This window comes from Pinus tabuliformis, chromosome 4_2, assembly GCF_031772625.1.
Source record: "Pinus tabuliformis cultivar Carrire ecotype Pingquan chromosome 4_2, CPIR1, whole genome shotgun sequence".
Taxonomy (NCBI): Eukaryota; Viridiplantae; Streptophyta; class Pinopsida; order Pinales; family Pinaceae; genus Pinus; species Pinus tabuliformis.
The window spans coordinates 318,517,301-318,589,389 of record NC_142304.1 but is presented as its reverse complement, the minus strand read 5'-3'; the positions used below and the strand labels follow the sequence as shown (position 1 = coordinate 318,589,389).

Below are 72,089 nucleotides of genomic sequence, written 5' to 3'. Positions count from 1 at the left end.
GTGATGGTAGCATTTCTCTCTAGGGCCATCTATTCATTGTTGATCCACTATTTGCTGATCACGTGGAGGGCGCGGTGTTCTTGGGCCCTCATTTCTACAATTAATCCATCTTGCAAGAGGTGGAGTGCTTCGCGTGGAAGTACTGCTAGGTTCAACCCAATTCCCTTCAAGGTGATGACAGTGGGCCTATCAACCTCACTTTCCATGGTCAATGCTCCATTCAGCAGCACTATCACACTGGAAGCCTTCGTGCGTAGCATATTGATAGCCTTTGAAGTGTCGATGTCTAAGATGGTAGACACCATGCCAGCTTGTGACACGTGGTTCTGCAACTCCTGCAATCCGGTCTAGATAGCCCCTAGTAGATATGTTGATGCCGTTCAAATTGCTGCAGGGCCTCTGTGGTGAAATCTCTGACTGTGTCACTGATATCATGTAAGTTTCCATCTGTTAATGTGATATGGTCCAGTGAGGTCTTGTTTGCCTTGGATTTCTTTCTAGACCCTCCCTTTTCTAGCTCTCTTGGGTGCTTAATGCGGGAAGATGTCTCCTAAAGGTACATGTCGTGCTGCTCTGTGTCTTCCTCTTTTGTCTCAGGTGAAGGTGACCATGCACCTTTGTTAGAGCTCCACTCTATGCCACCTATCTATTTTCCTACCTCCTTTCCTACCTATTCTGCCTTGGCCTCTTTAGCTGCCTCCTTTTTCCTCTTCTCGACCAGTTGTGCCATCTTCAACTTGGCCTCCTCCTTCTTCTTCTATGCAAAAAACTTGCTACCACTCGCCACTAAGTCCATGGTAGTGCACCACTCCGCCAAACATTGATTAAGCACCACATTGACGGCATCATCCGTGGCTAGATATGGCAAGTTGTACCACTTCTACGTAGGGTCCTTCCAAGCCCTGATTGATACTTGATCGAAATCAGCTTTAAACTTGGCATAGCTGTATAGATTAGCATACATTGTGTGTGACAATCGTGGCTTGAGATTGATGGCCATCTTGATATTCATTTCCATTAGGATCTAGGAGATCTTGTTGTCCCAAACTCACTACGTGTCCTTGGTTGCCCACAACAAATCGTACTTCATTGCTTCAAGAAGGTCTGGTGCGACTGAAGGGAATTGGCTCTCCTTTGGCTCCCATACTATGAGCACAATTGATAGCAAGAGCAATGCATAATGGAATGTCTTGCTTTGGTCTTGTGCTTCATGGTAGTTCACAAGGAACTCTCTGCAAAGGTAGTCTAAACAGTTAAACTGGACTCCTTCTGTGCACCATTGTGCCAGTGCGATGACAGGTGCTGGCACCTCATCAACGCGAGACTTCTGCATCATCTTCCCTGCAAGGATCTGCATTGCTACCTTCACAATGGGGTCGCAGATGCTAGAGATAGCGTACCTGTGTGACTTCTTCACAAGCTTTAATTTCTACTTAATTGACTCTGTGAGAGCCTACTTGCCACCGTTTCTACCAAATATCATCGCTAGATTCTTGCCTGTATACGATATGCGGGTTATCCAGTGAATCAACATATCTGTGATGGCTATTAGCTCCTCCAACCATAGACACCCATCATGCACCATGTACAATAATTGCTTGATGACCAAAACTATCACCGGCGTGCGGTTATAGTCCGACACCCTGAGAAGGTTTAACAATCATGCCTTTTCTACCCCCTTGAGCCACCTCCATAGCTCCAAGGTGGTCATTCCTGTATTTTTGTCTATGATAGGGAACATCAACTACTCGGTCACCAAGTGTGGGAACTTCTCATGGTTCGCCAAGTCCCAATCTTCAAGCTTCAGTATTGGCACCCATGCAAAATGCAGTGCATGAAAAGCAATTTCATCTAGTAGCAGAGGGGTTTGTAAGGGAGTCTAACTCTCATTAATGTTCTTTGTGACCTTGGACTTAGGCTTGCATAGAGGGACATACTCCAGCAACCATGTAATATGGTTTGTTCCCTCGGCTTCAATCTCCTCTACTTCCATTCCCACATCCTCATTGTCCATCGGGATGTCTTCAATATCTTCCTCCTCCGCTTCTATGTTTATAGCCTTCCCTTTCTCTTGTGTAGTGGGCTTTGGTGTGTTTCACCTTAGCGAGGCGCACACTGGTATGGCAGGATACTTTCCTTTCTTGTCCTTCATGGTTTCCTTGGTTGGGGTTGGCTTCGGTCTCGATTTTCTCAGGGATTTAGTGACCTCCACCAATACTTTGGCCACTTCTGAAGTAACTACTTCTACTTCTATTTCTATTTCCTGTGTCAGCTCCTCTACTACTTGCTCTGTATGGATAACTTCTGGGGGCGTGGACATGCTCTTATACAAGAATTCTTGTGTGGCCATCGGAAAAGTCTCAAACACCTTGGTAGCTATCAAAAGCTCACATTTCTCATGATTCATATGTGCCTCAGAGCTCAATAACTCAATTCTCAAAATGTCAAATTTTTCTTGCTGGACAACCACTTGTAATTTATAGGGCATTTTGAATACAAATACGACCGTTCCACCCAAAATTGGTTCATTAATGCCAGATTGGTGGTAGATTTTCAAGGATCTAATCCATAAATTTCATCTTAAATGTCGGTTTCCTATTCTATTTTGCCTCACTTCTACCGTATTTTCATGACAGTGATCGTAACGGTCACTTTCCAGCCAACTTACGAGATTTCTCCCTATGTATCGCAGCTCCCTCTGCATTTTTGCGGACCCAGTGACACTTCCTTGCTTCACACCATTCTCCAACCATGAAGCTCGCCAACCCAGGTAGTGTAGTTTATAGTCCTGCACCTCCTTTCAATTGCCTAAAGTGCTAAGACTGTGCTACCTTCATTTAGTCACATGGTCGGACCACCGGTGTATAGCTTTAAGTGACTTCCATTCACCTATCCTAGGAAGGGTTCTCCATTCAATTTGGCCAGATGTACCTCTCCTCCATCAGTAATATCCTTAATGGCATAAGGCCGTAACCAGTGCATCCCGAACTTTCCTGGAAATTTATCAAACTTACTATCATATAGCAAAACCAATTCATTTACCTTAAATGAGCACAACTTAATGTGTCAATCATGCCATGGATTTTTGTGCTGCTTTTGGAACTACTGATGGAATCTAGCTGAAAATATTTCTTCCTCCAGTTCATCTAGCCATGTGAGCCTCTCCTCTAGGGCTTTGTGATCTGTCATACCTGTGAGTGCTGCTACGTGCAGACTAGGCACAATATACTTCATAGGCATTACTGCTTCAACCCCATAGACTAGCCTGAAGGGGGTTTTTGTAGTTAACTTCTTACATGTCATTCAATAAGCCCATAATACTGTAGGTATGCATAGGTCCCAATCAATTCGCTGAGTGTTACAAACCCTGGTCAGCACATTTTTAAGCACTTTGTTGAATGCTTCTACTGTCCCGTTAGCGTGCGGGTGATAAGGTGTTCTTTTCTAGTGGTATACCTGAAATTCCTCCGTTAGCGAGTTGATTGTCTCATTCAAGAAGTGTGTACCATGATCACTCATGAGGATCCTCAGACATCCAAAGTTGGTTCGTACATTCTCAAAGAGGAATTGTGTTATGGTCGTGCTTGTGCAATCCTTCACAGGGTGTGCCTCTACCCAAGGAGTCAAATACTCCATCTGGTGATAATGTACCTTTCTCCTGTCTTTCCTGCATCTTCTGTATGGTCGCTCTCCTTGCATAATTCCCTCCTACGATGCCCTTATGAGCATCTGAAAGGATGCTACTTCTTTTTAATTCTGGTACATACCATTGCAATATCGCATCAGTCCCCAACCTATACAGATGCACAACAATGACAGAGAAATCTGTTGTGTGCACCACTAATTCCTTTTTCTACTGGACAGTGTATCCTTCCAGTACAATACCTATCATTAGGAAATGTACTATATCCTCAAAATGACCATCTACGACGTGCACTACAAATAGCTACACGCTAGGCAATCCTTCTTCCAATTTAGTGGGTTCCTCTCCTATTTCGATGCATAACAGATGGTTTGGTCCTATGTTCAGTCGTCCAGGCTTCACGACAAATTCAAAATCGTACTTCTGGAACAATAAGAGCCACCTCCAAATTCTTCCCCCCCCCCCAACATGGGCTTATTGACCACGTACTTCAGCGTGGATTGATCTGTATACATCTTAAAATGGCCTCCCAGGAAGTAGTGCCTATACATCTAGAGCACATACACCATAGGTATACCCTCACACTCAGTTGTGGAATAGTTCTTCTCTGCTTTTGATATCATCAGCTTGCGAACAAAATAGGATGGTCTAAGCCTTCTCCACTAGCTTGTGTCAATACTGCTCCCAATGCTATACATGACACATCAACATGTACATGAAACTATTTCTTCTAGTCGAGGATGACTAGAATCAATGCGATGACCATATTTTCTTTCAATATATCCAAGCTCTTCTTGCAGTCATCGTTCAAACTAAATGTGACATCATTCTTCAAAAATTTCTCCATAGGTAGGTGATCTGGGCATAGCCTTTGATAAACTTTCTACAATCTCATGTATGTCCCAGAGTAGCATGCAACTACTTCACACTCCTTGGTGCTTCCAAGTTCAGTATGACGTGATCTTTGAAAGGTCTACCATCAGTCCCTGTCTGCAAACCACATAATCAAACAAGTTTCCAAAAGAAACACAAAATAGACACTTCTTGAGATTGAGCACAATTTTGTATCTTCAGTAGGTATCTAGCATTAGGTGCAAACTTGCTACATGGCACTTAACCATACCAAACATAGCCCAGTCATCAAAATATACCTCCAGGAACTTATGAATAAATTCCTTGAACACAACAATAACTACACGTGAGAAGATCATAGGTGCATTCTTCAATTTGAACGACATTACAGTGTATTAAAAACAACCCCACTTTGTCACGAAGGTTGTCTTTCTCCTATCCTCTGGCACGATTTTGATCTGATGGTACCTAGAGAAGGAATATGCTTTCTAGACACCAACATTGTCCAACACTGCATCAGTGAATGGAGTTGGGAAAATATCATGTACACAAGCGTCATTCAACTTCCTAAGATCCACGCATATCCTTAGTCATCCTTCTACTTCTTTTCATGTACCACCATTGGACTTACCCAGTCAGATTCTTCCATGGGTTCAATGATTCTTGCGTCGAGCATCTTCTCTAGTTCTAAGTGGACCTTTTACTTATATTTTGGATTGAGACGGTAAGGCCTTTGCTTAACCGAATTCATATCAGGGTTCAATGTAATCTTCATTTTTCGTAGGTCCCTCTAGGTCCCTAATTATCCCTTTCAGATTCGTAAAATTGGTAGGGAATAAATCCTAGTATTCATGGAGCAATTCAGCAACCTTATCCACTGTCACGTCATCCCAGTAGTCTCCAATCTTCGTGAATTTGGGTTCTGTCTCTGTACCAGTGTTTACTTGTTTTATTTTCAATGGTGCGGTTATATCAGGGTTCTCAATCTATAGTCCTTGAACCTCGCGGTGACATTTTGTTTCTAGAATGTTAACCTTCCATGCATCCTCATCCTCTTCTTCCACAGTTACACTATAACATTCTAAAACATGACTCAGCTGAGTAGACCATTTAGGCTGAATCAGGTCTAAAGGATCTTGTAGTATCCTAAAGATTGCTGCTTTCACTTCTTGTATCACTTCATCAATACTGTCAAACTCATCCTCAAAACTGAATGTCATCATGAATCCCTCGCGCAGGATATCCCGTTCACCTGTCCCACAGCGGAGCTCAGTTTTTACATGCCAGCTCATCGGGACGATATACAAGGTGTGACAGAACAATTTCACCCATTTAGGTTGGGGCTTTTCTCCATAAGCTTCGGTGCATTTGGCCAAATGTGTGCACGGATCATCCTGTCCATCATACTTATCTGTCATTCGAATCTTCAACTTCCCAAAGTGAGTTCTCATCATTCTCATACATTCGCGGCAATCATCAAAGCTTCCCTTATGCGCACTCCACCATCTTGTGGGTGTATCATGCAATGCCCAGTCCAACACCTGGAAGTGTTCCTTTTCCGGTACCTCCCTTTCAAATGCATCCAAAAAGATATCTACCTCATTCAGGCCATTATAAGTAGGTAAATTTCTTACCTATGAGGACACAAAGTGGAGTGATTGGGTCATCATGTTGCAGTTTAGCGTAGTCACTTCATGTAACCAGTTTTTCGAGTGCTCTAACTCTTCATCAAAGTCTGATGTGCAGGAACTCTCACGATCCCATGTGATTCGTCCATCCACAGTGCATTCACCCAATCTTGATCTCCTGCCATTATCTTATAGATACAATCCAAATCGTCATCGCTCTCATAATCACTGACTGGTTCCCTACAGCACAATCTCTTAACAGGATCTAGAGGTACTATTACGTGTAGCAATTTATTCTCATAGACCATATTCCACTTCTTCAAATTGATTACTCCATTCATATCAGTGGACCAGTCAATTCCTAGGAGTGTAAGATAGGGATTGTTGTCATCCACTATCTCTATCACTTCAAAATCAACTAGCATGCTCGCTCCCTCAATATCCATAGTTACCTCCTACAGCCGCCCCATGGGGATGATCTTCTATTGATTGGCCACCCTTAGCTAAATCAGAGACCATTTTAGGGCGAGTCTCCCCATTTGTTCCCAAGTTTGCTTTCACAGGAAATTCACGTCTGACCCTAGGTCCAAAATAACCTGATCCATCTCATACTCTCTTATTTGTGCGGTTAGTCTCATATCCCATCACGTCTTTGTTTTATGCTTTCCAATATTTTGTACTACGCACAACTCACCAGGTGCGGTTCCAATGCATCTATTGATGAGCTCTTGTAACCCTTTCACAGCCTTACTATCACGGAGTAACTTCATACAGGTCTCAAGGAATTTTGTGAGCATAGAGGGGTCAATCTCCTACTCAAAATTATCCTTTCTTCCTGAGGTGGAGGCCTTAGTGAAGCTCTTCTTAGCTTCCATGAAGGTTTCACTTACGCACTCCAAATTGAACTCAACCTACTTCATCGAAGCTTTTCAAACCCATGTATTGTCTTTTGGCTATTTCCCCTTGTCATATCCTGTTGTGATTCCACTTCTAAGCACTATATTTACATTTGGATCCTTCAAACCTCATCATCTATAGGTTCTAAGTCAGCGTAGGTGGTAGTGCCCCTTTATCACATATCCTAGCTATCAGCATAAGGCAGTCTTCCTTTTCATGATCAAACAATGTGCAATACTTACACGATGAATGTGTTGGGTCAGTGCAAGTGTGGGAATAATGTCCTAGCCCTCCACAATTGTAGCAAATCAACTATCCTTGACATCTACTAGGTCCTCCTCCACCTCGACCTCGACCTCTTCCGTGCCCTTGAAATATCGTCTGCACCATCCCTGCGCTTTGGTTAGGGGACCACATTGCGATCTGGACCCTATAGGCAGGAGTTCTATTCATCATCAATTCATAACTCCTACAGATATGCTGATCATGACCTACTGACCTACAAAAGTTGTAGAACAGTTGTTGTGGTGTCTATACAAACTTCTATAGAAAGTGATAGTCATCCGTGGCATGTTTTTTGGCTACCTAACAGATAGCACACCATAATGCAGGCCTCATAGTAGGTCCTTCTTGAGTTTCTAGCCTTAAAGGCATCTGTCCCCCTCCTGTAGTATAGTTTGCAAAGACTGAGAAATGGTCCTTATCTCACCCCTGATCCTTACATTTCAATCACCATACCTCCTTGCGCACCTCTACTTGAACCATCCTATCCTACTTCAGACTTTGCATCTCAAGGCATAGATTCTTCAACTATGCATGGATCTGCTAAACTCCTAGATTTGGATCTTTCATCAGAGTTTCATGTAGTTTCATGGAAATCTCCAAGGCCTTTGCTTGAGTGGTTATCTTTTGCCATGACAGTGTAGCCTTTAAGTGTGGTAAGAGTGAAGCAACAAACCACTCACAATGATGTCTGTATGTTAGGTTCATGTTGGCTTCACAAATTGTACATTTCAACCTATGATCTAGTTCCCAAGGTGTCTAACACACTTGCATCGTGATTTCTTTGAATCCCACAATTGAATGTGCCTTAGATTTAGGACTACTAAATTCATTATTTAGTGTTGTTTGGATCTCTCCCACTCCAGCATTCGGGTTATCATTAGAGTACTTAATATACTAGCTTAGCGTGCGATCTTGCAGAGCACTAACTAGCATCACCTTCGTTATATGATCATCACACATTGATCTTCCCATATAGCCCTCACAATGAACCATAATTGGTCTGGGTCCTCATTTCGCAAGTCCTTAAACAAAGGAAACTTCACTGTATTTGCTATACTAAATTGTGGTAGAGGTGGAGGTGGTACAGGTGAAGTTGGAGGCGTTGTGGGTGGAGGTGGTATTCGTGGGAATCCTTGTCTTATTAATTGAATATCACTTCACGGAGAAACCTTCATTTTTTCTTCCTCGTCACCTCGCGGAGTTGAAATCAATGGAATGTACTCCGAACCGTTCTTTCCTTCGTTCTTATAAGTTTTTCTGCTTCGCATAGTCCCGAAAATCAAGGTAGTTGCATAACCCATTTTTCACACAATAGCATTTTAATCTCGGTGTTCAACGATTTTACGTACTTATCTTTTGGTCCTTTGAAAAAAATTCTGCTCCGCATCATTGTAGTTGATTAAGGTGTCGAATACGAATTCTATGAAAATCCTCCTATGACTCAATCGAGCCAATGATCGATAACGTGGGCGATCTTGTCCTCTGATGCTTCGAATTTGTGTATTAGCTCTGCGGTCCACACAATAGGACAGTCAAGTTTCCATCTTCCTTGACTATCCGCTAGCTTCACGATCCACTCATATAGCTCAATAGGGAAGGAGTAGAAAACATCTCGTGGATCTCTATATTCAAGTATATGTCCAAACATTGTTCCTTTGTTAGTCACGAGTTTCTATTCTCCTATGCCACAAATTCTTGGATCTTCCTATCCAACAAATCTCTGATCTCCTTCTTAGTTGGATTCCAGTGATATGATCCCTTACCTAGATTTTGGTCCCCACAATGAAACCATTTGTTGGCTTTAGGGGGCCTAACCCAAGTTCAACGCTTATTAGCCAAACAAAGAACTGCACTATTGGCCCTTTCAGCATCAGGCCGCAGATCGCGGATCGAAGTCTCACCCAAAGCAGTATGGAGGGATGTTGGAACCAAGTTTCCACACCTTGAGATGGCTGTGATGTTGTTTGATTCCCTCTAGCCATACCTTCGCACAGGTTGCTTCACTCTAGGGCTTGCAAGATGAGCCTTTTATTCTATCCTTTAATACCTCCACGAAAGGGTGTGATCGACCTTCACATAGCCCTAGCCTACTGCTAAGGTACTTTCGCACTGCTATGGAAGCATGTCATGTCGATTAACCAATTAATCTAAATGACTTGCTTATCTTATCAAACAATTATAGTTAACACCACGTAAACAAATATTTGTAATTGCATTTAATTATTCAATGTAATTGCATTCATTTGCATATCACATAAGCATAATAAAGGAAATTCATACGTAACATAGCAAATGCAATAACAGAACAAAGACATGGGAATTCCATAATATCTTTCTTTATTAATATCTTCCAAGTGTTTACAACATTTTCTACCCTATTCACACAACTACAGGGGTCCGTGCACTCAGCTACGGACATCTACCCTAGGCCTCTGCACACTCAACTGCAGAGCCTCTACCTATGCTGCAACCTAAGACTTAGACTTCTTACTCCAGAGCTACGACTCTATTACATGTTATGTCTCTAAAACTACTTAGAGTTTAGCTCTTTTTATACAATCCCATGATCCACGAACCATGGGTAGAACTCTTACAGTCGTCCTTACTTTACAAAACTAAGGCTAGACTACCCTTTATGACACATAATACCTTTATGCTTTGTGACCACAAAATGTGTAGTATTTACATTTTTATTACAAAATTTGACTTAAACAATGGGCTTTTAGCCCAAAAACTGCCCTTAGGGGTCCCACTCCCGACAGTGATAGACATAATGGGCGATAAAGACCCATACCCAACACTTCTTGGTATCGAATGGGCATACGAGAACAATGCCATCATTGACTTTAAAACAAATTTGATGATTTTTGAGGTAGAAGGGGTGTGGATAATACAACCACTAGATCTATACCATGGGCCAAGATTCACTAAACTCATATATGATCGATATGAGCCTAGAATGCTAGATTAGTTATACCCACTAACTCTATGAAAAAGATAAGACTATATAAATCCCATGGCAAGAGGATCAGTCAGTTAGAGAAGCATACAAAGCTTTAAAGTCAGATTGGAATTTTCTTGGGATGCTTGGAAATAAGGAGGATATGAGGTTGATACCAAACATTGTGCCAAGATTTAATGAGTGAACTCGATTGGAACAGAGGTAAGTAATTATCCAACCTTCTATATCATAGAATCAGTAGATTTTTTTCTGAAGAAAGTTGACAGAACTATAAGGGAAAACCGCAAGATCCCATTGTTGGACATTTCATTACAAGCCACCCCAATGCGATGGTGAGGAGCACATTGCAACACCCCATGTGTCTAGGATAAGATCAAGAGGGCCATGAGGGAAAGGTTTAGGAAAGAAGTAGACCGTCTGCAAGAGATTGTGAAGTATAGGGGGAACTTTGATCCTAAGAAACTTCTAGAAAACTGCACAGAGAGATGGAGAAAGGAATGTGTTCCAAAGGAGCTATGGGTACACATGTTCATACATATCTTCGGTACGATTCCCCAAGCATGGTATATACAAGAAGGAATTTGAAGGCGGACTAGAGACTGGGACACTATGGTTAAACAATTCAATAACAATTTCTCATTCAGAGACAATGGCTGATGATTGACTAAAGCCTTGCATGACATCAATATAATTCTTTTCACTATAGGATATTTGTGGGAAGGGCAAGATGATGAGAGATTCTTAAAATACTTCTATTAATGAGGGTATTCAGAGTTCATGGCAAAGTTAATGCAGATCGAGAGGAGGATGACTTGGAAGGACTCAAGCAATTGGCATTTCACGAAACTGAAGGAGAATAGGACATTCAAGAGGAACCTACAACGGACACACCTCACTTACTCCTAGTAAAGTTTTGGAAGAAACGAATTGGCTCAAAAGATAGACCTAAGATTTTTTCCATTGGAGATTATAAGAATGAGAAAACAACTAAAGACTTTTTTGATTTTCTACGTGAGTACGAGGACATATTCCCAGCTTCAGTCACTGATTTGAAAGGAATAAAAGGGGACATTGGGTAAATGAACATTATGTTAAATCCATACGCACAACCAGCAATCATAGACCATACAAGGTCAACCCAAGGGTAAAAGAGAAGGTCAAGAAGGAGATTGATAAGATGTTATAAGGACTTATATTCCGAGTGTTGTAGGGAAAAGTCTCTGACTCGGATGACCCTAACCCACTCTAAGGGTGACAGTTCCTTAGCAACAACTGTAAAGCAAACTACTGAAGGTTTTCTTCTTTATGAAAGCAAAAGAGGATGGAGGAAGCACTAACCGTTGCCTTGCGCTTAATGTCGAATCCAAACTCTCCTCTTTGGCCGCTTGCTCCTAGCTCTTTGTCCTTCTGCTCGCCCAGCTACAATGAGATCCTGCACAATGACAAAGAAGGAAACTACAAGAGGCATGCAATCATAACTGGTTCATGGATTAGTGTAAACCAAACATGCAATCATCACAATATATAATTGAACAAAAGCACATAGAAGAACCTCAATAGCTTTTATTAATGAAGAAATAAAGGTTCTGAGAGGATTACAACCATTGCAGGCTCCAACCCAGCAACACCTCCCAGCAGAAAGAATTGCTCTTCTTCACCTCTCTCAAACAATCACCCAATAACTCAAGAATGAAACCAACAACATATCATTACTTTGCACCAAATTCCAGCCTCCAGAGCTCATAGGAGAGAGCTCAATATATAGATGAATTGAGAAAGGATGAGTCAGCTTGCAACTGATGTGTAGCTGCCTTGTGTCCTCTCTCTCTTCAGTTAATCTTTATTTGATCTTCAGTTCTTGAGTCCACTTGGTGAACCTTGCTTCCACTTGGAGAAGCAAAGCCTCTGACTCATCACAAGGCGAAATACCTGATCCAAGTGTCAATTTTGGAAGATTCCAAAGCTATGACTCACTCTGCCACATGTCCAAACTCGCCCAACGCAGGTGGGCTTTGTTCTGCCTGCTTTGCAACGCAGGTACACCATGGAGCAGTTGTGTTTCAGCGCAGAAACCCAGTGGAGCACCTGCTTTGATTTCAGGATTGCTTGTTTTTGAGTGTTTTCAGGTGGAGAACTGATCTGAGAGCTGTTGGTTTGCTGACCTTGTTCCTCTAGGGGTAGGAACATCATGTTTAGGGAACTTTGGATCCCTTGGATTATTGACAATTCATGCTTGTTGCTGTAAGGCACAAAATTGTCTATAACAGATGCCCCCTAAAGTATGAGGTCGTTTATCGGGTGAAATGCTTTATTGAGAGGATCCGAAGTTCATTCAATCTGCTGAGAAGTGTCCTGTAATAAGATGCAATGCAATACATTATTTTTCATACATTTTTCATGATCTAGCTGAGGCGGGCATTCCCATGCTCAGCTTTATAAATACATTTTGGTACATAGAACAGACGATCGTCTGATGCTAGACTGATAATTCTCTGCCGAATTTATCATCTTTTGAGAAGGATGATCATCTGTTGCAATGATGTACATATCAAATGTCTTTATGTCCTGAATATATATCGCAGCCCGGATGGATGAAACTAGATCCGGGGTCTTCAATCTCTTCCGATATTCACTCGATGTACAAGTCGATCCATGTGAGAATTTCTTGAAGTCGAACATGGAAAGACATCGCTTGATTACCGGTCAATAATGTAAACCGTTAACAAGCATGAGAGGAATCACCGATAAGGATGATGAACCTCAAGGTACGGAAGTACAATCTACATGGTGGGAATAAAGGACTTGGCGTCGACCACCATGCGAAATCTTCTGGTCGAAGGTCATTGATGTATACCTGTCGCCGGAAGTGAGAAACTTGCCATTGAGGCATGCAAGCTTCAAAGTACTGAGGGGGGTGTTCCTAGATCAATTCCTTGGATAATGAGCTGATGTCGACAAGGAGCGATTCGTCAAAGGAGGGCCTTAATGAATCCCACATCAGTGACGCGGAACGGAGCTAGTGATTATGATGAGGTGAAAACAAACTGTGATGTATGATTCAGGGTGGCGGTCATGAAATGGATGAAGGATAATGTATGGCAGTGGGTGGAGCAGGGTTGACTCTTTACAGAACCACATCTCTTGAACATATAACGACACTGATGTGATGGATTGGTAGCATTACCCCAAATGTGGATGGCGTGGCGAGGACCATGATTCTGCGATCGGTGAATGAAACAACCCAACCCGAAGCGGACGGAGGACAAAGTGTCATGTTCAAGAGCGACTTGCTACCATTAATACTGTGAGGTTCTCCCAACTTTTCCCCAGTCATTGCTGACCAGTACCTCTTTATTTTTGTCAAGCTTGAGGAGGATAACATATGCTTGTTCTATAACCTGCCCTTCGGGCAAGCCCATCGCTATGTTTTAACGAGCCTAGCGATAGGGAAACTCGTTCTCGTCTAAAGACAAGTTTGTCGCTATTTAATCATTTTAACGAGTCTAACGACAAGGAAAACTCGGTCCTTTTCATTTTTAGAGAGTCTGAAAAGGCACGAAAAGTTAACTCCAAAATTCCTTTTTCGTCATCTAATCCCTTAAGTCCGAAAAAGTTTAAAACAATACAGAAGGGATCAATTTTCGGTTGCTTTAACGAGCCAAACAAAACAAGCGCTCGATCTTTTTGTGCAATAATCCCTCAGGTCCAAAAAGATTAAAATCTAGAGGAGGGATAGCTTTCCAGTCGCTTTAACGAGCTGGAAGGCCAAAACTCGGCAAACTTTTCATATTTTACGAGTCAGTGAAAAGAGCTCAAAGAAGACTCGTCTTTTGAGGAACGAGTGATGAACAGGGATAGCAGCAGATTCCAGGTACAGGTTGGAATTCTCCAATCACGGCAGTGTCACAAGGATGGCTAAGTGAAATCACTCTACGCAGCTGTTCCTCAAAAATGGGTAAACAAACATATGGAGGTGAACGATTGGCCAAATGAACGGATGGAGGTGATGGCATATAAAACACGACCAAGGGCTTTTAATATGGCTTTCAAAGGTTACATTTCTCAAGATTGTTTACCGGTTCATTTTTTATGCGTGAGCTTGAACTGCTAGGGAAAGATTGCTCACAATTTACGTTTATTTTTTAACGAGCATGAACTTCTGCACAAAAACTGCTCGATATATGGTTTACTTTTGATTTTTACCACAATTAGCTTCTCTTTTTCATTGATAGCACTGCATTTTCCATTCGCTGCAACAAACTAGTTAGAAATGGGTAATATTTACTTGAAAATGAGATTAACTTACAATATCTACCCTGAATTACGTAAGAAAGCAAAATAAAAAGGGTTTTACCTCTCATTTTACCATTTCATTTGCATTTTGCTTGTTGGAGCTTTGGAGGAGCCTCTTTCCCCTCGATTTTCACCAGCTGATTCCGGAGAATTCTGCGGACGATTTTCGGCGCCGTTCGGACCAGGTAGGAGCTAAACCTTAGCTCTTCATTTTCATGGTTTCATTTTCCTGTTTTATGCCTGTTTTGCTGCTTTGTTGAGCCTCTGGGGTTTTGCCAGGGCGCCCCTTGATCAACGCAGGTACCCCATTCGAAACCTGCGTTGGGATTCAAGCTACTTGAAGGCAGCTTGTCTCCCAACGCAGGTAGTACACTGGGCACCTGCTTTGGGGCATAAAAGCAACAATTTTTCACAGTTTTTGATGAAATTTTCGCCAGTTTTTCATCAATTTCAGGAGCTGACTCATCCTCTTGTTTGTTTTGCAGGGATTCTTGAGCAAGATGGCCCTAACATGGCGAGAACGAGAACACGAAGAAGAAGATATGATTGCCCTTCATGATCCTGTTACGGTGGGCGCATTGCGAGACTGTGGTTTACTGAAGTTTTTCCGTATCTCTAGCATGAGAGCACATATTTCACTACTGCAGTATTTACTTGATGCTTGGGATCCTATTAACCAAGTATTCCAGATCAGGAACAAACCCATTCCATTGACTGTGACAGATATCTACTTCTTGACTGGCCTGTCAAGGCGGGGTGCTCCCATTTCTTTGTCAGGTATAGTTCATGGGAATGATTCTGTGAGAGATTATGTTCGCCAGTATTGCAGGGAGGGGTCCCAGCCGAGCAGAGATGGCAAGGTGGTTATCCGTGATGTTACTAGCAGGCCTCTCAGGTCCATTCTGTATACTCTTGGTAGGATGGATGGTAGCGCATCTTTACATGTTGCCAACAGGTCTCACATGTAGCACGCCTTGGAATGCCTCCAACCGAAAATCTTCAACTGGAGTGATGCAGTGCTTAGTCAGATGAAAAATCAATTGAACAAGGTGAAGGACGGGAAGCTGAAGAACTTTGGTTTTGGTTCAATTCTGACTGCCTTTGCCTTGGAGAAGATCCCTCTGATGCAACCTCAGTACATTGATCTTGGAGTGCCTTCTCCTACCGAGCCACGTATGCAGCGATGGGTTGATCACATGTCCAGGCATGCCAGTCAATCCCAGATTTCTTTCAATGCTGCTTTCTTTAGGTGGTTCGATCGCCAGGAGATGGCCTTTTCCGAGTTCCCATATGTTGGTATGGATTTCCGGGGCGATCCGGATATGGTACTGCCAGACGGTGCTCAGTGGGATGCTACTGGTAAGAGCTTCAACGATATTACCGTTCATTGTTTTCATTCATAATGTTCTTGCGCTTTATTCTTTCAAGACTTTAATTAAACTCATGTGCGCTTGTAGATGTCGGTCCTGTTCGTCCGGCATTTCGTCCGAGGCCACCTGTTACTGTTCCGGCAGAGGAACCTGCTCGGAGGGTTATTATCCGTGATCTTAGCGACACAGAGACCCTTACAGCTGTGCAGGGGCAGGTTGAGAACCTTACCCGTGGTCTTCCGGATGTACAGGTTGACGAGTTACCTTTACCGATGCAGCAGCATACTATCGGTGTACCTAGACGATGGACCCGTCTTCTGCGCATGATTGCACATACTGTGGCTTACTATCAGGAGCATCACTAGGCTAGGGTGCCCCCTAGCATTTTGAGTTTTCAGGTCATATGACCAATTTTGTCTTGGTTGCAGAACATCATGTGTGAACTTTATGAACAGTTTATATATATTTTGATTTTCGAGTCTTATTCTGGTTGTTTTGGATGATTCATATGTACACTTTTTTTATGACGTGTCCTTTATAAATGTTGCAAATGTCTGTCTAACACATAGTTCGCCAATGAGTCTGTTAATGTGTTTAGATTTCTTGAAATATGTTGATATTGAATTGAATCAAATCGTCTTTCCAAGATTTTTACTCTTAGGAACATGCGATAAATAGCTGGATTACGAACAGAATATATACCATTGAGTTGTAGTACTACGAGCTGTGAGTCTAGCCTGACAATTAGTCGGCGTATGCCTCGTGCGATGGCATCAGAGAGTAGTTCAATCAACGTGCTATATTCAGCGATGTTATTCGTTGATTGCCCAATACATATACCTCTGAAACTTACTAACTCGCCATTTGGATTAAAAATGGCCCATGCTGCGGAGGATAGGTTTCGCGAACTACGACTTGCTCCGTCGGCATATCCAACACATGTCTCCATGAGGTTTGACATCTGCAACGAATGCAAAAAGGGAATCATTCAACCAGAGTAAGAACTTTGGCGAAAACAAAATATAACAAAAGCACGCAGGTTACTATTTAAGCATAGTAACGCTTGAGGTACAGCCCATTCCGGGGCTGTGCCAGTGGAATTCCGTCGTAATCTATTAACTCGTAGGCTCCTTTTGCTAATACTCTTTTAACAATATAGGGGCCCATCCATAAGGAATTGAATTTACCTGCTCCTAATTTATCGGATTCTTGGTCATAAAGCAAGACCAAATCACCTTCTGAGAAGACACGGGGTTTGACATTTTTGTCGAACTGAGCCTTGACTCGTTTCTTATGGGCTTCATTAGCCAAAGAGGCATCACGACGGGTTTCATCCAATTGGATTAATTCCATGAAACGAGCCTCTTCTTCCGAAGTTCCGGGGAGGAGATCAATTGCGAGTTTAAGCGACGAAATTTCACACTGGATCGGTAAGACTGCTTCTAGACCGTACACCAATTGAAAAGGTGTGAAACCGGTCGCGTTTCTTACCGAGGTTCGGTAGGCCCACAAGGCTGCATACAGGATTAGGTGCCATCTTCTTTTATGAACTCCGATCATCCTCTGCAACATACGCTTCAGGACCTTGTTGATTGCTTCAACTTGTCCGTTGGCTTGTGGATAATATGGAGTAGAGCTGTATGTGATAGCCCTAGTTTGGCAGCTAATTCGACCATCATGTGATTGCGGAAGTGCGATCCATGATCTGTAACTATAGCCTAGGGTACACCGAACCTGGCGACTACATGATTGAAAAAGAATAGGGCAGCTGTTTCACCGGTATTGTCCAATGTAGGCATCGCCTCGGCCCATTTGGTAAAATAGTCAACTGCGACTATAATATACCCATGCCCCCCGGTCGAGGTGGGGTTACATTGCATGAAATCGATGCCCCATTTGGCGAAAGGCCCGACCGCAACTATTGGTTGCAGCGGTGCGGGTGGTCTTCTGGTTTTGCTATCAAAGATTTGGCAGGAATGACAACTTCGGACTGCGATTATGCAATCTTTGAACATTGTTGGCCAAAAATATCCTGCTCTTAATATCTTTTGGGCTGTAGCGAAACCTGATTGATTCCCTCCACATGCGCCTGAATGGCACTCATTCAGGGCTTTTTCGGCTTCTTCATGGGTGAGACACCTCCTCAGAACGGTATCGATACCACGACGGTAAAGAGTATCACCGACGATCATGTAGTCTTTTGCTTGGTATCGTATACGTTTCTGTTCGGAGTGAGAGGTGTCAGGCCGAAACTTTTGGGTTTGGAGATAAATAATTATATCTCCATACCATTTATCGCTTGCAGATATCAGAAATAAAGTCTCGTCCACTATTGACTCTTTGGAAGTTTCGTCGTTGGACAATGATGGGAGATCGCATAATAATTCTGCGAATACTAGAGCTTTCTTTGATTTGGATTTCACAAATTCCAGATCAAACTCTTGAAGGATCGCTATCCATTTGGAATATTTGCCCCCCAGCAACTGTCGCGACAGTATATAAGTCATGGGGTTGCAATCTGACAGAATGGTAGTTTTCCTAAAGAGGATATAATGCCGAAATCTCTGTACCGCTTGAACAGCAGCGAGCGCTAGCTTTTCAACGTAAGAATATTTACTTTCTGTATTATTTAAGTTTTTACTTAAATAATATACAGGATGTTCAATTCCATCGACTTCTTGTACTAAAACCATTGCAATGGTTGTATCTGCTGCAGCTAGATACAAGTTAAAATCCCTAAGATAATCTGGGGCGTACATTAATGATGCTTTTACTAGGGACTCTTTCAAAGCGTCAAAGGAAGCTTGCGCAACCTGGTCCCAATCGAAGGGTACATCTTTTTTCAAAAGACGTTTATAACCTTTAGCAAGTTCTGCGTAATTTGGAATGAACCTCCTCAGAAAGTTTGCTTTCCCTTGGAGTTTCTGAATCTGAAGCAAATTCGAAGGTGGAGGCAAATTAACGATTGCCTGAACCTTGCAGGGGTCGAGACGAATCCCATCTTTAGAGACTACAAAGCCAAGTAAACGACCAGAACCGACGCAAAACACACATTTGTGAGGATTGAGTCTTATCTTGTAGTGTCGGCAACGTAAAAATATCGCTCTTAAATGTTGCGGATGATCAGTCCGCTTTCGCGAATGAGCTGGAAGATCGTCGAGATATGGTTGAACAATGCTCTTGATGTCGTGGAAGGCGTAATTCATAGCCCTCTGAAAAGTTGCCCCTGCGTTCTTTAAGCCAAAGGGTAATTTTCGATAAGCGAACGTGCCCCACGGACATATAAATGCAGTCCTCGACTGGTCCTGTGGGCGGATATTTATTTGATTATACCCGGAAAATCCATCCATAAAGGAAAAGATTTCACATCCGGTGCATTCATCAATTATCTGGTCGATGAAGGGTGTGGGGTAGTTGTCCTTCGGACAAGCTTGGTTTACATCCCTATAATCGACGCACACTCTTATCGTCCCTTGTTTTTTCATAACAGGGACAATATTCGATACCCAATCGGTTAGAGGAACCGGGTAGATGAATCCAGCATGGAGAAGTTTCTCAACTTCTGCTTTAATGGCAGCGGCTTTCTTAGGGTGCACCTGTCGAAGCCGTTGTCTTACTGGTTTGACATCAGGATACATTTTAATTTCATGTTCAACGATACTCGAGTCGATGCCTGGCATTTCATCATATGACCATGCAAAGACATCTCTAAATTCACGAAAAAGAGCGTTATATATTTTCAGTTCTGAAGGGGAACAACCTTTGCCAACATGAATATTCTCTACAACATCAGGTTTTGTCGAGATATTTATGGCTATAGTCTCTTCGATATTTGATAAGTTTCGCTCGGAATCCACCGTGTTTACAGTATTTGTTAGGAATTCAAAGACTGAAGGGTGGTAAAGATCTTTCTGAGTATCTTCTTCGTATTCTGGAAGAAGGGAACGATGGTGGTGATCATTCCATGGTGCCTCCTCAATCATCATTGATTGTAAGATTCCTTCGTCAGTCCCATGTACTTTCGACCAAGGATCTAATGGGGTACCATATTCCGTAGATCTATCTACCCAAACGCTCGACGAGCGCTGATTTGGGTTTGCCTCCCATGCATGAAACATTGATTGCTACAATATTTCAATGGGACTTGGCGGCAAAACCATGGCATGATCCATAGCGACTCTGCCATCTGTGACTTTCAAGGTGGATACCATATTGCATGTTGCTACAAATGGTACATTTCCTATGCATATAGGAGGTGGTAGCGCGAAAGTTCCCATCATAGTGGGGTCTTTCAACAGACCTACTCCAATGTCTTGAATCGACCGGTCGCTGCCATGGATCATGGGAACGCTTCCTGTAACTTGTGAACCATTAGGGAGGAAGTTTTGTTGATCGACGACCGTAATCCCTCCTTCAAAGGGGAATGCGATCTTCCTAAAATAAGTCGACACAACAGCTTGCATGGCATAAATCCATGGCCTTCCCAGTAGGATGTTATAGTCAAGATTGCCATCGATGACTTCAACATCTATTTCTACTGTTTTGCCCCCTAGTTCAACCTTCAGGTTACTAAGGATACCATAAGGGGTATATATCCTCCCGTCGAATGCTTTTAATGTTGTCGATGATCGCGACAAGGTTGGAGATCCTAAAGTTTTCCAGCAACTCATCGACATAATACATGTCGATGCTCCCTCATCAATAATCGTTCTATGAACTGTTTTGTTGAGGGCTTTCACTTGGACGAGGAAAGCTAATTGAGCCGGCAACTGAGGATCATACCCTTTGTGATCAAAGGATACCAGATTGGAATCTTTAGGATCCACCCCACCAATTGCTGATAACAATGCCTGCCTTTGGGATGGGCAATGCTGTAATACCTCAAGAGTCGACATAGCAGATGGCGATTGCGCCAAATCTTCTACTATGTTGTAATGCTGTGCCGCTCTGGCACGAGGATTGAATGTCGACTTGTGTACTACTCCCTTTGGTGGTTTTATTGTTAATTCATGTGTGATGGGGGGTACAACTTCTGCCGAAGTTGTCGTCGAACTGCTAGGTTGATCTGTCCCTTTATCGCTCGACACCTGTGGATTCCCATAATCTTTGCTCCTTGTCGAAATCAAAGCATCATTTTGCTGTTTCGAAATCGACAACATAAGTACTTGGGACGGGGAAGCGTTTCCACTATCAACCAAATTTTGACCTGGGTTAGGAAATTGATCACTTGACACAGTTGAGGTATGAGGACTTTTAAAGAACCTCTTTAGCTCAGCTTTTAATGGGCAATCCTTAGTGTAGTGATCTTTGTCATCGCATATTTGACACGGAAACCGTTTCCTATTCCCAGGAGGGTTTGAAGAATTTTTCTTAGGGGATGACCCACCTTGTTTATTCTTCCTCCCTTTGTTTTGATTCTTCTTGCTTCCTGGTTGATTGGTTTCTTTGCCTCTATCTGTCGATACGGTATTTACTTCCGAAGCAAGAACTTCTTCATGTGCATTTTGATTCGAATCCTTACGGGCCTTCTTTTGATTGGTCCTTTTTGGATTCGTGTTTGCCGTGCTAATCACGCCATCACCGGCATGAGAGTCACTGTTTGATTTAGGAGGAGGAGGGATTGAAAATTCTGGTCTAGGGGCGTCTGGTATTTTGTCATAGAGCGTGCCGGACTGAGTATATACTAAATCCAAGTATTGTGCACGAGCGATAACTTGCTCTTCTGTTACGACTCCTCCCTTTGCTACATCTTCCGTTATAGCCGGAAGTAATGACTTTATAAACCACTCAGCTAAAAGCTGATCAGGAACGTATGTTTTAACCATTCTTCGTCGACGTCGCCACTCATGTATATGATCTGATATATGAGTTGCGGTTGTCTGTTTGAAGTTAGTCAATATCTCTGTTCCTGTTTCATACCTTATTGGTAATTGAAAGTGGGTCAAAAATGTCGTGGCAAGGGAGCCAAAATTGTCGAACGAAGCTCTAGGCAATTCTATATACCATTTTGCCGCTGGACCTGTCAATGTCCTCTGAAAGAGGCGAAGCCTTATCGAATCGTCATTCAAAGTGTTCGACGAACACCATAGATGAAATGTCATCACATGATTCGACGGGTCTTCACCTGGATTTCCATTGAATTAAGGAATGTCGGATGGGAGTTTGTGTGGAATCACTGGCCACCAAGGGGCGTAAGAAATTGGATCGTTTGTTAACCGATGTAAATCAGGCAACTCTAAAGTCGCCACGAATGGTAACTGCTGGTTCAAGTTAGGTGAAGCGTAACCAGGATACGATGGAATCGCCTGAACAGTCGGTCTCTGCATACCAGCATAATGGAGTTGATGTTGGTATGATGAATACGGTTGATGGACTTGACCACTATAAAGTGGTTGATTTTGACCATTTTGAATATATGGTTGTCCAGTATTCGCAAATATTTGCTGTTCAGAACCTTGGTACACTTGTTGGAATTGCGGCTGTTGGTATTGCATTATCCACGGTTGCGACACCATGGGTTGTTGCGCTACACTAACCATTGGACCAAGATGTGGGGTAGTTGTACCCAACTGTACTTGTGTTGTCCCACCAGTAGGTGATTGTGGTTGGGTCGCAGGGTCAAGTGGCTATTGCATGAGAACCTGAGCAATCTGAGGTTGACACACAACAGGCATTGTTTGAACTTGCGACATGGTCACAATAGCCGGTGTAGTTGGGATGTTTGTCACAGGTACACACTGTTGCATAGAATATACAACTCTCGGTGGCTGGGATAGCACAGGTACCCAACTACTCGTTGCAATTCCGCCATAACTTGAATAAGGTTGAGAGCTCCCATATGGGTACTGCCCCCCATACGGTAGCAACCCAGAACTCGAGGCAACTGCCTGCCTTGGAGGACTGGATGGCCTAATTAGATTCCCAAAAGGGTCAATTTGATGAGCCTCACCATGAGAGTTACCAGACATTATTCCGGAACAAACAGGAACAGACCATACTGTCGAGGTAGTCTCTTGCTGGACTCCTTCTAGCGACTGCGAGCTAGTTGGGACAGATGGTATGCCGGCGAACATTGTTGGATTTACAGCAGGTAATTCTGCCGTCGCTGTGTCATTCGACACAGTCCTAGATGTCGACGGTTGTTCAGTCATTTTTAGTCTATCCAATTGATCACCTAGTGATTCTACAGGAACTTCCACTGGTGACGGACAAACTTCTGTTGTAGCAGGAAATAGAGCGACCCCTACTCCAAACTGCCTTGGAGTGGATACTTGCGGTTCTTCTATAATTTCCTCTATCGCAATCAGGCCAGGTGGAAGAGGAAGACCGTCAGGTCCGTAAAAGATTTCCGGTGCCGAAGAAAGGGTTGTATCGACCGCGACAGATGTTTGAGGAACAAAACTCTCTGGACCGGTTACAGATGGAACTGGTTCAGTCATACAAGTATTTGCCCCCAGACTAGGATCAGTATTACTGTCCCTCTGTGGCGATTGAACTTCTTCTATAGAGGCAGGGTTTCCAGAAATGTTTGGAGTGACCAGAATCTCAGATGTTGTTGGAACGCTTGTCCTAACTTTTAAAGGAGATTTTGAACTGGTTCGACGAGCTCGCTTTGTCCGGATTGTTTTCGATTCCGGAGACAAAGACGGTTGACTCGCAAGCCTCCGAGAACGATGGATATTCAATTGACTTTCTTCCACGATTGCGGATTACTCGATCAACTAAAATATAAAGGGGAAAATTTGTGTTTCCGATTTGAATGAATTTTATTAGACGCTTTTAAACATAACTTTGCTTTTTCATGTTTTAAGAGTCGAGAAAAAGGTAAAGATGACTCTAGTCGCCTTCGATGTATTAACGAGCCCGAAGTGACAAATGCTCGGTTGGACCTTTTCAGTTATAGAGTTTGAAAAGGGCCAAAAGAAACTGCTCTGGAGATCTAGGCAGAGGGTGTGCCAAACCTTTCGCGAAACCACAGAATAAGTTTTACGGTACGGGTGGTCGATCTTCGTGAATGCTGTGTTCACTGCATCGCGATCAGTAGGGCAGTCGACACGGCTTCCTATGGATAAAGGATAATTGCCTATAGGGGTCTCCCAATATATACGCGATGGTACGTGGGAGCACAAGTCCGTATTAGTGCCACCGACTCTCAGGAGGAATCACCCACCTTCGTAGAGATCGACAGTCACTATGTTTAATGACGCCGGAACACGTCTCTACCTAGACCTCTAGATGTTTGCGTTATGTTTCAAATGCGTTGTTAGGTTCATTCAGTATATTTTAAGTTGATCTTTTTAAAGTTTGCCTTTCAAGGTTCACCACGAGATGTATATGACAAATTCCTAAATGCAGCCTAAGATGAGAAGCAAGCTTTTTCAAATCTTTTTGACTGATGAAAATCTTAACTGCTGAGGGAGAAGAAAAGCAAATTCTTTTCACACAGTTCATACAGCACAAACTAATGCACTTTCTCCTAAATCATCATGCAAACTTTTTCAAATGAAAAATGCACAATGCATGTATTTTCTTTTCCCCTTTCTTAATGTGGATGGATACAAAAAGAAAGTGGTTATATAACTTTGATTTCGTTTTAAAGCGAAAGTAAACAAGCTTGTCCAAAATCAAAAGACACCTTAAGATTCACTTGCTTAATCACTGGAAATACATGAAATCAAACCAAACTAACGAAAGTAAAATGACTAATCAGCTATGGACAGCAAACAAGCTAACTCTTTAGACCAGCAAAACGCCTAACACAGGTTCAGATCTAAGAGGCCAAAAGCATGACTAGTTTACTTTTCGTTATGGGAAATTGTAAATGAGCAAGAAATACAAAGAACAAGTACAATTTCGTTATATAACAGAGGCGGAATAATGGCAAGTAATATTGGTTTCAAAACAGGTACAAGACTGACACATAGCAGCAAAACTAAGTGAAAACAGGCAAGAGAAAAGAGGAAACCCCAAATGCACTAAGCAAATTTGGGTCAACGCAGGCTCTGCACAGTCAAACTGGCTCTCAGCGCAGGTAGTCAGTTCGGGACCTACGTTGCAAAGCAGGTAGCCTGTGTACTACCTGCTTTGGAAAACGAGAGTTGCGTTTTCACAGTCTCCGGGTCATAATTTTCTCAAAAATGCACGGTTTTTGCTCAAATCAGAAGCATTCAGTCAAGCATACTCAAAGGGATGATTTAGAAGGTGCAAAGCTATCACTAAGAGCTTACAAGGATCTTTGTAGATCAGCTCTTCAAATCATGAATCTGCTCAGAAAATGAGCAAGAGTAGTTGCCCCTCTACTTCGCTTTTGATATAGTCAAAAGCTTTTCGATTCGGTACTCTTTGGTTCAGGATATGAATAGCAAAGATACTACAAACACAATCAAACGGATACGATCCCCAGCGGAGTCGCCAGTTTGTTGTAGGGAAAAGTATCCGACTCGGATGACCCTAACCCACTCTAAGGGTGACAGTTCCTTAGCAACAACTGTAAATCAAACTACTGAAGGTTTTCTTCTTTATGAAAGCAAAAGAGGATGGAGGAAGCACTAACCGTTGCCTTGCGCTTAATGTCGAATCCAAACTCTCCTCTTTGGCCGCTTGCTCCTAGCTCTTTGTCCTTCTGCTCGCCCAGCTACAATGAGATCCTGCACAATGACAAAGAAGGAAACTACAAGAGGCATGCAATCATAACTGGTTCATGGATTAGTGTAAACCAAACATGCAATCATCACAATATATAATTGAACAAAAGCACATAGAAGAACCTCAATAGCTTTTATTAATGAAGAAATAAAGGTTCTGAGAGGATTACAACCATTGCAGGCTGCAACCCAGCAACACCTCCCAGCAGAAAGAATTGCTCTTCTTCACCTCTCTCAAACAATCACCCAATAACTCAAGAATGAAACCAACAGCATATCATTACTTTGCACCAAATTCCAGCCTCCAGAGCTCATAGGAGAGAGCTCAATATATAGATGAATTGAGAAAGGATGAGTCAGCTTGCAACTGATGTGTAGCTGCCTTGTGTCCTCTCTCTCTTCAGTTAATCTTTAGTTGATCTTCAGTTCTTGAGTCCACTTGGTGAACCTTGCTTCCACTTGGAGAAACAAAGCCTCTGACTCATCACAAGGCGAAATACCTGATCCAAGTGTCAATTTTGGAAGATTCCAAAGCTATGACTCACTCTGCCACATGTCCAAACTCGCCCAACGCAGGTGGGCTTTGTTCTGCCTGCTTTGCAACGCAGGTACACCATGGAGCAGTTGTGTTTCAGCGCAGAAACCCAGTGGAGCACCTGCTTTGATTTCAGGATTGCTTGTTTTTGAGTGTTTTCAGGTGGAGAACTGATCTGAGAGCTGTTGGTTTGCTGACCTTGTTCCTCTAAGGGTAGGAACATCATGTTTAGGGAACTTTGGATCCCTTGGATTATTGACAATTCATGCTTGTTGCTGTAAGGCACAAAATTGTCTATAACACCGAGTAGATGAGGTAGAATGGATCAGCCCCATTGAAATACAAAATAAGAAGGATGCCACAAAAATCAAGTTCTGCATAGATTATAGTAGCCTAAATAATCCATGTGTACATGACCCATTCCGGACGCCTTTTGGCGATGAGGTCTTGGATAAGTCTACAAGGAATGAACTATACTTCTTCACGGATGGATTCTTAGGATACCATCAAGTCTACATAACAGGAGAAGATAGGAAGAAAATAACGTTCACCACAGAATGGGGGTCCTACACATATCATGTAATGTCATTAGGTTTCAATAATGCACATGTTGTTTTCTCCTAGATTGTCATAGCTACCTTCAGGGACTACATCAACCAATTCCTAGAAGTATATATGGACAATTATATAGTTTACAACTTGTTGAAGAAGCATAACAACCTACTTTGAGTGATTTTTTGTTGACGCAGACAACTGCAAATCTATTTAAACCTGAACGAATCCATCTTTACAGTTACATTCAGAACATTGCTAGGCCATATCATTTGCAAGGATGGTGTTTTCATGGACCCGACAAGGTTGCGACAATTGCAAATATGGAACCAACAACCAATGTGAAGCAATTGTGATAAGCACCGGGCCACACATGATATTATATCCTATTCATCCGCAACTATGCATCCATCACCATTGCCATGGAGGGGCTGATAAAGAAGAGAAAAGCATTCATGTAAAAGAAGGCCCCAAATTTTATGTATTTTATCCAAAATAAAAAGAATAAAAATTTATTATTTTCTAGCATGTTCTTCATGCTTTATTTTGGTCAAAATAAAAATGCAAAAGGTCATGTTCTTCATGAACCTTGTAAAAAAAGAAATTTTGAATTTTTTCAAAAGCACCATTTGTCCTACAATTTTCCAATTTGGCCATCTAGAAGATACGTTGGCCAGCCTAAAAGATGTGTCCTTTCATTTGAAGGAACAACAATATATTAGCACCTATCTGTATATTTTCCTTGAAACCATGCAACTACTTGAATAAAAAAACTTTGATTCTCCAAGACACATAATTTCTAGACTAAATAAGCAACATAATAGAAATTGAGATAAAGCATAGTCACACATAATAAAACAATAATTTTTAAGGGAACCCAATTGAGAAAACCCTATGCTTTGTTGTAGAATTCTATTGAAATAAAATAGATCAATTGATATCTTTACAAGGAAACCCTATTTCACTAGAGAACAAGCTTGTTCTCACTACTAACACTTAGCATGAAATTCCCTATGTATACACTTTATCTAGCTCCTTTCTCCTTGTTCAAATTTCTTCCTATTTACTAGTACAAGACATGGACATATTATTTAGGAATTTCTTTCTATATCCTATCTCACTTCCATAAGAAAATTCTCTATTTTGATCTGCACACAAAATCCTTCTTGATACGCCCTTGCTACAAGAATATCTCACACAAATGTTTTCTCAACAATAATGATACAAGATACACCTTCATCCTCCTTTTAAGTAATTAGATCATACTGATTCTACAAGTCAAATTTAGAACAATATTTGTGAATGATGAGTTAATTAAGTTTGAGTTGAACTCTCTCCTCATAACTTGGAGTTCTAACCAATCTTTGTCTCAATCAAAACTAAATCTCTCAACTTGTCTTGTTCTAAATTATAATTTCCTATTAGAAGTCTGTTAAATTGATCCTCCAATTCCATGCACGAATTAACTAATCCACGAACTCATCCTAATATAAATAAGTTGTGCATTCTAAAGGAAGAAACTTCACACATGCACAAATACTTATCTAGGGGAAAGAAACTTCTCAAAACCCCTTACTATATACACTGCATTAATCAAAGAATAAAGATGAAATACATATGCTTTCTCAAGCCTAAAACACCCTGCAAGTGTATAGCCTATGCCTCTACCTGACCGATTGACTCTGGCCAAGACTTAGCCAATTTTAAATCTCTCTAAGCTCCTATTTCCTTGCAATGTTCCCTTGAGAAATTGGTCCCTATTTTTGAGGAATTTTCAACCATGGAATTGCGTAATTTACTTAAGTCTTTCCTCTGACTACATGCACCACTTATATACATTGGAATATGCTAAAAATTATAGTACACTGACTTGGAATCTTCATCTCAACTGGGTAGCTTGAATTCTCTACATGAAACAATTATTTTGGGTTGATTCATTAGTTAACTAGTTGATCACTGAGTGTGGCTAAAGTTGCACTTCCATGACTTGACCTCCACTAGTTCTTCTGACAGTTAGAACTAGTTAAACTAAGAATAAATAGAATTAACTAAAATATATTTCTACAAATTTGCAATCAAACATACTAAACTGAACTCAAGCTTCTCCAACTTGAATTAATCGAGTTAACTTAGGGACAAGTTCCATGTCACCTCAGTTAACTACCTCCAAGATTTCTGCTGAAATATAAATTCGAATTTTCCCTAGTTTAGCCAAGGCAAAGTCATACTCATATTTTCTTTCTACATTTTCAACACTCCCTCTCAGAAAGAAAAGGATTATCAACTAGCCTTATCCTGCACCTATGGAACTCGAAATTTTCTCTTGATAAGGTCTTTGTCAAAATATCAACATCTTGTTCCTCTATTAGAATGTACTGCAACAACATAATCTGCCTCTGCACATAATGTCGTAGATGGTGATCCCTGATATCAATATTCTTAGATCAATTATGAAAACAAGGATTCTTAGATATTTTTATGCAACTCTTATTATCACAATAAATCCTAGTAGGATCCTGATAGGGCCTAGATCTACCTCAGGTTGAAGGAAGGCAGGTCTAGCTTAACATCAAACCACGCTTAACTTGGTAGCTAGCCCTACTAAGTCGGGAGAGGGCTCTCTCCTTGTCAATCTCAATAATGATATTGGCAATTAGGACTTGAGATGAGTGAATTTAATGTATATTTTAGGCTAGGTATAGTATTTCAGGGTTTCTGGTTTGATTTTTAGGTTTTGGTTGCTGGGTCAATTGGAGAAGGCAGATTGGGTTTGGGAAATACTCTTAGAGATACATTCATGTTTTGTGGGGCGAGGTAGACAAGGGTTTATGTACTAGAAATGGATTAAGATAGTAGATTAAGATAGCTGAGGAGTTGATGAGGGCATAAAGATACTATGAATCCTCTTCAAACAGTTGAAAACATTGAAAACCGAATGCATTCCCAAGACAAAGCACAACAATGTATTTTGTCCATTCACCTTGATTCATTTAGTTTTAGAAGAGAAATATGGATTTGGATACATATAAAACCTAAGAAAAACTCATTACAAAGAGGAAACAATACATAAACTCACTATCACAAGCATCCCACAAAAATAGCTGTGAAACCTAGTTTTATTCCTTGCCAAACTGTTGATACAATTTTTTAATGAGTGCCACCACTTTTACCAAAGTCAAACTTTTACAAATGAATGAGAAAAGACATCATATATACCTCAAAACCATCATAGCTATCCATCAGGGGTCGAATCCATGAGTCAAGGAACTGTTTCAACAACATCTAAACTGGGAATAAGAAAATAGGCACTGGAACAGCTTGCCTCTAAAACTAAGGAAATTGATACATTCAGTTTAAAATCACCTTTAATTTGATGTGTCTACCCCTTCAAATGTTTTAAATCAACATTTAAATCATATTACATCATTTACCATGAAAAATTTACCAAGAAAAGAAGAAAAAGTCAACTGCTGAAGAGACTAGGGAAAATTTGACTTTTAGGCAAAATTGACAAAATTTGCCTGATGTGCAGTGCCACTTCAAGGCTACTTTTAGAGGTCTTCCGCTCATCCAAATCGGGCCCAATATAGCTTGTTGGAAATACCTACCTGTCTAGTTTCTGTAACACTTTGAATTGTCTGATTTGGAGGTCATTTTCCCCCTCAAACGTGGATTCTCCCAAGATTGGTTCCTGTGTGTCCAAAAAGTGGCAGAGAGGGCATTTTTTGGCTATCTTTTGCCCTTTTGGTGGCCAAGATCTCCTGCAAAATTGATAAAAAAATTTGGGTTTAGTTATTTTTTGACGTTGAATCCAAATCTATAAGCCATTTTTCAAGAGGATGCACCAATTCAATGCGCAGCGCCAGCCGAAATTTTCTGTGTTTCTAATTCAAAAATTGGAAAATGACAAAATTGTCTCAAAATTTGCCCAATTTTGGCTCAAAGATGCATCATGGGTTCCTTTGTTGGGCTAAAGTCACATCAGCAAAAATCTTGAGCTTTTCATCCTTCTTTTTTCCTTTTAAGGCCCTCTTTAATCTTGCCTTAAGATGCTTGATCTTTATGTTGCATATCCTATTCCCAGTCAAGTAATGGTAGGCCATATGCCTAAGCATCTTTTTGTCTTTGTTGGATTTCTTTAGAAGACCCTCAAGGTGGATATTTAATAACCACTTCTTGTTGAACTGTAGTCAATGGAACCAGATGCTTCTCTACCATTTCACAAAAATCAAAACATGACTGATGTCTGAAGCATGAGGTGGTTAATGGGCAAGCAAGTAGTTCACTCACATTGATGGGCTCCTCCCTTATGATCTACCACCTTTGTGAGGCTTTCTCTGCTACAAATTCCTCTCTCTAAAGATGTCATGAAGGGTGTCCTCCTCAAAATTGGTCTCCCTGTCCCTTTCCATGCTTGTCTCTTTGGGATGGTTTGATGAAGGATGGATAATAGGTGGGAACAAAAAGGTGAGTATGAAGAGCTTTTGTAAATGGAACAATAGTAATGAGATGAGGTAGGGGGATGAAGGGAAGGTTTTGGGGAGCTAGGGTTTTATGGAGGGATTTTGGGGTTTGATAAAGGGGTTAATTTTAATAGGGAAAAGGGGAAAGGGAATATGAGTGAAGTGAGATAGGATTAAAAGGGTAGGTTTAGGGCAAGTGAAAATGAGAATATTGAGACAAGGAAGAATATTTTGCAGTGCTGACAAATAAGATAGGAAGACACACTAGGGTTTTGAGTCTTAAGAGATAAAAATATAATTGAAGCATAAAAAACCCTACCTAGGCTCCAAAGTGAGTGTACTTACTTGTTAAGAAGGCAAATGAAGCATTTGTGAGGATCTGAGATGAATTTGTTTGGTTTTGAAGCCTCATTGGCCAATGCATAGTGCACTGAGCCCAATGCATAGTGCCTGCCTGATGTGCAGCGCTAGTGTATTTTTACACAGGAAACAGCTGCCTGATGCGCAGTGCCCCTCTAATGCGCAGTGCTGACCCTCTAATGCACAACGCCATTGTTCCTATGCAGAGTGCCAAATTCAAGGCGAGTTTTGAATACCTTCCTGATGTCTAATTTGTGTGTGTGATAGCTTTTTAGAAAATGTGTCGAGTCTAATTTCCAGAACATCTTGAATTTTTAAATTTGGAGTTCATTTGCCCTGTCAAAAGTCAAATCTCCCAAGACTGGTCAAAATGTGCAGAAGGTGACTACATGAATGCAAAGTGTTGTTGCAGTCAACTTTTGAAGGTCTTCCTCAACTCCAAATTGAGCTGATGCTAGCTCATTGGAAATACCTCTTTGTCTTGATATAATTTAAATCATCAACCAAGTCATTTGAACATCCCAGCTAGGTGAAATATTGATTTTCCCAAGGTCACTCTAGAAGTCCATCAATCCTCCTGAGTCCAATGATGTTTTCGACATTTCTCCCAAACCATGAAACCTGTGTAAAAAATGAAAATGGTTTTTCTTCTTGGGTCAATTATGGAAAAAAACCTCTCTCACTTTTCTCAAATTAATCTTCTCTTTCTCCGAAACATTATTCGAATAAAAGCTATCCCAATGTGTGGAATAGGGGATTTGTGGAAATGAAGGGAAACAAAGGGGATTCTAAATTCTTGAGAAAATTTCATGAAGTAGATAGGGAAGTTAGGAATTAGGGGAAAGTGGAATTTCAAAGATTGAGTGAGGGGAAGGGGTCCAAAAGGTCAAAACACAGGCCTAGCCTAGAAAATTGTCAAATTGTAGCAATAAACTAGGGTTTGTGGGAAAATGATGAATTTGAGGGTTATGAGTGATGGGAAGTGTTTAAGAAGGTATATTAAGGATAAGGGAAGTTGTATGAGCACCAGGATACAAGTTTGTTTTGATGATTTGACCATCCAAGAAAAATTACCTTCAAAACCCTAGGAGAGGGAAATGAGGCTTACCTAAGTATAACTGAAGCACGAACAAGGTGTAAAATGACCCATTGGAACCTGAAATGATGATGAAAACTCTTTGAATGAGGGTACACTAATCTGAATGGTGACATGGACCAATACTTGGAAGACTTTGGAAGGAGTGAAAACAACTGTATACCTAATACCTAGTAACCAAATTTTACTTGAAGACTCATTGAAATGACAAAATTTGACTTTGACACCCCAAGACCACTTTGTAAGGGAATATTTGATTACTAATGGAAGGCTTCAGAGGCTGACACTAATAGATCCATCATTTGACTAAATAACCCAAAAAATATATTTATCATGAAGATTGCCTCACATGTTTCTTGACTTACATCCATGTATTTTTCTTCTCCTGAGCTGAGTGCCACATATATTTTCTTATTTATATACCAAGAAACTGATGTAAACCCGAAAATTAAAATCCACCTAATGTACTGTTCCAGTCTGATGAACTTCTCGCCTAATGTGCATCGGTGAAGTCACACACCGTCACCCCCTCTGTCCATTTGTACTATATTCTAAATTGAGTAGTTCCTTTGAGGTACTATAGAACATGCTTAGTTTCCCTCCAAAACATTTTTCTTGGCCTAACCATAGCTTGACTCAACTAGTTGACTTCAAAGCACATGTTTGGTTGTGTGTTCACAAGATACATGAGTGAACCCACCAACTGTCGGTAAACAATCACATCCACTTCCTCACTTGAAGTGGCTTCTTATTTCCTCTAGTTAGTCACTAGAGTTGTCTCCATGGGTTTCCACCTATCCATGCAGAACCTCTGAAGTATATCACTGACATACCTTCCTTGAGAGACAAACAATTCCCCATCACCTTGCCATACTTGCAATCAAAGGAAGTAGTGCATGAGGCTCGTGTCCTTCACCTCAAACTCTCTTGCAAATTCCTCCTTGAGATATCTTATTAGCTTCTCATCACCAATGAATATCACGTCATCAAAATATTAAAAAAAAAAAAATCAGCAATTTACCTTCTACCAAAATATGATATAATTTTGCATCTGCTTCAATTTTGGTGAAGCCCAAACTAGTGAGGTAGCTATTGATCCTGGTGTACCAAGCACATGGTGCTTGCTTCAGACCATACAATGCTCATTTCATTCTGCACATGAGACTCTTGATCAAAAGTCTCTAATCTTTCCGTTGATCGATATACACCTCCTCCTTAATAACTCCATTGAGGAAGGCAATTTTCACATCAATCTGGAGGACCTTCCACCCCATTTGTGCAACCAAAGAAAGGGTCGATCTAATGGATGAGTACCTTACTACAAGAGAAAAGATATCCGCATAGTCAATCCCCTTTGTTGACCACTACGTGTCAACGAACCATAGTAGTACACCCCATTTGTTTACAAAAGGGATAGCGCCTGATCAACGAGTCTGTGTCGTTCGACTATCACGATCAGCCTAATCATGTTATTTTGTAGACCCAGTCTACATGTGTAAATTGTTAATAATCTTAACAGATCTCTGTCATGCATGTAATTTCCTAGGTGAACCTAATTTTCTAGTGATGATCTACATTTTGGAAGGTTTTTTGTCTCATTGATCCATGATCAGCAGAGTTTTCCTTTACCCTGACCCCAAAGCTGGAATGGATTTTGTCATCAAAATCTTAGGGGAGTCCTAGTGTTTTAGATCAAGTCTATGTAAAAGTTATTTTGGAATAATCCTAACTATTTGGTTAGGTTATTTTATTACAAATTCCTTGATCTGCTAGATTATGTTTGTATCGCAGAACTGGGTAGTCTATGAGGGTCTATGTCAAATGGGTTTTCCCCCTTGAGATCTACAAATGTAAAAATCATGACGTAAAATGTATTGAGGTTTAGAAAAATACTTTACCCCTAATATGTCCTAAGTCCTAATTCCTAAGTACTAGGTCCTAGGTAATTTTAAATTTTCCAAAGGCTAAATTTGAGGGTCCTTTAAAAAAAAAAAAAATTAAGAGGTCCAGGGACTAAGGTTAAATGATTATTTTGCTAAGTTTTATGCCCTTGGTGCCTAGGGTTAAGTCAAAATCAAAATTTTGAGGAAACTAACTCAAAAATTAAATTTTTGAATTAATTAAAATGCATTTAAATGATAATTTCAAATTTCCTCATTATTTTAATTTCGACGGATGAGATTAAAATATTTTTTGATCCTCATCAATGGTCGAGATCACCTTGACAAGGATAACTCGAACTATCCATTGGGAAAATTTTTCTTTAAATCAGAGGTTAGTGGTCAGTTGGGATCATTCGATCTTGGAGTTGTGTTCTAAGGAAATCTCTCTTGTAATCCTTTTTTCATGTGCAAATAAAGAAAGACTTTGGGGTGAATCTTTGCTGGTGTTACTCTTCTGAAAAATGTTGTAAGATGTTTTATTTTCCTGCATAGATTTACTTTTAGCCATTGATGTTATCTTATTGAAGATTGATTTAAACATGGGTATCTTTTCTAATCTCTAGGGTTTGAATGATAGTTTAAGTTTTGAATATAATGGCAGGTATCTCCATTAGATCTGAATTTCATTGTCATCTTCTCTCTCTATGTTAATGATTGAATTAAGTTGTGTAGGAAATCCTTGATTTTGAGATCACCGGGTGTTTGGGGAAGTCTTCAATTGGACCAGCTAACTCTCAGACATCATTTTCTGAAGAGCCCAACTGGTTTTCATCCCGAGCTTATCATTAGACTTTTCTGTTGTGGACGCATGAAGGGTTTTTTGAAGCACCTCATCTTAAATTTAAAATCTTAAAAAAATATGTGTGGCATAGTGACAGATCTAGCTAGTTAAAGCCTTTAACTTGTTAATATTGTAATTATTTAGTTGGTTTTTGGGTTTTTAAGGTTTCATTATTGTATATTTTCTTTCTAGGCATTTTGCTTTATCATTGCAGGTACAGATCTTGAAAATTTTTCAGGGTTTTCATTAGACAAATTTGAAGCCGGGTGATTTAAAATTTATTGAAGAATTTGGAGGGTTTTCTGGTCCATCTTTCTGCTACTGCCTGGGGTTTCATGCTGCATAAAAAATTTGAATTTTTTTTAGGGCCATTGCCTTTTGCTGTTGCCTGGGTTCTGCTTTCGCCATTTTCTGGCAGTCAGTCTTCTTCCTCCACGCAGCCAAGTCCACCACTTTTCATCCATTTCATGCTTTTGTCTCAATCTCCCTGCGTAGCCATCACACCCTAGTGTTGCCATCCCTCAATCGCTACTAGAACCTACAAACAAGTGGTTGCCTACTCCACCTATCCTTGTCCACATCTGATTTGTGTTTCCCCTTCCACACATCTCTCTGCCAAACGTCTTGCCCATTGTAACATTCAACCTGCAAATAAGAAGTTGAGAATTCGGTTTCTATTCCAGCATCCTCCAAGTCACCATCAACTCCCTTCGGCCCTCAGGAAATTTCTCTCCCATGCATCTCCCTCAACCCTGAGCCGCCCACATTCATTTTCACACATTGTTTCATAGCCATATCCGCACCTGTGTCTTTCTATGCATGCTACCCTCGATCATCCCCTTACTGCCATTGTCCTTCTCTTCTCATCGTACCCCACAGCTCCCAGTCCTCATCCACCTGCATGTGGCCAAGAAACCCTCGACGTCACCATATCCTTGCCTCAAATCCCTCGAGCAAACCTAGTTCACCCTCCTCTCTGTCTGTCGCCATCTAGTTGCTTGCTTCCTACCTACATATGCACAAGAAAGAACACACATAGTCGATTAAGTTTCATTTGTTTATATTTTTTCACAATAAGGGTTTAGGTTAGATTTTATAATTTATGTATATGTGCTAGTTAAGTTAGCATATATTTTTTTTTAGTTAGATATTAGTTTTAGAATTAGATTTTGTTAGATTTTAGTTTTAGATATATTTGATTTTAGTTTTGTTTTATTTTTATTTTAAATTTAGAAATTTATAATGAATAACGATATATATATATATATATATATATATATATATATATATATATATATATATATATATATAGATATATATATATTCAAAATGCATAAAAGGATTTTGGGGTTTTTTTTAGTCTTGTTTTATGATTTTGATTTTAATCATTTCAAAATAATCTAAAAAAATAAAAAATAAAAAAATTTCGAAATATTTTTGTCACATTTAGTCTTAGCGTATTCACCTAAGGAATTGTCATGTTTATAATTTTGGTGTATTTTTGTGCTAAGGCTAAATTTTGAAAGAAAAGTAGTTTTTTTTTTCGTGGTGTTCGACATAGTTAAATATGCTTAAATTTCTATACCTAAGGATTAACTATTCGAAAGTGGTGAATCATTCTCTGAGATTGCTTGGCATTTGAATTTCATGGTTGAGTAATGAATTCATCTCTTTAGAAATTTAATTGCTAGGTAATTGCTAAGTCATTGAAATTTATTGCTTGAATGTTTTAATGCTCATTGTATGCTAGACATTTTAGTAAGTATTCTCAAGCAATTGTTGAAAGGTTTGTTCATATTTCTATTTCCTAAGCAGTAGCAGGAAACCAATTACTCAGTTTTCACTTCATCTAGCGAAGGAACTGATCTTAAACATTCAAAGATCTAATCAATTTTTAAATAGCGATCAATTCCTTGCTTCCCCATGCTATGTCTCCCAAGCTAGCTGACTCCCAATTGGTTTTCCTTTATTCCATAGGCTCTAGCGCCCATAGCCTAGGGAGATAGGTTAAATGGACAGAGCGGGGATCAGGGTGACATCCCCCGGTCTGAGCATTGTCACGGTGCTTAGACACTCTACGCGACAACATTTTTTGGCACTGCTATCGAGGATATTTTATTCTCGGCGTTTCAATGAATTTTCTTTTTTCATCTTTTCACCTGAGTTGGAAACGCCAACATTTTTTGGTGCCGTTGCTGGGGACCAATTTATTGGGTCTGGGCTTTATAACATTCATCATTTATATTTCATCTTTCTATCATTCATTTCAGTCGGCAATGAAAAAAATTTTTGGCGCCATTACTGGGGATAGAGTTTTTATGCCCTTCGTCCTCACGACATTCATCTTTTCGATCATCTCATATTTTCCACCATTCATTAACGTGTGAAGCAGCTCAGCATTTCCTGAAATCATTTTATCTCTTCATCGCCCTATCATTTTTTTAATCGTTTCATCTGCACCTTTAGCACTTGGACATCTCAATTTGTTTCTTGTTTGGGTGGCAACTCCATTTATTTTCCTTTATTATTTCTCAAACAAGAAGCCCTCCCTTATATCCAGTTGTTGTTTCCCTTTGGATCCTAGAGTTAGATTCATGTTCAAGTGGCAACTCCGTTTCTTTCATCTCTTGATTTTCTTGATAAAGGTCTCTCTCTATCTTCCATTTGGTCCCTCATTATTCATTATGGATTATTCATTTACCCTGTGTCATTTTACTGATGTTCTCCTTGATATTACGGAAGTGGCCATTTCTAAATTGTCTTTGTTCTTGGGCGGTGATTCAGTCACTATTAGAAATAATCTGTGTAGGTTTTCTTGTATAATGCTCATATATTGTAGTTTTCCCCAATATGATTAGGAAGATGTAAAAATGCGTTTATTTGCATTTTCTTTAGAGGGTGATGATTTTAATTGGTTTAATAATTGACCTAAAGATTCTGTCACTTCTTTACAAGACATCATTCATGCTTTTAAAGATAGATATGGTTATCAAGATAGCTCGCCTTGTGCCCCTAAAATTATGCAACAGAATGAAAGTGATTTTGTGAAGGATTCAATTGTTGATGAAAGATTTCAAGACAATTCTCCATATCAGAATGTGCCATCCACCTATACCGTTGTATATCAAATCCATGATAGTGGAAAGGCAGGGACAAATTGTCAAATCAGTGTTGACAATGAAAGGGAAATGTTGGACACCTAATCCTAAATGGGTTAGTGTGGAAGCCGAATAGACCAAAGCAGTTCAAGAGACCTTGGGATCTGAAACCCAAGAGTCACATAATGTACTATAAATGTAAATCTCTTGTTAATAAAAAGGAATTGCATGATTTATCTTTCACATTGTCTTGCTGTCCATGTGAGTTTAACATGGTATCAGAGCCGCTTGTTTTTCTGTGGCCTGTTATGTGCATGTCAGTCCTGGCCCTATGCCATATTCTTTTCCAGCGCTCTTGACATGCTGCCTCTGCCATATAACGCATCTGTCCAAGCCGTTCTGAGATGTCTGTCTTCCATATTCTATTTATGAGACCTGCATTCTCTATCCATATACGCTCCATTTAAAAGCGCTGCACCACCTGAGATTTACCATTATTCCCTGACAAAACTGTGATTTTAAACTGTTGGGTTTCCATATATGCCACTGGCCTCCATTGATTGTCCACACCTGCGCTGCCCTGACGCTATTTCATATAATCTGTTGTTCATTACTATTCCTGTATTGCCCAGTGCTACCTCCTGAGAATTGTCTGTTGATATTCGAATACCTCTCCTCCCAAGCCATGCTGCCATATGACTGCATTTGTCAGAACTGTGTTTAATGCGTTTTCGTGCCGGTTTAATATTCTTCTCTGACTGCAATGCATCCCTAGAGTAACGCAAACGCAGCTCATCACCAGGTACCAAACACAATTTATTATCCTCCTTTGGGAAGACAAAGTATACTATGCGCTTCTTATTGAGACAGTAGGTGGACGGACAGTTTAAGCTTGAGGTTCTATTTTTTCCTGCGCGAATGTGCATTTGAAAGGCTGCGGAGGGCTTTCTTGTATTTGACCGCTGCGATTCGACCCCGTAACTCCTATCAGCTGTCATTTTTTTCTGTTAAAATATGTTCCTGCGAACCAACAGAAGTTGTGGGTTCATTCTCCATTCAAACATTATCTCTGCATTGAATACAGTTTGAATGCAATGTTGAGCAAGTCGTTGGTTCATTTCCTCTACGTTTAGTAATGCATACAGTTCTATTTGCAATGAACGTTGAATGTACACTAGTGAAGCCGACTTGGGACAATCAAATTCGTGCGATGGTTTATCCCTTGGTTGAATTCTTTGTGTGTTGAGTCTTGTGAGTGCATTGAAGCTTGCGTTGATTAAAATCCAGATTTATGTGCGCTGGTATTTGATGGTTGAATTTTGTATTGAATGTCGAAACTGTATTTTGGATCTCTGTGTTGAGTGAAGTGTAATCTCTTCATATTCTCTCTGTTCAAGCTGCCTTGGAATGCCTTTCTATTCTCTGCGATTTTCAAAGAAAGAAACGAAGCCGTGTCGCTCACTCCCTCTGCTGAAGCTTTCCTGGCGCCGTTGCCTATTATATTATAAATGGTGTAATTTATTTTATTCAGATTTGCATTTGGATATATCTCTAGATTGATGGCAGCAATGTTGCGGAGGCAATTGCAAAACTATTTGTTGCAGTTATATCATTTTTTTGCTTTGTGCCGAATCTGATCATACTGTGTTTCCACATGATCATGTAGATGTATATCAAGCAGTAGGTTTTCCGTGAGATTCTGCAGATACTCTATGCATGAAGCATATCGGCTTGCATAGAAGTCATGAATAAGTTCCCTTACTTCAGGCACTAGTTCCAAGAAATTTCGAAAATTGATATTGTCTATAACTTTATTCTTAAGTTCTGATCTATCAAAAGACGCAAGTGCACAAAGTCCTCCCTAAGTTGCAACATCTTGCAGAGCAATAACTTCTGTATAGTTGTTCCCTAGGTCAAATTTTGTCTCAACAAACTTGCGAGCAACTAGCTTGTATTTCTTGCTTTCGAGGTGAGCTAGACCCGCAACACATTTTAGCTTGGCAACCACAACAGGTTGATCCTGGACATCAGGGGTTTGTTCAGCCTTGGTCACATAACTGGAAACGTGCATGAATTGACCCATCTCAATGATGACCAAAATCACATTCAAACGCATTTGGATAATGTGCTTTGAAGTGGTGCAGTAGTCACGCGTTCGGACATAATTCTTGAAGGCGTCTGCAAGCAACCCATGTGCATAGTAGAAGTCACCGAAATCATTGTATCCCATTCAAATGATTTCCTTTATTAGATTTGTCTTGTAGCCATTTAGCTCATTCTCAAGCTTGTCTTTGCGTTGTTCAGCCCGGCGTTCGACTGAGTCAATCCAGTCTTGGTCGAGGGAGTAATCAGAACCCAACTTCCCACCGATCTTGTGGGCGACCTCTTTGAAGAGTTGGGTGTTGTCGCCCTTCTTGATCCCATCAAGAAGCTCGTAAATTAGCACAAAATTATTCCGGATGGCATCTTCATCGAATGCACCACCAAAGTAGGATTTGAACAACGCCACTTCCTCAACCACAAACTTTAAGGCACAGGCTGCATTAGCATTGCTATTGACAACAATCAAAATATAGACATTGCTGATTACAATAGGAGCAAAGGAGTTCTGGATGCCTGGAAGAACGAATTCCTCATCATTTTAGGAGGCTGAGATTTATTGGGGATCATTTGTACTACTGCTAAAAGATCAAGGGCGCATTCAATAAGGACAAGTCCAAGTCTTTCATTCATTAAAATAATGTTAAAACATGGTTACATTTTTTCATTGAATTTTGGTCATATATGAATGATGTTTATTTGGTTGATGAGCATATGAATGATTTGAGTCATTGGGTTTAAGAAGTTATGAATTTTCCTATTGATGAGTAGATATTGGAATTGAGATAATTCCATATATGATGGCTTTTAATGGAAGTAAGAAATCAATGGTGAATGATTTTGAATCACATGAAAGATAAGCTTCCGCATGCAATGGTACAGTTGCGAAATTGCCAGCTATTGAGGTTTTTGATTTGGGTAAAAAAAAAAAGCTGAGATGCATGTTACTAGTCCGTTTTAAAGAACCTGGATTCTGGGAACTTGTTGCTGACGCTAATTTGAAAGTGAAGGAGTACTTGAAGGATCCAAACAAGTTTGCAGTTGCTGCTGCCCCAGTGTGGCTTTGTATTTAGATTTCATTATAGTGCATTGATTCCTTGATTCCACTGTTGCATAAAGATTCTGGTGAACTGATTGTAGTCTTTTATATTGCACACTGATCATTTGCTGACATTTATAAAGGGTATTGCTGTGTACTGTGAGTAGATATTACTTTTCTGCATTGAGTAGTAGTTGTGATCAGTTTGTTAAGGTGTAAATCAGACATTGAAGAAAAAAATGGCCAGAACCAGTGAAGTATTACAGTTCCTTAAAACTCTGATATTATCTACTGTTGATGACACATTACAAATCAGCAAAGGATCTCTCTCAGAAATTCAGACATGTCTACAAAGTGCACAGGAAAAGATCGATTTTTTGCAGCTTGAATCACAGCTACAGCAAGAAGAACTACATCAAAATAGACACCATTCTGAACCTGTTTTTGTTCAGAACATTGAGATAACCACCCATCAGCAACATGTTAATAATGTTATAGTTTATTCAAATAAAGCAGCAGTTGAACATGCAGATGCAGAAACTCAATCTGCACTTCCCAAGCCCATCATCAGACCTTGGGAATAGCTTGTCCACAACAAGCACACAACTGGTCTTGGATATGACAAGGACTTGTCCTTTCATATTCCAGACTATGCCAAGCCCATTCAGTTTCAAAGTGCTGGATTTATTCATGACAGTTCACCTGCTCCTCATGACAGTTCACCTCCAGTTGTTCTAGATTCTACTCCTCTTCCACCGCAACAACAACAAAAACAACAACAGCAGATCGTAAAATGCCAACATTGTGACCGAGTTGGCCATATGAAAGATCACTGTTTTGATCTTCATCCATGTAAGCACTGTCATAAAACTAGTAATTCTTCAAACAGATGCTTCAGAAACAAACGTCCTGCAAGAACAAAGATTCATCTAGGATGGATCGCTTCTTGGAAGTGGGCATCAACAGCCAAGAAGATATTCCAAACACATGTTAGAACTTGTTCGATAGTATTGAACAGTCTTGCAGCTGAGTTTTCTCCATCTTCTCACCTTGTACCTGACAGGGGGGGAAATGATGGTCATCTACAAGCTTCAAAGTCACATCAAGCGAGCCTGAGCCACAACCTGCCACACCAGTTTCAGAGTTGTAGCCAGAGACAAAGATGCCCGTGAACATGCCTTCAGTTCGCAATTTGGGATACTTCCCCTAGCAGAAGACTTCAGCTTCTTGCCAGTTTTGGAAGAGTTCCAGGAACAAAATTGAGAACACTTCCTCTAGCAGAAGACACCAGCTTCTTGCCAGCTTTGGAAGAGTTCCGGAAATTGCATTAAGCATTCCAGAGTTGTTGGTCATCCTTAAACCATCACAGGTTGAGACTTCCCTTTTTCAGGTTGAAGTTTCACCTTTTATGCGGGGTGAGACTTCCCTTTCATGGTTGAAGGTTTCCCTCTTTAAAACAATAGGATCACTTCCTCTAGCAGAAGACTTCAGCTTCTTGCCAGTTTTGGAAGAGTTCCGGGAACTGCACTAAGCGTTCCAGTGTTGGTGGTCATCCTTAAACCACTGCCCTTTATACCAACATTTCATAGAGCACATTCAGCCTAGTGCTGCCATGCATTTTTTGCACATTTTGTATTACAGCTCTCTTCTTGGACTCATACATAACCCTTCGGATTAAGGGGAGGAATGTTGGACACCTAATCCTAAATGGGTTAGTGTGGAAGCCGAATAGACCAAAGCAGTCCAAGAGACCTTGGGATCTGAAACCCAAGAGTCACATAATGTACTATAAATGTAAATCTCTTGTTAATAAAAAGGAATTGCATGATTTATCTTTCACATTGTCTTGTTGTCCATGTGAGTTTAACAGGAAAATCATAAGCAAATTATAGAGGAACTGATGTGGCTGGTAAAAAATATGGAGATTAATCAAGAAAGATTTGTAACTGATTACATCAATGATATGATAATTTTATACAACCACCTAGAAAAGCAAGATAATGAGATGGAAACCATGAAAGATTATCATGATAGTTAAATTAATTCTATGCAAAATAAGTTATTAACTATAGATGAAGAAATGACTATCATGACATTCGATTATAAAAATCAGTTGGCTACCATGCAAGAAAATCATAAGAAAGATATAAACTCTATGCAACATTGATTCATGACCCTAAAAGAAAAGAATGACAAAGTAATAAAAGATATGGAAGCTAGTGAGATATGTCTTCAAAATAATTTATTAAGCATGGAGGAATACCATGGGAGGGAAATCAATTCTATGAAGGTTGAACACTCTAGCCAGATGGATGCCATTACAATATAGGTATAGAGATTTCAACAGTAGTCAGAGGATTAGAAGCCTCCTTCTCTATTGCAACAAGCTCCATCTTATTATGAGGAGGTCATTGGTTCCACTGAAAAGTGGTTAATTGAAGGTGACCCAGATAAAATAAAAAACGATAAAGATCAAATGCAAAATGAAGAAAGACATGTCACACATATCTTGCATACTCCATCTGAGATTTTTGAAGCATAATGTTCCACAAAGAAAAAACACAAGAGAAACAGAACGATAAAGCGATTTGATGCATCAAATAGTCGTAAGCAGCTTGATTTTCAGATAGGAAAAGGTCCTACCATATGGAGAATTGGACATGGCACATTCGAGAAGCAACCGTAGATTTGCCTGAAAGTAGGCAAATGCTTAGTATACACTATATTGAACGCATCTGATGTCATGGGGCATCCTCTATATTTATAACCCTACTCCTTGTCATTTTAGTATTTCATTTCTATCCTAGGATTAGATTTACTTTTCATATTACTAGATAGCTAATAAATGAAGAGCTTATATCGTTCCCATCCTTAACGTTATATGATGATTTTTGGATGGACGCTACTTATGTTTTGTTGTGTGTTGCGTGGACGCAGACTCTGGATTCTCACATTCCTACAGTGCAGCAACGTATCCCCAAGTAGAGCCAGATGTTGACCACTACATGTCAACGACATAGAGGTACACCCCCTCTTCTTGCAAAAGGGATAATGCTTGATCAACGTGTCTATGTCGTTCGACTATCATCATCAGCCTAATCATGTTATTTTGTAAGCTAGTCTTCATGTGTAAATTGTTAATAATCTTAGTAGATCTATGTCATGCATGTAATTGCCTTGGTGAACCTAATTTTCTAGTGATGATCTACATTCAAGAAGGTTTTTCGTCTCACTGATCCATGATCGACAGAGTTTTCCTTCAGCCTTACCCCAAAAATGGAATGGATTTTGTCATCAGAACCTTAGGGGAGTCCTAGTGTGTTAGATCAAGTCTATGTAAAAGTGATTCGGGAATAATCCTAACCATTTGGTTAGGTTATTTTATTACAAATTGCTTGATCTGCTAGATTATGTTTGTATCATAGAAATAGGCAGTCTATGAGGGTCTATCTCAAATGGGTCTTCCCCCTTGAGATCTAAAAATGTAGAAATCATGATGTAAAATGTCTTGAGGGTTAGAAAAATAATTTATCCCCTCATAAGTCCTAAGTCCTAGTTACTAGGTAAATTTAAATTTTCCAAAGGCTAAATTCAAGGGTCCTTTAAAAAAATTAAATTTTAAGAGGTCCAGGGACTAAGGTTAAATGATTATTTTGCTAAATTTTATGACCTTGGTACCTAGGGTTAAGTCAAAGCCAAAATTTTGAGGAAATTAATTCAAAAATTAAATTTTTGAATTAATTAAAATGCATTTAAATGATATTTTCGAATTTCATCATTATTTTAATTTCGACGGATGAGATTAAAATATTTTTTGATCCTCATCAACAATCGAGATCGCTTTGATAAGGATCACTCGAACTAGCCATTCGAGAAATTTTTCTTTAAATAGGAGGCCAATGGTCAGTTGGGATCATTCGATCTTGGAGTCATGTGCTAAGGAAAGCTCTCTTTTAATCCTTTTTTCATGTGCAAACAAAGAAAGACTTTGGGGTTAATATCTACTGGTGTTACTCTTCTAAAAAATGTTGTAAGATGTTTTATCTTCCTGCATAGATTTACATTTAGCCATTGATGTTAGCTTATTGAAGATTTATTTAAACACAGGTATCTTATTTAATCACTAGGGTTTGAATGATAGTTTAATTTCTGAATATAATGGCAGGTATCCCCATTATATCTGAATTTCATTGTCATTTTCTCTCTCTATGTTAATGGTTGAATTAAGTTGTGCAGGAAATCCTTGATTTTGAGATTACCGGGCATTTGGGGAAGTCTTCAGTTGGACCAACCAACTCTCAGACATCATTTTCTAAAGAGCCCAGCTGGTTTTCATCCCGGGCTTATCATTAGATTTCTCTGTTGTGCATGCATGAAGGGTTTTCTGAAGCACCTCATCTTAAATTTAAAATCTTAAAAGATATATGTGTGGCATAGTGATAGATCTAGCTGCTTAGAGCCTTTAACCTGTGAATACTATAATTATTTAGTCAGTTTTTTGGTTTTTAAAGTTTCATTATTGTATATTTTGTTTCTGGACATTTTGTTTTTATCATTGTAGGTACAGATCTTGAAAATTTTTAGGGGTTTTCATTAGACAATTCTGAAGCAGGGTGATTTAAAATTTATTGAAGGATTTTGAGGGTTTTCTGGTCCATATTTCTGCTGCTGCCTGGGGTTTCATGGTGCATAAAAATTTCAAAATTCTTTTAGGCCCCGCAACCTTTTTCTGTTGCCTGGGTTCTCCCTTCCCCATTTTCTGGCACTGAGTCTTCTTCCTCCATGCAGCCAAGTCCACCACTCTCCATCCATTTCATGCTTCAGTCTCAATCTCCCTATGCAGCCATCACACCCCAGTGCTGCCTACTCCACCTATCCTTGTCCCCATCTGATTTGCGTTTTTGCTTCCACACATCTCTCTGGAAAATGTCCTACCCATCGTAACATTCAAATTGCAAATAAGAAGCTGAAACTTCAGTTTCTCTTCCAGCGTCCTCCTTGTCACCGTCAACTCCCTTCGATCCTCACATAGTTTCTCTCACATGTAGCTCCCTCTAACCTGAGCCACCCACATTCATTTTCACGCATTGTTTCATAGCACCCTGCAGCTCCCAGTTCCAATCCACCTGCATGCGACCAAGAAACCAACAACGTCACCATCGCCTTGCCTCCAATCCATCGAGCAACCCTAGTTCACCCTCCTCTCTGTCTTTCATCGTCTAGTTGCTCGCCACCTACCTACATATGCACACAACAAAACACACGCAATCGATTAAGTTTCATTTGTTTATATTTTTTCACGATAAGGGTTTAGGTTAGATTTTATAATTTATGTATATGTGCTAGTTAAGTTAGCGTATACTTTTTTTTGGTTAGATCTTAGTTTTAGAATTATATTTTGTTAGATTTTAGTTTTAGATATATTTAATTTTAGTTTTCTTTTATTTTTACTTTAAATTTAGAAATTTATAAAGAATAAAAATAAAAATATAAAATCTCTCTCTCTCTCTCTCTCTCTCTCTCTCTCTCTCTCTATATATATATATATATATATATATATATATATATTTCAAAATGCATAAAAGGATTTTGGGGTTTTGTTTAGTCTTATTTTATGATTTTGATGTTAATAATTTAAAAATAATCTAAAAAAGTAAAAAAAAAATAAAAATTGAAATATTCTTGTCACATTTAGTCTTAGCGTATTCACCTAAGGAATTGTGACATTTATAATTTCGGTGTATTTTTGTGCTAAGGCTAAATTTTGAAAGAAAAGTTTTTTTTTCATGGTGTTCAACATAGTTAAATGTGCTTAAATTTCTATACCTATGGATTAACTATTCGAAAGTGGTGAATCATTCTTTGAGATTGGTTGGCATTTGAATTTCATGGTTGAGTAATGAAATCATCTCTTTAGAAATTTAATTGTTGGGGCATTGCTAAGTCATTGAAATTTATTGCTTAAATGTTTTAATGCTCATTGTATGCTAGACATTTCAGCAAGTATTCTCAAGCATTTGTTGAAAGGTTTGTTCACATTTCTCTTTCCTAAGCAGCAATAGGAAACCAATTACTCAGTTTTCACTTTATCTACCGAAGGCACTGTTCTTAAACATTCAAAGATCTAATCAAATTTTAAATACCGATCAATTGCTTGTTCCCCCTGCTGTGTCTCCCAAGCCAACTGATTCCCAGTTGGTCTTCCTTTATTCCATAGGATCTACCCCCCTTAGCCTAGGGAGACGACTTAAATGAAGAGATCGGGGATCAGGGTCACAACCCCTGGTCTTAGCATTTTCGCGGTGCTTAGACACTCTGTGCGATAACACCCTCCATCTGAGAGTACCCCTTGGCCATAAATATGGCCATGTACTTTTCTATGCTTTTTTTTCTACTTGATTCACCTATAAGATCCATCTCGAACCCACAACTGAGTTGTCAACTAGTCTTCGGACCACTTCCCAAACCTTGTTCTTCACAATGGATTCTTACTCCTCCATCATTGCATACCCACATAATGGTTTCTCTATTTCTTCCTAAAAATAGGATGGCTTAGTCTCTATTAGCTCAGTCACTAGAGCCATGTAGCTAGTGTATTGATAATCAAAATCTAGTTTAGGGGCCAAAATTTGCTTAAAGATGAAAGTGTCTAGAATTTCTCGAATGTTGAACTACCGCTTCTATCACGGTGACATGAACCCAACGCAACTTGTTTCACTCAAAACGGATTTCGTATGAGGAAGTTAGAGGCCGCTGACCATTTCACCAAACAACCAAAAAAATTACAGGTATTGTCCAATCAACAGTCTGTATTGTTAATGTGGCAGGTGACTATCCAGGTGACTATGCAGGTCAAAGGTGGTCAACACCCAATGAGAAGTCTCCAAGTTTACATCACTCGTTGGTCTTCAACTAGGTGATATGGCAAAATATGATTGGTTTGTGGTGGACCAATGAGAGGGTGCCACGTGGCAAGCCAGGGGTCACCAATTGTCCCTCCCATTGGTCAAAGGTTAACAATGGGTTTTGGGAAAAAAATTGGTGGAAGTCTAGGTTGAACCCACAACCTCCCCTCCATTGACCACATGCGCTACCAATTGCACTACCCATTAATTCTTGTTATATAATGGAATGTGCTTCACATTAAAGGTTAAGTGCAAAGGTTAAGGGTTAACCACTAGCGGTTGACACTATATGCACATGTGACAACCTCTACTTAACCGCTAGCATTAAACTTTAACCACAAAGGATCAATTCTAATTAAGTAATGATTAGCCCTTACTTAAGCAGGTTTTAGTTGGCAAAGTCCAGCAAATCTAGAACCGCCCCCAAATTTAGCGGGATTAACTAAAGTTTCCCAGATTTGGAGGAGATTCCTAGGGAAAAATTGAAAAGACCATAACTTGATGGAATTTCAACCAATTTTAGAAAATGAATAGTTAATTTTCAGTGTTTTTGATGCTTTGAATACAATGGAATGGTTTAAGAGGAAATAGAATAATTATACAGATGATATTTCCACAGGGAAGTTCAAGGAACCCATAACCACCAAGGAAGGATGTCATGCACAGATCATCCAGAGTCAATTTTTAGAGATATAATAGTCATTTTTGGGGTTTTTGGGTCCTCTGAACTAAATGGTACAGTTTCCATATCCATTGGAGTTTAGTATAATCTTGTAATCAACCATTTGACCAAATAATTCTAGGAGGGCCTAGCCATTGAAGGGGGTCCTAGGAGATGTAGCCCAGTACTAGAGGGTGAACTCCTTGATCAGATTTGTGTTATGATTTTTCTATTTATATTTTTCTACGTTCCATTTCTTTTCCATGTTATTTAAGCAGCTAATTAACTCATAATTTTCTCACACATGGCACATAAACCTATTGCATAACTGGGTAAATGGGACAATCCTAAATAATATTTTAACTAATGAGGCAGCTTACATAGAATTAGAAATTTTATCCAAGATTTCATATCAGGTTGGTATTAAAGCACTTTTTATCTCATTTGAACCCTGAGATGGTTTGCCAAGGTTAGCTAGAGAATTAGCTATTGGTTTTGAAATTGTGCAAGGATCCTTTAGTTGTGTGCAAGTATTTGTGTATAGGCTGAAGCAAGGAGAAGCTCAAGATTGAAAGCTTCGTTCTCAAATCACAATAAAGAAGTTTCTGAAGCTTTGTAAATTATTGTGAATCTCTTTAATTCATTACACTTGTCATGGCAACTTCAACAAGTGATGTTTCTAATCCATCTTCGTTAGCAAGAATCTTTGATGAAGAGATGTTGCAGGAGTTTATCATAATGAGAGATATGGTGCAAGAGATGTATGAGGATAGGAAGGAGAACACTATACTTCAAGAGCAGTTGATGGAAATGAAGGAGGAGAAGCAATCACTTCATGAAAATATTTATGGGATGGAGACCCAACTCCATGTTGCAAAGGAAACTCTAACCAAGTATATGCATGAACATGAGGTATGCAATTCAATTTTATCTTCAATTTCCTCTCAAAATGAATGTTTTGGTGCTTTTGAAAGACACACTAGAGGAATAAGGTCCAAATTTGATGAATATGGGCTATGAAGGTAAAGGGTTAGACAAACATGCACAAGGGATAGTTGAGCCAATTGTTGTGAGGAAATGCCTCGGTATGTGGGTCTTGGTTATGGATAACATGATGGAGAATGGTCCAAAGCTAAGGAGGCACATGAAGTTATTCCAAGAGGGAACTACTTTACATGTTCATAACCTCAAGCTTGTGAAGATTGTGTTCATGAGGAATGCAAAAGTTTTATACTCACATTGCAAGAAAATGTCCATAAGCATGCAAACAATGGTTTCAACGAACAATATGATGTCGAAAGCTCTAATGTTATTAACGAAATTGTTGGTATTCCAAAGAGAACTACTACCTCCTCAAATTCACCTCCTCAAGAAGGCAACAAAGGTGAATGTTCAAGGTATAAATATACCTTTAATCACGTTTATTTTGATTATGTTAAACATGGTAAATCTTCATGTAATAATTGGAGAAAATTTCATGTTCTTTTTGTTGTTTTAATAAAAATAATGTTTCAAGATGTTGGAAGAAAATGGCCACATATAGGAAACTTACAAAGAAAAAGGGACAGAAAGCCAAAGGTCCATTACACAAGGAAAACCATGTTGTAAAGAATATGCAATTGTTTTGCACTCATTTCCATAAAACACATATTTCATTCAATTTGGAAGTATTATGTTACAAGGCCTTCAACAACATTCATTATTTTGTAAATCTCCATATTAACTTAATTCAACATGAAAATAATTTTAGTATTTTCAAACCAAGTAGAGATCATGAATAGGTCAAACACGGAGTTTTTATTTACAATAGTATTAATACACAATAGGAGTGTGAAATCAAACTCTTAGAAACAATTTGTTTAAGATAAATAATACTAGTTTTTCTAACATTCAATAAAGATATTATAGTCATGGATAACAGACTAGATTCCTCGATGTTTGAATTTTGTGTCTGATGACACTAACCCCCTTTCCCACAACCTACGAGGGATTTATTGATTGAATGATGGCGATGTGAGGATCTTAGTGTAAATGGAAAGGGTGTGTGTCCCTTGCATTGCATTCAAACTATTCTACAAAAAAATTAGTAAAATGTTTTTGTGCTCAATTTCCTACGGTCCCTTCATGCCTTTATGAAGAACTAATGAGGGGGTGATCATTCCTCTTCCCAGCACCCAGGAATCCATTATAAAAGTTAGGCATTATTATTCTAGGTATTTTAAAAAGGTTAGGCACCTTTGATATATCTTCACTAAAAATCCAAGTACATCAAATGAGATTTATTAAATGGGTATTCAAGTCATTCCATTGTGATGGAAAATGCTACAAATTGAAGTAAACAATAATTAGCAGTCTTCTTGTAAGTAGTGGAGGCAAGGGTTTTCAAAGATTAGTAAAGTTGATGGTAGTGTGGATATTGATATCTCCTTGTAAACATTGTCAAAACCAATAATAGTCTCAATGTATGTAAATAATAGTTTCAATTGTATGGAAAACCATGATTGACCATTACTTTCACCAAGTGGAGAAAATGATAAGAATTTTTAATGGGGAAGAAATAATTGTGAAACATAACTCATGAATTTTGATTGAAATTTATATAAGTCCTCATGTTCTTTAATTATTAAATACTTAATGTAAATAAAAATAAATTATCATTATGAATTTGGTTTTTAAGATTAAATATGTATTAAAAGGCACTCATCTATGACACTTGATTTTTGATATAGTCTGAATAAACCACTTAAAGTTAATTATCAATTAATCCTAATTAATTTTCTAAAAGATATATCTTTACTTACGTTAAGAGCTTTATTTCAAAAATAAATTACATTTATAAACTTATATCAATACATATAAGTAAATGGAATTGAATAAATAGCTTCTAAGTCTTGTTGGATTCTATGAGATTATTTTAAGTACAAATAGTTTTTTTAAGAATTGAAATTTACAAAATGTTTATCTTGATGGTAAACTCATGTCATATGGTGCAAAAAGTTTAAAGACATTCATTTATGACTCATCTGTTGAATGAGCTTAAATAGTCTACTTAATTCTCATTGTGAATTCATTAATCCATGTTTGATTAGAAAATGCATTTTTACATGGATTTTTGTTCTAGAAATAACAATGTCACATATATACATTCATATTAAGCCACATGATAAATAAAAATCAACTAATGGTTTCTTGACTTATTGACTTATATGACATGATTACATATAGAGATAGTTGATTTAAGAATGTGTAATATCCCTCCCCTTAATAATAAATAATAAATAATAAATAACAAAAATAAATAATAAATAATAAATAATAATAGAAATAATGAATAAATAATAATTAATAAAATAAATTATAAATAATAATAAATAAATCAATTAAATAATAAGATTAAAAATATATACAAAGAAATCAATAAGTAATAAAATAATAAAATAGAATAAAATAGAAATAACCATACTAAAACTCTAGATAAGAATAAGGAAACTATCAAAAAAAACTATCAACAAAAAGGAAATAAAACAAGAAATGGAAACTATCAAAAAGGAAAGAAATCAAAAGGAAGTGGCATGAGACTTCTATTTAATAGAGGGTAAGGAAGATGAGGGATCATTATTCTTTCCCGCATTCTATCCGTCTGAGGTTGTATCTTCCATTCTCTTGGAAGAATGTATACCAAGGCTTAGGGGCACTGGCAGTAGTAGTTGATTGAGGCTCGGGGGTGGCCAGTTGTCTTGCACAATTGAGCCTACGGTTGGGTGGAGAGTCGTCCCCAAAACCTTGTTGCGGTAAGCCTACTTCTACCACAGGTAAGTACCATTCTGATTTAAATTTAATGCTAATTAGGACAGTTAATTAGATATTTATTTTTGGACTATTACATAAGGTATCAGAGCTTTGGCTCAACCCTTATGGCCTATGGGCATCTTAAAAAAAATAAAAATCAAAGCAATGTTCAAACTCTTGGTACCTTTGGGAATTAAACATTAATGCAATAACTAATAAGATCTATTGTTATTGTTCTAGATCTGCTTGAAAATCGTTGTTAAATTTTTGGCTTTAATGTTGCCTTTCTAAATTTGTTCTGAAAACTATTGTTAAGGGCTACCCTCCAAAATCTATATCAGATCGAGGAACCAAATCTCTCTAGACTTCATATACCGCGAATCAGATCAATTGTCATTTTAATTAATTCTGGTGACCATTCTAGGATGGGTCCTGAGATTTGACACAAGTATTATTCTTCTATGATCAAATCAAATCTCCAAAATGATTTTTTTTGATATTCTTATAAGAAATCTCTGCATCATGGGTTTTATGGCTAAGATCTTAAATTAAGCCGCTCCTTCCTCAAATTACCTGTGATGTACTTGATGCATAAATTTCTGTATCGATGGTAAATATCAGTCTTGCAAATATCTCCAGTTTCTTCTTATATTTCCGATATTTTCTTTGCTTTTGATGTTGTCATTGTTTCCAATATTATTGGTTTTTCAGATCCAAATTTATGCTTGCAGACATTTTCCACAGTATTTCTAATAAGTTTATTTCGAGAACCTCGACAATGTATTCCTCGAAAGAATATTTGCAACATTGGTAAATTCTAAATACAAATCTGCTCTAATTTCAGTAGCAGTAGTCGACGTTAGCCAATACTTCGCCATGATTCCGTTAAAGCTTACAGAAATTTCCTAAATATAAATCTGCTCCAAGTTCAGTATTAGTAGTCCAAGCTAGGCAATATTTCACCGTGATTTCCTCAGGAATTATATAAACACAAATTTCCTAAATATAAAATTTCTGTAGCAGTAGTCCAAGCTAGGTACTATTTCACTTTCAAGAATTCTTTAATATGTATTAACTCTGATTTTCTGTAGTAGTAGTTTAAGCAACGCAATATTTCGCCGTGATTCCGTCGAAGTTATTCGAAATTCCTAACTACTCCCGCTAACGACCCTAAATATCTGTGGTGTCGCGGCCGTGTCGCAAATTGTGGAGATTTTGGTAATGATTCCCTGAAAGGACTCTATTATTGAAGCAAAACTCATCAATATTTTGGTTATTGACCCCGAATTTCCGTGTTGCTAAGCGGAGTGATCCAAATTTTGGTAATGCTGATGCGAAGTAGTCTGAAACGAAAACAAATTTCGGTAACGCCATGTTAAATTAGTAAATACAAGTTCGTGCGTGTAAAATTACATAATAATGCCTAAAAGACGGGCAATTTTCAGTAATTTTGCTACAGAGGATCAAAGACTTGGAAAATAAATTGGATTTCAGTAATTTGCTTGAGAACTCTAGATTTCTGGAAAAACATTATGTGATATAAATTTGGATGATTGTTCTCCGGCTGTGGGACACCGCCATGGTGCGCCAATTGCATGACCTAAATAACTGCCTTCAGATTTCGGTAACACTGCTTTAAATGAAAATTGTATAGTTTTGCACCATGTACTACAATTGTTTGAGTTGAATATCTTAATGCTCTACGAAATATCGTGAAAACTCTACCAAATGGCAGCAATATCTTGTTGTTAAACTGTAGATTCAATCTTTACCTACATAAGAATATAATGTTGAATCAAATAAGTGTGCAATTTTAGGAATTTTATGACAATTTCCTATCGTTCTTTTCTCTTATAACTTTGGCAAGTTTTGGCCATTGTCTATTTTTTATGCAATAATATCGTAGCATTGTCTTTATGCAATAATATTGTAGTTTGAACTTTCTTGATCCTTCTCAGTTAATTCTATCACCAGTAGTCGTGTGACTAACAGTTCTTGTATTTTGGACTTTTCCTTAACAAATCTGTTGGGATTTTTTTTTTACGGATCCTTATAATTATAAGATGGATTGTTAAAATTGTAGTCTGTTGCTTTAATACATCCATCAACTGCTCCAACACTGTCACAGTAAAGCAGTTGATTGAAGGTCGTGAAAGCTGCATGATCAAATTGGAAAGGGAAGGGAATGTTTATCCGATTCATGAGCTGTGCTTAATTTTGAAAATTACCAGAGTTTCTTAATAATGAGGATTGAAACCTGCAACAATCCATTAGTATCCGTGTCTGCCAGCTGGATGATCGGATCGGAGAGGGAAGTTTATTTGAGTCGTGAGTTGTGTTTCATTTTGAAAATTAAGTAATTTCTTGATAATGACCGTTTCAAACCTACAATCCATTAATATCGGTGTCTGAGCAAATCTAGACCAGCTTTCTCGCAAATCTTGCATCATCCAATTTTACTTACGGTATCTTACGCTTGAAATTGTCGTGTCTGAGATTCATGCACGTTAAAATCGTTTCACCATCCATAAGAGGCTAACCTGGCTCACTAGAGCTCACTCTCCTAACATCCAAGGCCGAATGGAGAAAACTCAGTATAGATGTTTGTCCTGAAAAAAAAAAAAAACAAATGGGTAGAGGACTTGAGCAAATACTGTGCAACTGTTTGCAAGTAAGGGCCTATAGATGTGGTCTAGAAGGTCTCAATGTGCGTCTGAACTGATTGTTGGAATGAGGTCTGGTCTGAGGGCGCCTATGGGATCTCATTGAGACAGATATGGATCCCCATGTCCTCACTAATCTAGAATCATGTTTCCATCTGCCACTGGGTGCCCTGAATCGGGAGCACTATAAAAAGGGAGGTAATTTGTCGAGTAGAAGTTGATCTCTGGAATGGAAGTGGCTAAAGGATGGAAGCATAAAAACAAAAAGCCTCATTTGCCATCAACTTGTGTTTGCTGACTAACTTTTGCCCCATGTTCTATTACCCTTCTATCCTCATATTAAGGTGCTTTCTTGTTTTTATGCCACATCTGTTTCTTCTTTCCCACCTTATCCTGCTTGATTCCTAAACTTGAAGGATTCTGAGACTCTTCGTCAGAATATTCTAGATCAACTTTATCATCAAATATACCTTCTTTTTCTACTCCCTCCATTAAAAATTGAAATTTCAAATATTTACAGGTGGAGACTCAATATCAAAATTCCCATTTTATTACATGAAATCTCATTTTTTCAGCTACATGAAATCTCATTTTTCAGGATAACTAAATTGGAACAGTTTCCAGTTCTCGCATAAGGCATTTCTTATTATTTGTGTACTTCTTTAAAGTACCTTGAAACATTTTTCCTGTGTTGGGTTAACTCTGATATTATTTTCTCCTGCAGTCTTTAAGTTGCCAAAATCCAGTTATCGTATTTACAGAGATTTTTTTTAAACATGCTCAAAAATTGATGATTGCTAGTTATTAAGAAAAAATGGCAAGTACTCTACTCCTTGATAAAGTACTTATCATCACAATACCAGTGGATGCGTCGTTCCCTGAAGTGCATAAGAGATATATGTGGCACATCTTCTAATATTAAGGTTTTTTCCGAAACAAGTTATGTGGATTTTCTCTATTTCATGCATATATGTTTAATATTTACGGTTGACCCATCTCTTGTATTTGTCATATGCGGTGATTTTCCATGTTCAACATCAATGAAGTGCTTGTTATCTACAGAAAAAAAAAAAGATCCAATATTGGTAGCCCCAATCAGTAGAAAACTAGATCAAGAAAGTGAATAGGTGTCGAAGAAGTTATATTTTCTGAATTCTTACCAATAGCACAAAGATATGCATAAAGCTATTGCAATTAAGACCGTCATTGCCAACGTAGAACGTTACGGAAAGCAATAAAGGTCAATTGCAGAAGGTGGATTCCAGAATCAAATTGTTTTCATTTTTGAACAAAGAAATTAACGTCCAATGAAATTCCATGCAGAACCATTACAATCTATTAAGTGAAGTTAGACAACCCGCAAATGTTTAAAAAAAAAAAAAAAAACAAACAAACAAACAAACATTGCAGCGTGAGTAGGCATGCAACCAATCTTGTAATCGTACACAATGAGCATCTGTTGGTAATTTAAAGTTTAAACACTACAAACTTTGTTTTCTTATTACAGAGATAGAATTATGTTGCTTGAAAAAGACAATTCCTCTGCTTATTTGGAATTAGTTAAAACATGTTCTGAGATTTGCCCATTAGTGATCTCAGCAATTAGCTCTCTCAAATTGTTAACAAGATCATTTCATGACATTCAAAATTATTTCCAAAACAAAGCATATACATGACAGGTTGAGATCTTAAGATAATTGAGATATAGGGTCTTAGGCATGAATATCTGCTCATGGAACTTCAACTTACTAAATAAACATGGGTTGGTTATGACACAAATATAATTAAGGTAGTCACCATGGTTTGGCGAGATAATTTGAAAAGTAGAGGTTCATTTTACATGGATTGTTGTTCTTTTATCCTATAGCAACATACAGTCGGTCCTATAATCATAATCTTTTCCTCAATAGTGACTTGAAACTTATAGCATCATTACACATGCATATGTTCCTTTACATTATTTTGAGTATTTTGAAGTTTTGACCAGATGGAAATGCATTTGAACATATTTGAATTACTATGTGCTTTGTCATAGATTCTAAAATCCTTTCTCTTTTTCTATTTCCTTAACTCCATATTGCAGATTTTTAAATTTTAACTTTTCGCTCTACATATTTGCCTTGGTGTGACTGCTTAGATAAATGGAATAGATTAGACATATTTCCTGTTATGCATGAGGATATTTGCTCCTGTCTATAAGTCTCTCCTTGCCTTGGTTATTGATTCATGTCCTTGTAAATTCAATCTCTCTTGGCCTTGAGAATTTGTAGAATAACTCTCGGAAGTGCCTTTGCATTTTGTTGGTCTCGGATGGATTTGGCTTCTAGAAGCCCCTGAGTCGCAAAAGCGTCCACTGGGATATTTTGAGAAGGCTCCAAAGCCACATTGAAGTTTGAAATTGAAAACCGAAACTTTAGCAGAAGCTTCAACTTTCCAACAATATCTAAAAGAAACTACTTTCTTTTTTTAATCTGTTATATGTAAAAGAAACTGAAATATTTAACCTAGCCTCACTTCTTAAAAGGAAAATAGAAACTTTAGAAACTGTCAACGGTGGAGTTTCCTTCCTTGAGTGATGTTTTTGGTTGCTTACTATAGATGTCTTACTCAATTTTTTATTTTTACCTTGGTGGACCTATAGATGGAAACACATTGCTCTGTTCCTAATATTATGCCAATAGGTGAGGCTTAGCAAGCTGCAACCAGTTTGTTATTTAATATTTGATCTATAAATTGCGTTGTTAGGGTTTTCAATTTCATTTTTATTTTTAGAAGAAAGCATAGACTTTCGTTTGGAAAATGGACCGCGCATATCCGTGGCTAGAAAATTGTGGCAAACTGACTATTTTTAAAAGATAGCAATATTACCATAGAAACTAATAAAGCTCTTTAAAACGCATTTTTAGAGGTGTCTTAAAAGTAGTGTAGGCTTTATTTTTGGTAGGATCTTGATACAGATATTTATCATTAGTCGTTTTTCTGGGTTTAATTATGGTGTCTGTGGGCTATTTGATCTCTGGACCTTTGTACTTTCTTGATAGGTACTAATGTGTCTGGCCTTTCACCTTCATACTTTCTTGATCGGTATTGATTACTGCCCGTCTGTATATATCAAAATGTTTCCAATATCTATGGTTATGTAATTGCAGTGTGGCAATGAAATTTTGATGGATTTATAGTTTTATGATAAGGTCATACACTATTCAGTGCTAATCCTGTTCAGTGTACTTCTGTCTTTTCCTCCTCGATTATTGTTCCCTTATTAGGAGGTCTATTTCATTTTGAAATGAAGGATGGCTTGAGCCAATGCATTTTACATAAGGTAGTTATCAACTTCTTAGGCATTAAGGATATTAATATGCTTCGAGGCATAAAGTACAAGAGCTGTGAAATTTTCTTTTGATTCACTACATGTAGTGTTCCATGAAACATGCCATAAGAGCATGCACTACAAGTATAGTTTCTTTGACTTAGTTGCCAGGACGAGGGGAAATCTACACTAATGAAAATGCTCATGATTTACCTGGCTACATTTCACTTTAGTAAGGCAGAACATACTAAGAAAAGATTAAAAGTTTACAATGAGAAGTTGGATAGAAATTGGAGTTTAATAAGGGATGCTAGGGCTGCACGAGATTTGTCAATATAGTATGGGTTTATTATGGAAACCGTTAGGTTTTCTTTAATATCCCTGTCTATTTTATTTAATATGTTATCTTTTGTTTTTGTTACTGTTGAGTATAATGTTACATGAGGTTTCGTGATTCAAGGTCAATAGCATATATTGGATAGAGTTGTCTAAGGAAAAATGGAAAGGAGAAACTTGCAAATTTTCTAATGATGATAACTAATGATAGCTCATGTGATTATGGCCAACTTGGATCAGATGAACAAAAAAAAAAAAAAATGGTGCTAGATAGATACTTAAGGTGGTTGAGAGGAAGTGTCACAACAAGGGTAAGAAATCAATAACAAGAGGCAACCTATTTTAGAACATAATGGAAGAATTTGGTATAATCATAACTTGGTACTCTAAAGGTATCATTATAAGGTCTATCTAAGGATGATCCACATAAAGAGGAAAATATTGGCAATCAACCAATGAGGTTGAATAATCATGGTAATAATGAAGGTCAATTTGAAGGAACCTTGAAGGTATGATGACATAGATTAAAGAAGTAAATGCGTAATAAAATTGATCAATTGGAGGAGATAAGTTGTGTACATGACAACATCTATAGTAGTTTTTCCCTCTAGTGGGAGGGCCACATTGTAAATTTTTCCATAGGTGACTAACTATATGCATGAATTATGGATAACAAGATGTATGATCAGGCAATTTTATTATGTTTATGTCTTAAAACAGGAAATGATAAGCGGATTACATTTGGTAGCCTAAAGGGTATGATAACATTAGAGTAAAGAAGAGAATCCATAATAAAATGAGCAATTCAAGGAAGATAAGTTATTATATTGGAAGAATAGTAGCAACATTTCAAGTGTAACATGTTTTAAATTGAGACTAAGGGAAAAATAAATGGTATCTATGAATATATGGTAGGGGAAGTAAAGCATGTTTATGTCAAGAAGAAAATTCTCTTAATGATATTAATGATTGAACCGAGCAACATGATTGGTAAGGTCAAAGTGATGGCCTATATAAGTGTCATCATAAGAAGTTCTAAGCACTTCTAATCGATGAGAAATGAGAAATGATAAACTAGGAAAATGTTCCGAGGATGATAATTGTTTAACTTTTTGAAAAAGAAATACATGATGTAGACTAATAAGAAAACATTGAGCATGAAGTGTAGGAAGAAATATTGTTGTAAATATAGTTGGAAATTATATAATGAGACTTTGATAAGGATTACATATAAATTGGCAAAAGAAGTCAGATTCAACTAATAAAGGGTGCAATTGAATAAATTTCACTCACGAGGGGATTGATCATATATTGTTACCTCATACAAAACAACTTATTAGTGCACGTCATTAGTATTGAAAGAAGTTATGGTCAAAATACAATGGGCATACCAAATCACTCATAGATGATAATGATGGTAGTAGTTCCAATCATTTCAAAGTCTAAACTGAATAATTAATGAGTGAAAATTAAAGTGGAATAATCCCTATTCCAACTTGAACATGGGTGAATCTACGATAATAGAGATCAAGTGGAAACTTGATGAGAAAAGCAAATCTTTTTAGGATGAACAATGAAAATTATGCAACTAATGAGTAAATCATGAGGGGGCAACAAGCCCTCATGCAAGTAGATTAGGCATAAAATAAGACTTAAATAGGGATGACCTCTTGTATGTGCGCTATTTGGTTAAGAAAAATATGTATAGTGATCATGGAATTTTAACTTGATATTGATGATTTAAATGATTATACAAATGGTAATATCTTAACAATGAATTTCACCAGAATTTCCTTGGGAAGGAAGAATATATGACGAGAGATTAAGACTCAAGATGATTAGGCTCATGTGAAATTTAACGATGCACTTAGATTATTATACCTATGGTGTAAATGGTAAACTTCCTAGTTGAAAAAAAAAAAAAAAAGTGGAAATGATTATTGAAAAAGTAGTTGGTATCTTGATGAAAACATAACACTAATAACACTGATGAGATAACATGGATCCTAGATGGATGTTCAATAATCATAATTCATAGTTGAATGTTTATAAAGTAAATGAAATTGATTTTTTTTTATGAGCCATGATAAGAATGCTTATAGAGTATTATTCTAAAGTATTGAGATGTTCTCATATTGACGATGTTCCATGGTAGGAAGATAATGATTTACATATGGTTCTTATAGTAATAATGTATCCATATTCTAATAGCGATATGCATAGGTATTATGTATATTGACACATTCATTACTAAGTGATGATAGGTATTTGATGTTGAATACTCATGATGGATATGATATGCATAATGTGATGCTATAATATGAGATTTATTGAAATGTAATTCATTTATTATGTGAAGTCATGATATGTCTTTGATGCAAATATGTTAATGTGCTAACTTATGAGGGTATTTCATGAGGTGAAGCATGTGATATGCATACAAATTTATGACATGCATGAGCATGCAGTTCGTCATTATCCATAATGTTGCGATTAACAAGGATGAATGTTCTCATGATGACATGCAAGACTTGGCATGTGGATTATTTTTTTTATGATACTATGATGGTATAGCTAATCCATTGGTTGCATGTTGAGGTGTGATGATTGACAGGACTCCACAAATGGGCCAAGAGGGCCTGTTTATTTGATGATATGGTTAATGCATTGGATGCATGTGGAGATGTGAGGATTCACAGGACTCCACAAATGGGCCGAGAGGGCCGGTTTATTTGATGATCTCGTGTGAGCCCATATGCAAGAGGGAGAATAAGTAACACCATATGGGCTAGGGACAAACTCAATCAACACTACATATGCCAGTGGTTCCTTTGTCTTGTGTATAGCTCTTGATGGATAGCTCTTGAAGAGCTATGAGACCATCTTGAGGAGGCCAAGTGCCTGATGTTCTAGGCTTGGTGCCTAGTATTGGATTGGGATGCCGAAGTCTGGAAGGGTTGTATAAGACTTCGATGCCTGGGGCTGTGCGCCTTAGTAGTTGTGGAGGGAGTGGGCCAGCCTTGCGAGATGCCTGGGGTCATTGAGTACCGGACCGGATGCCTGCCTTGGGGTAGATGAGGTCTGAGTCAGGCGCGAGCCTTGGGGCTAGCCTTGGACTAGGATACAGACCGGGTCAGGCTTAGCCTGGTGCCGAAAGTGGGAAAAAAGGACAGAGATCCCTTGAGATTTCCCGGGGTGTTGGGGACTTTCGATGCCTGCTGGTTATACTAGTTCAGCAGAGGGTGTTGGCAACAGGAAGTAATTAAAATAATAAATAATAAATAATAAATAATAATAAATAATAAATAATACATAATTCAACATAACTTCGGGACGAAGTTCCTTAAAGAGGGAGAGTATGTAATATCCCTCCCCTTAATAACAAATAATAAATAATAAATAACAAAAATAAATAATAAATAATAAATAATAATAGAAATAATGAATAAATAATAATTAATAAAATAAATTATAAATAATAATAAATAAATCAATTAAATAATAAGATTAAAAATATATACAAAGAAATCAATAAGTAATAAAATAATAAAATAGAATAAAATAGAAATAACCATACTAAAACTCTAGATAAGAATAAGGAAACTATCAAAAAAAACTATCAACAAAAAGGAAATAAAACAAGAAATGGAAGCTATCAAAAAGGAAAGAAATCAAAAGGAAGTGGCATGAGACTTCTATTTAATAGAGGGCAAGGAAGATGAGGGATCATTATTCTTTCCCGCATTCTATCAGTCTGAGGTTGTATCTTCCATTCTCTTGGAAGAATGTATACCAAGGCTTAGGGGCACTGGCAGTAGTAGTTGATTGAGGCTCGGGGGTGGCCAGTTGTCTTGCACAATTGAGCCTACGGTTGGGTGGAGAGTCGTCCCCAAAACCTTGTTGCGGTAAGCCTACTTCTACCACAGGTAAGTACCATTCTGATTTAAATTTAATGCTAATTAGGACAGTTAATTAGATATTTATTTTTGGACTATTACAGAATGCATGGTTAGAAAAAGTTGTCAATTCAAAATAGAATAAATTAGTTAGAACTCATCAAAGATTGATTTTAAAATATTAATTTTCTAAAAAATATATGTTTACATTAAGAACTTTATTTCAAAAACAAATTGCATGTATACATACATATATACTAAATAAAATTTAATACATACTTGTCTTATTGTCTTCTATCACATTATTCATATACAAATAATTTATTTAAGAATTGAAATTTACCAAATGTTAGGGGTGGGAAAATTAAATGATAGGAAAATAAAACTTGAACAATCTACTTAACATTCATTAACAATTAATTATTCCATGTGTTGTTAAGAAAAACATTTAATTTTACATGGAGTTTTATTTTTTTTTAAATGTCACATTTATACATTATATTAAACCTCATGATAGGAAAATAAAAGTCAATAAATGTTTTTGGATAGATCACTTAGAACTCATTATCAATTACATATATATATATATATATATATATATATATATATATATAGAGAGAGAGAGAGAGAGAGAGAGAGAGAGAGAGAGAGAGCTACGTTTCGAAAATACATCACATTTATAAACTTCTATCAATGCATATAACCAAATAGAATTCTTCAAGTCCTATTGGATTCTATGAAATTATTTAAACCAGAAATAATCTATTTAAGGATTGAAAATGAAAAAATGTTAATATGGATGGGAAAATCAATGTCTTATGGTGCAAAAAGTTTAGATACAACCTTTTTTGACCCATCTCTTTAATGAGTCTAGATGGTCCACTTAACACATTGTTAATTAATTATTGAATTATTCCATGTTTTATTAAGAAGATAATTTTATTTTACATAGAGCTTTGTTTCAAAACAATACAATATGAAATTAATACTCTTAATAAATTAAGTGATAGGATTATGGATTAAAAATTTCAGTTTATTTAAAATACAAAATTAAAAAAATTAACTTTAAGTAATGAAATTAAATGCCTTAAAGTTCAAAGATATAATTCATCCATGATAGTTTCTAACCAAACCTTGATAGTCCAATTAGCAATCATTATCATTAATTATATGTTTTTTTTTAAGAAATGCAAAATTACTTACAATATATTTTTATCTAAAACCTACAAATCATATTTATGCACTCATATTAGTGCATTTTATATGTAAAGAATGAATAACTAACTTTGTGCCTTGTTGATTTTCATTGTTATATGATTGCAACTACAACCATTAATTGATTTAAGCATATAAATTTAGGAAAATTATGAATTGAGAAATCACCTATCTTATGCTTCAAAAGGTTCAAATCATTCATCTATGACACATTTCCCATTAGCCTTAATAGTGAATAATGCATTGTGAATAGTGAATAGTGTAGATAGCATTTATCAAGTAAATTATTATAATTTCATTATTAACACACACCTTTGTTTGCAAGGAGTTCTATTTCAAAACTTATATTTCACATTTATATATGATTATTGATGCATATAAGTAAACAGAAATCATTAAAAATAACATGTCTTGATGGTTCATGTAAGATAATTTAAAAGGCAAGAAACGAAGTCATTGCAAAAAAAATTAATAATAAGAAATATACATATTAATATAATTGGCAATTCCCATATATTTCAAAAAAATATAAAATCATACAAATTGATACAAGAAAACCTATGTCCAAATGTAAGGAAAATTTGGAATGTACTTTTCAACAAATTTTTAAAGGAAATTATCTCCATCCACTACAATGTAGTAGATGTTCTATTGAACATTCGAATGTACTCATGTGTTTCTTTGATACAATGAAGTGTCTTAAGAAAGGGGAATAAAACTTGCATAAGTCAAGTATCTTGCTCTTTTCCTATATAGGCTTTTATCAATATGTGGTTTGATCGATATCCAATGAATTGAAAAGTATGCTTTTTTGTAACTATTAGAAATACATTTGATTCTTCATAATTATCTCCATGTTGGGACCACAGATCAGTCAAATTTTTCTCATAAAATTGTCTTGTTTTCCCTGCTTCAAGTTTTGTTTGTAAATAACAATGACACTTATCCCATGCAAATTTAAAGTCCTATATATCAATATTTGACTTTTCAAGTAATTTTCAGATGTACTTGTCAATGACATTTAATGTCCATATTGTGACATCATAATTTTTTAAGCAACATTTTAATACTTCTGACTGAAAAAAGCCTTAAAAAATAAGACCTACCACCAAACTATCAATCTAGTTCTCTTTGAATATGAAAATTGTGTTTATATTTGGTGTATGATTTGAAGAACACTCCTTCCATTTCAAATATCAATATGTTCTCACTTGTAGTAATGCCCATCTGCATCTGTGCTACAACCACATGTATGATATTAAAATATCTACACTTCATTGCTTAAGGACATAAACACCTACCAAATTAAAAATGATGTTAGTATTTATTATGAATTATTTCCATTTATATGAAAAGAGAATTTTATGAGTTAATAGTAATCAAAATACAAATGCAATGGCCCCATTAAAATGAACAAACTAATGATATTTTTAATTTATATATACAACCTAGTACCTTTATTTAATTTGTATGGAATACAATTCTTCTAAGAATGCGTTGACCCACCATTAAAATCATTGATTTTAATACTTATGATTATTTCTTTAATTGCAGTTGAAAAATATAATTACAATGGTCTAGTGCAAGTAAACAAACTAATTATATATTAACTTCCACATACACTATAATACAATTTTTAAATTTCAAACCTAATTAATTATATGCTAATTTTTAGAGTCTCTACATTAGTTGCTTTTGGTGCTTCTTTTAGTACAAATTGTATGTTTATTGTTGGTGCTACGTAGAAACTAATATAGTTTTTCAACTTATGTGGAATAAGAAAAGTTATAAGAATGCAATGGATCATCCTTCACATTACTAATTTGTAAGAGGTATAATGATAACTTAAACCATGATTAAAACAAATAATTGCAATGATCTAATTCAAACAAATAGACCAATTATCTATTAATTTTTACATATAATGCAATCCATTGTAAAAATTTCTATAGCATTGGAAATTTTGATATTAAAACATTGAATGACCATTCAAATTAATAATTTTTATCAACACAATATCTCACTAAAAATAAATAAAATAAAAATATTTTGTTTTTAGTAATGACAAACCAAATCAACAATTATTTTATTAGTGTTGTGAAATAAAATAAATAATTCATGATGTCATACATATAATAGCATGAAATAGACATCTCTCATCTTAAGGTACTTCTAAATGCAATTGAACATCCTTCAAAGTAGCTCACACATATATAGCCTTCTTGAGTTTATGCAACATTCTCCATAGCTCATCAATCAACCAATTATCCTCTTGATTTGTTCCAATGAATGGAGGAGAAAAAATCACATTTTCTTTGGGATTCTCTTTCACTCTCTCAAGTGAAAAATCCACTATAATAGTATTGGTTGCATCATATTGGGTATGCATTTCCCACATTTTTTTCAATGATTTAGTGTGTATAACTTTGGTTGGATTATTAATGACCATATGTCCCTTTTGTGATTTACAATATTAATCAGTTCGAATAAACACATGTTTATCTTGCAATGTCTTTGTAGCCAACTTTCTTAAAACTCTTGTTATGCTTTGTTTCAAAATTGTCGTTGAAATGGCAATGTCAAGGGATTCATTTTTGAAACACATTTCAATTTTATTTTTTTTTGCATGTGAATGAATCCAAAATAACTTTTTCTCTATTGTGTAATTAGCATCAAATCCCATTTTCTCAATATTCCCTTTGTTTGTTTCCTCATCATCAATGCTATGATAAAGAATGTCTTTTATTTTCCAAGGAAAAAAAAACGAACTTTTTTATTAGGAATAAAAAGTTACATAGTATATGAGTTAACATTCTGCAAAAACTGCATGGTCAGGAGCAAAAACTCCTCTGAGAAAGTGCATCAGCATATCTACAGAAATCTATAAGACTCATGTACCCGGCCTAAACAGCCATACCAAAAAGGAACTGAAAATCCAAAGTGTCTCCTGGGTCTCCTTTCATGAGGAAAACAACCCAGAAAAACACATACAGTAAACACAGTTTAACAACCCGCTCTATCAAAACAGAGCATCATAGTATAAAAAGAAAGAAACAGTTTTTATATGCCACCATTTTCAAATAAAACCACTGATAAAAACTGGTGCATATAAGTAGAGAAAACAAAAACATTATATGTTTGGAGGGAGATCCGACACACGGATCTGATCCTGAAGCTGTTCTGTTACTCTCCATGCGCCCACAGCTTGTTGCATACCTTCTTTAGAAAGCCCGTCGGCCTCTTCATTGCTGTCCCTGTAGATGTGATCAATTTAAAAAACATTAAACTGCAGTTTTAAAGATTGGATTTCCTCTAATAAAGGCAACAACATGTAATGCTGACATCTGTATTTCCCAATGACCCAATTAACAACATTCATCGAATCTCCAAAAATCTGAACTGCAAGGATATTTCTGTGGATGAGCCAACAAAGGAGAATTTTTAAGGCTGAAAGTTCTGCAAAGTTATTTGTTCCCATCCCAAGTCCCACTGAGGCTTTTAACGAGTGAACGGCACTAAGATGAATACAAATCCCAGCTCCTGTGATATTATTTTGGGCTGCCCCATCGAAAAAAGCCCACAGAATCCCATCTCTAATACGCAACTCTTTCCGCTGATCATTTTTTACAGGTCCATCTGGCTCAGGGATGCTGGCGAGGATGGCATTGCTTTGAATAGCAATAGCTGCCACTGGGGTCGAAGTTTCTCTAAAGATACTTCGGTTTCTGGCAATCCATATGCCCCAGCAAATGATGGGAGGCAAGTTTCTCAGATTCTTTTCGTGGAAATGGTTCCACCAATATTCCCAGGCAGTGGAAAAAACATCCCCCTCCCACCTAACCTTTGCGTTTAAGAGATTTTCTGCTTCACTCCAGACTTGCTTTGTGAAAGGACAGGTGAGGAACATGTGAGATATGGATTCTGAGTCTGCTAAACATAAAGGGAATCTACTAGGCCCCTGTTTAAACCAGGATTGAAGGACATCCCAAGTAGGAATTTTGTTTTTTAAAGCACACCAGAAAAAGATCCTAGCTTTTTTAGGACACTTCAGTTTAAACAGAGGCTTTGCCCACCAAACAGGAGGCTCCCAACCCTTTTTCTTCATCAAAAAATTGTACCCAGCCTTTGGAGAATATCGCCCTGTCTCAGCATGTGCCCAAACCAAGGAATCCGGCCTGTCCTTTATTCTAACATTTGATCTTTTAAGCTCCTGAAGAAAGAGCTGCCATTCATTCCTCCAAATGAAATCTATGTCTAGATCATCTGCAGACTTCCAAGCCTGCCCCCAAATAGATGACTGCTCCAAATTTGCTATCTGGTTTAGGCATTTTATTCCTTTTTCCTCCAAATGATTTAGCAGTTCAGGAGATAGGGCAAAACCTTCACTGCATCCAACCCACGGGTCCCTGCCAATCCTCAAATATTCGCTATAAAGAATGTCCTTTAGTTCAAAAATAACTTTTTTTTTCAATTATTTTGGCCTCAATACAATGAAAAATAATCTAGTCAAACCATTTTATTCATATTACAAAAATGACTAAAAAAATGTTGAAACAATACACTTACCTTGAGTGGCTTTTTCACTATTTATAGATGAAATAATAATTTATTTTATCATCCTGATAGAACCTAGAGTAAACATATTAAACGTTCAATCAAATACCGATACCAAAAAAAGCATTTGTAATGCAACCTTTAAAAAGAAACACACACACACACACACACCTTTAACATTATTTTGATTGTTAATTTTATCTTTTTTATTTGTTCCTATAATGAAAATGTACAACATTATGGTAGTTACAAGCATTAGAGTTCGAAGAATAATAAGATAAAAAAATAAGACAAGTTATAAGTATCTGATATGATATTATCTTCATATTTGTAACTTTGCACCCCTGTTATAGACACTTTTGGGCACTGCAACCCCAAGCATAAAATGTCCATAAACCAAGGGCTCCTAAGTCCCTAAAGGTGTTGTTCCAAACCCTAAAAGAACAAGGTCAACTGATTACAGTATCTCCCAGAAGTTCTCCATGAAAAACTACTCAGAATTGGTCAAAATTGGACCATTTCACCTACTCCATAGGGAAAGTACGTTGCATCCCGCCTAAATACACACAGCAGGTGCGTTGCATTTCAAAAATCCCTTCTATGGGGTGTGATGGGCGAGAAGGGACAAATGGCAAGGTCAATCCACAAGGTTGAGAAGCATGGAATCTTCTAGAAACTTCGCCTGTGACACTTGCCTATCTAAATTCGACCAGGGATGAGTAATAGAGCATCAATCTCCAAGTGGAATCAAGAACTACCAGAGGGAAGACACTAATCAAATCACAACCTGACTCATCTCCCTTGCCGACATCTATATATGGATCCCTCATCCCAGAGATCCAGAGGCTGGAATTTTGCATCTTGTAAGGAATTGATGTTGGTTTCTTGAGGCAACATCATAGTGTGGGGTGATCTAAGCTTTTCATGAGGTGAAGAAGGGCTTACTTGCTGAGATGATGATGTTGGGTCAGAACAATTGGTTGTAACTCTCTTGTCTCTTTCTTGATTATCAATAAAACTATTCTAGTTTTCCTCCATACACTTGTGTGATTGATGTTTTATGCATTTGTGTGGTTAATATACATCTGATCCTATATTTCTTATGATAATAGATCCATGTTCTCATATATTGTTATGGTGCTTTGATTCTACAGCTACTCTGTGAAGCTGGGTATACAAGAAAGCAAGTAGCAAAGGACTATCTAAAGAGAGAGGAATCGAGCAAAGAACCAAGCGCAAGACAGAGGTTGGTCTCTTTTATTCTTATCTCATCTATCTTTCATAAAGGAAAGTGAAAGTAGTTTTACTTTGTTTGTTTCTAAGGTAGCTACTAGCCTTAGTGGGATTAGCAGTTTTGCATAGACACTATTCCTGGTAACAAAATGGCGAATCCGCTGGGGAAGGAGTACATTGTTTGTTCATCTATATTTGTTTACTTTATAAACTTACAAACGGAGCCTGAAGTCACGCCAGCTAGCCTTCGAACTACATTTTCTATGCAAGTACAAAGTATATCAACGCTGCTTCAGTCAATCTCCGAGTTTTGTTTATGAATTAAACAATTGATTTACAAGCTCTTTAATTTCCCTTGTGGTGGCTCTAGTAACCTCCTTAGATCTACCCCTGTGATTGATTTACTGATTACCACTTGCTCAGCCAAAATCCCTGAATTGAACTGCAAACTGTCACCCAAACCCAATCAAAGTCTCTTCCCTGGTCCAACGCACTGTCTGTTCTATGAATCTCAAATTCAGCGCACTTCCCCAGTGTAGTAGGTGCGTTGCATTTTAGCTTCAATGTGTTATAGGTGTGCTTATCAGACTAGGCATTGTTCCTAAATTTTGGTTTCTGTGTTCACTCTTTTCAGATCTATTCAAGAGTTTTGTTGTCTGTAGTCAGTACACCTCTGTTTGAAACCCCTTTCCTTGTTGTTATTCTACCTCCATTATGCAAAGAACTGTAAATATTTTTATGTATTTTTTGAGTCATTTTCAGTTCTCCTTTACAAAGAAGTAACATAATTGTATTGTTGTTTCTTGATTTGAAAGTGTCACAAGTGTCGTTTTCAGTCATAGAAGAGAGTTTGATTTCTCTTGATATTTGATTACCCCGTTACTATTGTATTTGATATGAATTAGTAGTTTTTCTAGTGTTGAAAGCAAGTTTTCAATTCCAAATCTCAAAGTGTTTTCATTGTCCTCATTTTGTTTTGAAAAGAAACTTGTTGGTAATTGTCGCTTTGAAAAATAATTCAGATTTGCGCATTAGCTTTCTTTTTTCCATTTACACATTAAGAAGGCTGAAAACAAATACATGCATGTGCATTTGCATTTAGAATGTTTGCTGGTTTGATTTAGGACAGTGCATATAGTGTGTGCTCTTTGCTCTTTGTTGAAAGAACGCCATCTCTCTTTCCTTAGTAGCTAGGATTTTCATTGCACAAAGAAGATAAAACAATTGTTTATCATCTTAGATTGCATTTTAGGAATTGTACATCTACATCACGCGGTGAACCTAAAAGGCAAATTTATTAAGCAAGATCAACTATAAAATAAATTTAATGAATCTAACAACGCTTTGGAACTTAACGCACAACATCTAGAAGTCTAGGCTAGAGACCTATTCTGGCGTTGTAAAGCCTGGTAACTGTTGTTTTCACTGTTGGTTGGGTGATTCCTCCACTTTGAGATGATAAGTCCCAGTACGGACTTGTGCTCCCATGTACCGTCGAGTATATTTTGGGAGACCACAATAGGCCTAATCCTTTATCCATAGGAAGCCGTGTCTGCCGCCCTATCGATCACAATGCAATGAACATAGCATTCGGGAAGATTGACTGCTGTACCGTAAAAAGTATTTTGTAGTTTTGCGATTGGTTTGGTAATCCTTTTGTCTAGATTTCGAGAGCAGTCCCTTTCATTCCTTTTCAGAATCCTTAATGGAAAAGGTCCATCTGAGCACTTGTCACTTCAGGCTCATTAAAAATCGAAGGCGACTAGAGTCATCTTTTGTTTTTTCTCGACTATTTAAAATTGAAAAAACAAGTTGTGTCAAAGCATCTAAAATTTATTTTAAACGGAATAATTATCACCTTTCCTACGTTGGTCTTGGGTTGAGGAAAATGGAGTCCACCAACCAAGGAATTCCTCTTGGAGGAAATCCTAGTCCCTTCTCCTCTTGGAAGATGTTGGTGCACCCCACATGGCCACATTGTCACTT

General features: G+C 37.8%; 1 pseudogene; it reads right to left on the bottom strand.

The window, feature by feature from the left end:
- Positions 1-40,011: 40,011 nt before the first annotated feature.
- LOC149169245 (COP9 signalosome complex subunit 1-like) lies at positions 40,012-68,223 on the bottom strand (annotated as a pseudogene).
- Positions 68,224-72,089: the final 3,866 nt, after the last annotated feature.